This window comes from Phoenix dactylifera, unplaced genomic scaffold (assembly GCF_009389715.1).
Source record: "Phoenix dactylifera cultivar Barhee BC4 unplaced genomic scaffold, palm_55x_up_171113_PBpolish2nd_filt_p 000678F, whole genome shotgun sequence".
Taxonomy (NCBI): Eukaryota; Viridiplantae; Streptophyta; class Magnoliopsida; order Arecales; family Arecaceae; genus Phoenix; species Phoenix dactylifera.
Window position 1 is genome coordinate 64,268 of NW_024068064.1, and position 72,089 is coordinate 136,356.

The following is a 72,089-nucleotide window of genomic DNA, read 5'->3' on the forward strand; positions in this document are numbered from 1 at the left end:
AATTGAAAGTTGGGGCAAAATCTCCCAAACCTGCATGTTAGTAATTTTTTAAACTTTTTTTTTTAAATAAAAGAATTTACATGTTGGGTTGCCTCCCAAGAGCGCTAAGTTTTATGTCTTCAGCCAGACAAAATGTAAATCTCCTTTTTTTTTTCAACCATTATCTAAGAATGGTTTTGGAAAAGTCCGATAAAGAACAGTCGGCTGATGACGATCTATGCTCATAAGGGGAACAGAATTAAGAGGCGCATGCTTGATCCCTTCCTCGGAATGGGCAAGGTAAGCTTCTAAAGGGTCCTTATTATAAGTTTGTAAGAAAGTCTCCTGAACCAAACTTTCAATCATGTCAACTTCATTGATTTCTTTGTCGTCTGGTGGTTGTTTACTTATGTTGAAGACATTAAGCTCGACTTTCATGTTGCCAAAAGATAACTTCAGCATCCCATTTCGACAGTTGATCACAGCATTTGCTGTGGCTAAGAAAGGTCTACCTAAAATTATAGGTGTGTGACTGTCTGGATGTATTGCAGGTTCAGTCTCAAGGATAACGAAGTCCACAGGATAGTAAAACTCATTTACTTTTACTATTACATCCTCTACAATCCCCTTGGGGTACTTCACTGTCCTATCTGCTAAGGAAAGGGTAATATTTGTAGGCTTTAATTCCCCCAAACCTAATTTTTGGTACACATAGTAGGGAAGTAGGTTTACACTGGCTCCTAAATCTAATAGAGCTCTTTGGATGATCGTCTCTCCTATTTTTATTTCAATAGTTGGGCAACCAGGATCTTTGAATTTCGGGGCAATCTGTTATTGAATGAGAGATGAGGCTTGTGCAGCCATAACAGCTTGCCTAGGAATGCTGGTTTTTCTTTTAACCGTGGTAAGATCTTTCAAGAATTTTGTATAGGAGAGAATTTGTCTTATGGCATCGAGAAAAGGTATATTTATTTGAACAGTTTTAAAGACTTCCATTATTTCATCAAAGTTAGATTGTTTCTTTGAGTCCTGAAGTCTACTGGGAAAGGGAGCCTTGGGTGTGTATGTCTCTATTGGTTTCTCCTCTATTTCTTGTGTTTTCTGTTCTTGTGCCTTTTTCTGAGTGGGATTCGGTTCATGCTTTTCTTCTTTTTCTTGCATAGGAAGTTGAACCTTATTGTCCACTTGCTTGCCAGACCGTAAAGTAGTAATTGCTTGGACTTCATGGTTCTGGTTTCCATTAGAATCAATCTGAAACTGGCCTCTCAGCCCTTGATTCTGTTGCCTACTAGGGTTAGGTACTGGCTGACTTGGCAGTTCACCTCTCTTCCTATCCCCTAGAGAGTTAGCTATTTGGCTCAGACTAACCTCAAGTTTTGCAATCGCTTGCGCATGAAATTAGTTAGTCTGGGCTTGGGCTGTATTGGTCTGTTGTTGTTGCTTGATAAAATCTTGTTGTTGTTTCATCATATTAGCCATCATGGTTTCTAATGGTGAAGGTTGCTGTGGGATAGGGGCATTATACGGAGGTACAGATGGAACCAAGGGTTGGTTCATTTGTGATGGACCTATCCTGGGGTAGTTGTTCTGAAAACCTGGTGGACCACCTTGATGCTGAATAGGTTCATTTTGCTTGTATGAGAAATTTGGATGGAACCTATTATCAGGGTGGTAGACTGGGCTGAATGAATTGGGAGTGGACTTCTTGAAGGCACTATATGAGTTTAGAGCATTTGCCTGCTCAGCCTTAATGTTGGGTAAACTAGGACAACACTCCACTAGATGCTCAGAACTGCTACACAAGATACATAAACTTTGTAACTCGTGATCCACTTTCATGATGGGATTTAACTCTTTGTATGAACTTGAGCTAGTGGAAACAGTGAAAGCATCAAACTTTTTGCTTAAGTTGTTCATTCCAGTCACCAGATTGGACATGACATTTTTAAGATCTGGATCTGCTTTTATTTCATAATTGCTTGATTTTCTAGACCCGAACTCATCTCTATTTATTTCCTTACCATAGCTACTCCAATTTTGGGCATTTTCAGCTAAGTCAACAAGAAATTCATAGGCCTGATCTGGGGTTTGGTTCATGAACCTACCCTTGTGCATGGATTTAATCATATTTCTATGTGCCGGAGTTAGTCCTTTATAAAAGAAGTGGACCAGATCAGCCTTATCAAGCCCATGGTGTGGGCATTTGACCAACAAGTCATGGAACCGTTCCTAAGTTTGGAAAAATTCCTCCTCAGATTTTCCTCTAAAAGTTCTGATGGCATCCTTAATTTTTTCAGTTTTTACCATAGGATAGAACTTAACCATGAACTTCCTAGATAGTTGTTCCCATGATGTGATGGAATTCGAAGCTAGGGAATACAGCCATGCAGCAGCACGATCCTCTAAAGTCATGGGAAACAACCTTAATTTAATACCCTCTTCATCTAAATTTTGATTTCTAAACGTTTGATTGTCAAAAATTTGTTTAAATGAATGTAGGGTTGTTTACTCTCGAATCCATGAAACTTGGGTAACATGTTTATTGTTGCAGCCCGAATCTCGAATTGGGCTGCATTATTAATTGGTAATACTATGCAAGTAGGGGGACTAGCGGATGCGGGTGCGAACAATTCATTCAGGGTTCTAATATGATCGCCCATTGTAGAGATTGACGGTTGGTTTACAGTTCGCAGGTTGTGATGAAAAGTTCTGTCAATCTCAGGATCGAATGGGGTTAGCTTATCCCTTAATGACCTTCTACCATGCATACATTATCAACACTTCATTATATTTGACTCCTAAAATGAACGAAATCCTAAGAGAAGAGAAGGGCTAGACACAGATGACCACAACCAACACCACACAACAATTTGACCCTATTTGTCTTAGAACTAAGTGAGGTTTAGCAGCTTCTTAAATCTAGTTGCACAGAGATGTATCAGGTTAAAAAGTTCCTGAAATTCTCTCCTAGATTAGACAGCTCCTAATCTCCCTTTCAGATTAAGCTTGAGCTTACCAGTTAAGCAATCCAGTAATCAGTGACCAGGAAAGTCCCGGGGTGTGTGGTGGTGCCAGAAGGGATACACCGATACCACAATACCCGTAACAGTTCTCACTGTTGTAAAACTTTCCTAGACATCACCAATTACTAAATTCCCACTGGAGTGGCTTTCAGCCGCTTCTTTCTAAGAGCCTAATTGAGCTCGAAAACCCTAAGGCCAACGTCTAATTTGATTTTAATTTAATTTGGTTTAGGATAAGTATGCAAGGTGGTGATTTTTGGGCTAAGGACAGGTAATGACTTCCCGACCTTATCTTTTTAATGGGTTTTGCCCTTAATTACTTTATGCAAATGCTTAATACTAAATGCAACAAATAATCAATGGTTTTTTTAAAGTTTATGCAATGTCATTAGGTTGTACTGATTAAATGAGCAAGCAATTTTTTTTTATTTTTCTTAAATTTTTTTTTAATTTTATGTTGTTTTTTTTTAATTTCTAATATAGGAATAACTTGAATGTAAACTAAAACTAATCCTTATGCGTCAGTCAATCTCCGAATGCCCATTGAATAAGCTCTGGAGATTACTCCGTGAGGAGTCCCAATAGAGGTATGATCACCTCGGAGGATTGCACCCTATCAATTACTAGCAAAAATAATATTTTTTTTTGAAATTTTTTTAATTTAATTAACTTTTTTTTTTAATTTTTTTTTTTAAATTTCAAATTTCGAATCACAGAATTCAAATTTTGAATTTAAATTTTTTGAATTTTTTTTTTGAATTTTGGAAATTTTTTCAATTTTTTTTTTTACTTTTTTAGAAAACTTTAAATTTCGAATTTCAAATTTCAGAATAACTAATAAAAAAACTTATAATAACTAATAATAACTACGAAATTACTAACTAAAAATAATCAAAATAAGAAAAATTAATAAAAATAAAAACTTACTACCGGAGTGCGTTCACTCCGGGTATCCAAAATCTGATTTGATCTTCGTGATCGTTCTTGCTTCTCGATTTGCCTCCCCGGCAACGGCGCCAAAATTCTGTTCGTCCCTTTCCTGTCTACCTAAAAATATGCTAGACAGATCGTTGTTAGAACCGACAAACAAAGTTTAAATTTAATTCTACTCTTACCTTTCCTACTCGAAGAATAGTGGTTGTAAGAGGTCGATCCACAGGGAGGCGATTGGAGTTGCATAAAAATTAAAACGTTCACTTGGATTCGAAATTGATTTTGGAATGATGGGAGAAAAACATTATTTTGAGGATGTTAAATGATTCTCCAGTTTATTAGAGAATGTTTTCTATTTGAAAATAAACAAAGAAAAGAAAGAAAACTTGTAATTGAAATTTGATGCAGAGTAGGAGTCGATTTCTAAAGACAGAATATAAATTAAATCGTCAATCGAACTGCAAAGATTCATTCCAAGGTTATCTTAAAATTAAGAATTCTAGAATGCATATAATAAATTATAGAATATTAAATTAAAACTTAAACATGTATTGCATAAAAGAAAAATTAAAAGATTGCATTAAAAAAAAATAGAAATTAACTTGAATCTAGAATAGGGATTGCATGAAAGAAAATTGATGGATTTCATAAAAAGAAAAATTGATTACAAATAAAAATGGAGATTAGAGGCCTAATACTCCTTCTACTTTGCAAATAAAATAAAGAAAATAAAACAAAAACAAATCTCTTCTCTCTCTCTCCCACGGTGGAAAATACTAATTCTCTCTTCTTCCCAAAACAGAGCTTCCTCTGTTTTTCTTTCTCTCTTCTCTATCCCTTCTTGGATTCCACCGAGCACCCACCTCCTTTGGTTCCCACCCCAACCAGGCACCTCCCTCCTTCTCTTCCTCCTTCTCCTTTTATAGCCGCGGACGGACGCCTGATGCGGAAGGTGGGTGGCAGACGCGGTGAGGACGCAGGGAGGAGTCGATCACGGACGCAATCCGGGCTGCCGGCACGGGATCTTCAAATGGAGAAGGAAGATGGCGACGCGGTGCGGGATCGCCGGGAGGATGCGGCTTGCTGATTTGGGAAGCTTGCAGACGTGGATGAGGCGGACGGAAGAAGATGGGATGAAGATGGAAGATGCCACGGGATGCCGTGGGCTGGGATCACGGGAAGGAGCTGGAATCGCCGGTGATTGCGGGGGATTTGGAGACGGGCGAGCTGGGAGGAGGGGCTGATCCGAGGGTGCACAGAAGAAGGAGGCACGGATGGAGGGATCGGCTGGGATTTTCCTTGCTGGGAGAGACGTGGATCCGGGCGCTGGGAGGAGCTAGAGCCTGGCACAGTGGCTGGCACGATGCGGATGGAAGGTTGCCAGCTTGTACGCTCGGAAGGCAGGGACGCGGTTGGGACGCTGGCAGCGATGCGGAAGGTGGGGACGCGCTGGCAGTGACGGCTCCGAGATGGCTGGGCTCACGGAAGAGGGGTTTCCTTCTTTGGGTGGGCGTTCATGGCATGGGAATCACTGGGGTGCTGGAGTTTCCTTCACGGACGCGGGATCTCACTTGACTGAATATGGGTCATGTGCCGGTTTCTGCAATGGAATTGGATTTGGAAGAAGGTCCGGGTCCTTCTCTTCCCTTCTGAGAGCGGAGCTGGGAGACACCAAGTTCCGTCCAATTAGTCATATAGATAAAAAATAGTGTGATATGAAATTTGGGAAATTCGTCACAGGTCATCTGTTCTGACTGGAGGTCAATTGCAAGTCTTTCAAGTCATGGGTCAGCCAGCACCTCATAGTTATGATATGGTCAAATTAGATTTGTCCAAAATTCTCTCCCAAAAACACAAAGAAATTGGACCCGATTCGGACCCGAACCCGACTCGGACCCGAACCCGATCTTCAACCGGGTCGGATCTGGGAAGGGATCCTTCTTTAGTCAAATTTGTACTTAATGTGCATTTTATCTCTAATTTATTAAAATCTGTGCCAAACCCAAATATAATATTAATCCAGTGAATTTATCATTATCAGTTAACAATAATACTAATTTAGGTGACATGTAGGTCGCACTTTTGTGCTCTCATCAGCAGGATTCACAAATCGGATATGACTCGAAAGTCAATGAGCCTAAAAGCCCATATTTTCTCTAATTTGTTTATTCTGTCTTCTCCTATATGGCCAAGCCTGAGGTGCCACAAATACTTTAAATTTATCTCATCTCTAGATCTTTTAGATACTATGGTACTCACTATATGCTCAGATAATTTCACAGATACATCCAAATATAAGTGATAGAGACTCTCAATCATAAAATCTTGTGGAACCAATTTATTTCTCAAATAAATGGAACAACAGTCTTATAAAAATCTTCCTGTGCTAAATAAGATACAGAAATCAAATTTCTGCTAGCAACAGGTAACAGTCCCTAAGTATCGTGAGCATATCTGACATACCTTCTGAAAGTATGTCATCCTTCTTGCTCTTTACGCTTTCCATGTATATAGGACAGTTCCTCTTTTAATGACCGTCCATGATGCAATGGAAATACTTTCACTTGCAATCGGCCTTTTTTTTGGAATTTCCTTACTTGGCATTTTCTCGATCTTCTGCTTCTTCGCAGGCTTCTTCTTCTAGGTAGACTCTCTCTTGGGAGTAGAAGCCAACTCGACAGCGAAAACAATGCCCCTTGAACTCTTCAAGATCCCTAGGTAATTACCAATTTATTTAACAATTCTATTTTGATGCATACAATCTTGTTCATATGGTAGTTTACTATAAACTATTCATATGAAGCTGGAAGGGATTGCGGGATCAAATCCGTTTTTCATTCCTTATGCATGGTCATGCCGAGCTTCTCAAGCTCCTTTAAGTCCTTTATCATGGTCAAACCATGATCACGGATAGACTGTCCATCGCGCATCTTCGCCTTGAAGAGCCTCTTGAATACTTCAAACCGAGCTGCGCAACTTTGATCACCATACAACTCTTGCAGGTGATTTAACATGTCCCTGGCAGACTTCATGTTCTCATGCTGGCATTTTAATTTATTAGACATGGATGCCATTATGTAGCACCTAACTTTATTGTCATCGTCCGTCCATTTAGCATGCGTCTTACGCTGATCAGTGATCGGATGGACTGGTAACACAGAAATTTCATGGTTTAGCACATACCCTAATTTCTCACAATACAAAACTATTTTTAAAATTACAGAGCCAGTCTTTATAATTGGATTTGGTCAAACGGTTGTTCTCTAGGATATCAGTTAATAGTTTGGAAGCTAACTTTATAATCCTCAGAGAGTAAAGATTCTAGTTAAAATTTTGCACTTGAATTTCTATTTGTTTTAGGAACTTTTAAAACAAACACCTCCCACTATTTCTTCGAATCTCTCACACTCCTCAGGTAAAGAAACGAAAATCCTTCGCGACTAGGATTTCTAGTAGGGCGCTACGGTCCCACCAATTTACATGTCACCTCACCTAACAGTTATTGGTGACACATAAATGATGAGTGTACAACTCTTATACAATGCTTCTCAAGCAAGTTGTAGCGCTATCTGGTCTCTAAGTAATGAAGACCTCACCTAACAGTTATTGGCCCTATTCCTTAATTAAGTCGGACCCACCGTATAACTGCAGAAGCAAAGCCGTCATTAGGTCTCTCATCTAACAGTTATTGGGCCCAACCCCATCTTTACCTCCACAACATCTCATGTCTATAAAGAGATCCGGTCCCCCGATGCAACTTGCCCACTGTATCCAGCCGAGACAAATCAACGCCGGAAAAACCTTAGCAGCTCTACTACGGTGGAAGACCGCTAGACTTAATATTTTTCGAAAAGATTTAATTTAGGTCTCTTTAATCATTTTAATTACTTACATCTCATGCAAATAATTATCTACCCGCTATGCATAAACAAAAACCTAAACAGTAAGGCATAATCATAGAATAGCTGGTGATGATCATGGATCCAGGATGAGGGTCATAGTACAAGCACATGCACGTCAATTGGTTAGATCGTCTTCAACTCTTGATTCGATCTTGAGCACCTTAGGTCCAGTTGCAATCAACTCCTTGATCCATCTCTAATCAACCCTTGATCTCGATTTGCGCAAATCATGCTTGTAGAGGCATGCACCGATCAACCATTGACGTGCAAACACATCACAGATTACAACCCAGATAACTATAAAAATTAAATAATAGTTACATCCATTTTTCATGAGACACGCAGGTCTCTAATACATCGATTTAAGATGTATGTAGGTATCTGAATTTCTGATTTACATGTCATCACATCACATCACAGAACATTTCAGCATATGTAAAAGGGTCCATCCATGATCATCACCACATGTATCTCATGCATTAATTATAATTATAGATCTGAATATTTAACAGATTATGTCATCATATGAGTTGCTGATCATGCAAGACATGATTCTAAATACTTGTAATCACATTAACAAAGCAATAGAATCATTAATCTAAACACACAAAAATCAGCATGCAGAAAAATCAGCAATCTGAAAAATCTGCATGCAGAAAAATCAAGCAAGCATAATCTTTAAATTTTCAGATCTATCATGCCTTTAATGATTAATCCTAATATTAATCTACGCAACCTAGCTCTGATATCACTGTTGGGATCCCTTGCACGCCTCAAAATAAACAGAACGAACGCAGCGGAAGGAGCATGCACGAGATCTGCATCGCTCATCGCATGAACGTATTTTAAAACTAACGTTCGTAGATAGATTGGGATTAAAAGTTTTATATAAGATTAGGAAGATCAGATCTTTACCTTGTACGGGTAGATATTCACCACAATCTGATGATCATAGTATTTGTTGAAAAGTTCGCTTGAAGCCGCACACGTGTTCGGCCTCTACGCGTATCCATACGAGGCAGAGGACCAATCGAAGCCTTTGAATCTCCCCGAGGTGCTAGCTCCCTTGCAAAGATAACTTTTGATGGCTGAAATCCTCCCTTTGAATCAACTCTTGATTTCCTTAGGGAGGAGGAAGAAGAAGGATGGATGAAAAAGAAGAAGGCCAAAAATTCTTTGCAACCTTTTCTTTTCTTTGTTTTTGGAACCAAAAACCAGCAACGGAGGAAGGGCTGCACCCTCTTTCTTCTTCTTCTTTTTTTTTTTTTGTTGGTTGCTGGCGGCTGAAAACCCATGGGAGAGAGGGAACTTACGGCTGACAAAACCCAAGAGGGAGGAAGCTATCACACGGCTCAAAAAAAGGGTTGAGAAGAGGATCTCACGGCTGAATGGAAATAGCCTTTTATTCCCTTGTGGGGTCCGCCCCTTATTCTTTCTTTTAAGGCGTGTGGAGCTCCTAAACGGCTGAATGAAGATAGCCTTTAATTCCCTTGCCGTATCTTGCATGGGATGAGAGGAGGGGGCTACATGCTCCCCTTTTTGAACCCTAGGTATGAGCTCCTAATTTGCTCCTACAAATTAGGAGCTCACGTCTATCTCCTTCTTCTTTTTTTTTTTCTTCTCACGTAAAAACCAAGAGGAGGGGCACGCCCCTCCCTTTTATCCTCTCATGCCCCACGCCCAAGCCTCATCTCATGAGGTGCGTGGGCTCCACTTTCAGCCCCTTTAGTCCCCTCATGTTTATCCATAAGATTAAATCAATTATGACTCTTGGAGTCCTAATCTAATTACGACCCAATTGAATCATGACTCAATTGAACTCTTCAATCCTAATCCAATTAGGAGTCATCTTAATTTATTAGATCAAAATTAGTTAGGACTTTAGGAATCCCAATCTAATTAGAACTTATATAATTTTAGTTCTAATCCAATTAGGACTTTAGGAATCCTACTCCAAGTAGGACTCTAATTTAATTTGAAGTCTTAATCTAATTAGGACTCTAGGAGCCCTACTGCAAGTAGGACTCTTATTAAATAAGATCAAGCCCAACTAATTAAGTTCAATTGATTTAATTAAATTGCAATCCAATTGTAATTATTCCTTCTTCTACTCACTAACTCTTAGTGAGTTAAAACAATTATCAATCAAATTGATAATTATAAATTATTTGTGATTCCAAATCACAATTCAACCATCGGATCGGTCAATATCTCTAATGTGTGTGACCCCATAGGTTCTATTCTGTCTGGTAGTGAGATATATTGTGATCCCTATCACAATATCATTGAAACTCCTTTCAATAGGTTGGAACAATTTCCACTCTTCTCATTCGGGTTCACTGATCATTAAGTGAATGCCTTTGAGTCTCACAATCCACCAGTGACACCTAGAAGCATGTAGTGACAACCCAGCAGAATGGAATAGATGAACCTCTAGGTGCAGTTATCGTATGATACAGTCCCTCTATCGTAGATCCCGATAGGATGGAGGTCATTGATAACTCGTCAAACCCCTTCATCTGTCATATGTAAAATTTATTTGACTTTAGTTCGAGATTGGAAAGCTCTTTTTCCAAAAACTACCTTGGCCAAAGATTTACGAACTCAGTCTCATAAATCACATAGGATCTCTCCTAATCTATCAAGGTCGATAGATTCCATCTAGATGCATCCCTACTCCTACAATGAACCTACTGCAGCCAATCTGCACCACAGGAACCCAAATGGATGGGGCCCATGTTTATGTGCTCGTCAAACTACAGCAACCTCATTGTGAATAGCCGAGGCATCGCAGGTTAAAGGACCAGTCATAAAACTGCAGCATCAAGTATGTCATTGACGAGTGGATAGACATCCAAGTGACTACTTGCTATGGTCACGCTTAGTACCTTTGTTCTCTAACAAGCACTTGCACAATTGCTCCAGTGTCGCCACACTGTGGACTTAAGACTCGTCCATCAAAGAAAGCAATCTGTGCACTAATCTCAGTGGATCAATCACCATCCTCGTGATGATCCATCGATCAGAAGCAATTTAGGAATTAATCACCAATGATACATACCTCAAATTCTCAACTCTTGAGAATATGCATCATCATCTTATTAATTCTTTGGCCGATTCATGGACACATAAGAATATGAATGATAAGAATGCCCAACTTAATAAATTTATAATTAGGTCAAGTACAAATTTATGTCCCAGAACAAAATAATGTGTCAGCCAAATTGGCTTTTAGGGCATACTTCTAACAACCTATCCATACTATAAACTATTAAGTCTAAATATTTGATTTTGCATCATTCAAAAATCAAATCTAGAGCATCTAGTTATAACTACAGATAGACATAACCATTTAGATTAATTCCAATTAACCAATTAACATGCGCTAATTTCTACTTGGATCTAACTTTTAGTAGCATGTTCAGAAAAACCTAATCTACCAACCAATGAGTTTACAAATGGTACAGCATATGCAGGGGGAAATATAATATTATTATACAGTTGGTGAATCTTTTTCTTCATAAATAAAACAAAAATACATATCTTATTTATTCGAGGGAAGATTGGAAATACTCCAAAATACATAGAGTTACACGATAATTTACTTTAAGAAAATAAAGAAATTGGAAAAAAAAGAAGTTATGAGAGTTCTCCTGACCTTGCAAGACCCGAGCTAGCTCATCATCTTATCTTAGAACCATCTATCATTGCCGATGTGGTTTTGAACAATAATCTCCATCAGGTCATTCTCACTTTTAAATTTTCTTTATCTCGTGAATCCTGAGCCGACAATTTTATCTTAGACACTTTTATTAAGGCCATCAATATTGTTTAAGCTATCATTTCTACTAGAATATTCCTTCTTCCTTTGCTTCTTTGGTCGCATTCTGGTGGTGTTGTATAGGATCTTTTGTCCTGTCAAAAAATACTTCTTCAATCTCAACCCACGTTGTCTCGGTATCTTAGCAAGCATGGGTTGAGTTGTTATCTTCTGCCTCACTATTTATCCTTAATCCTGTAACAATGAAAGAAAAAGGTTCACTTTCTAGTACACGGTAAAATTTCATCAAATCCTTATTACTACCGTATGTAAGGCTTCAAGTGTGGTTACAAAATACCTTGATGCCATTCAATATATAAATGTCCACAATAACCAGATTATTAAACTATATGATCAAACAATCTAGATCTAGAGGTCGTGTGAGGTCCTTTGATGAAATATTAAGTCAACCTTCTAATTCTTAACTCAAAGGATGAACTTTCTTACGTTGTCATATTGAAATTTTCAAACATAAACCAAGTATAGGAACATTTCCTAAAGAAGATTAAACATCAAAAGAAGAGTACATAATCTTTGGAAAAGCAGCTTGGAGGGCTCTTCGTCATTCCTCTTGCAGGTCCCACTCACCAATCCAATCCTCTCTTTGCTACAAACCTAGGATGGGGGCTCTGCCACCTCCTTGATGGTGGCTCTACCGCCTCCCTGGTGGCTCTACCGCCTCACATTCATATTTGAACCTCACCAATCTGTTTTGTTGGTTTGGTGCACCCAAGAAATCGAGGATTTCTATGTTGGAGCCTGCTCACCAGTGAAGCGGCCTTCTTGAATTCGCCGCGGCCCAATAAAGCTTCAGGACTCCATGAGCGCTGCATATTGGAGCAAGAATATTAGTTCTGGATGTGACACATTGGCTTGTCCCCTTGGACCCTTTTATAGATAGGATGTATAATGTAACGACTGAACATGGAAGGCGTTTAACGACTATATTCTGCAGGATTTGGACTGTAGACAGGATCATAAACTCAGATTGAGAGCTAGCATATTTTGGATGACGTATTTTGGAAGTTAAAATTTAAAGAATCTGTCGCCAGGTCCATGAACGTGGTAGGACGTTTTAGGAGCATATCATGGAGCATCAAGAAGGTGGCTCATGGATTGAATCTTATGAGATCACAGTACCAGATTTGGTACTTATGGCATTGGTTGCTACCACATTTGGGTATAGATATTGGAAAAGAAACGAACAAGATTTGGAGTCTGCGGGCAAGTTCATGAACTTCACAAGTGTATCATGGACCATACTTTTTCAGGACTTGACTGCAGATTATAGTCTATTTGGATGAGTGCATGGACAAACGGAATCATGAATTAGAATAAAAGGGATTCTTTATTTTGATGTGAGCATGTAAGGGCAAAATTCTCTCAATTCATTCTGGAATTCTGCAATGTTTTTTCTGAAGTAAATTAATGCTCCAACACTGTCTATATCAAAAATTTGATAATATTGTTTGTATATCACCATAATAAATAATCCTACAATGGTGGCTAGATGACGGAGGATGTGGGGAGTATCTGCGGGGAGCTTCTGCAGTTTTTCAAGTTGAGGTTGGTGTCCTAGCTAGAGAGTGGTAGTCCTACATTTGGACCTACCCCTGAGGTGAGAGTCTTGGAGTCCGAGAACGGTGATCTTATCAGGCCGATCACGACCATAGACATTCAGAAGGCTGTTTGGTCACTCGCGGAGGATAAGGCTCCTATTGTCCAACATGAGGTGGTGGCTTTTTTTCAGGAGTTCTTCTATGCATCCTTGATGCCTTAGGAATAGAAAAAAAAACCTTTGTTACTTTGATTTCCAAGAGGCTAGATACTACTAAGCCGGGCCGTTATAGGTCCATTAGCTTTTGCTCCACTCCATACAAGGTCATTACGATGGTTATGGTTGCTAGACTTAGGAAGATTCTTCCCAAACTCATTAGGCTGAAGTAGGGGGCCTTTGTGGGAGGCTAGAGCATTTCTGACAACATCCTAGTTGCTCAAGATTTCATGCGTGATCTTTAGAGAGCCCTGTTGACAGAGTCTTATGGCGATCAAGCTAGATATGGAGCGGGCCTAGAATTAGATGAGTTGGAGTTTTGTCTCCTCCTCCCTGGGGAGAGCTTTGAGTTCTATGAGGTGTCACTACAAGAAACTTGGATGTTAGCGACGCTTGTTTTGGCTATTAGCGACGCTTTTAAGCGTCGGTAGAAACCATCCCGACGCTTTTCAAAGCGTCGGTAAAGCGTCGCCTATGCTACAGTGGAAAAAACATTTTCCGACGCTTTGAAAAGCGTCGCTAATTCCAATTTAGCGACGTCTTTACCGACGCTTTAAAGCGTCGTGAATTACCATTTGCCAAGAAAGTTACCATTTGCGGTCTGCATCTTCTCCTCAATTTAGAAATACAAACAATCTTCCCGATCGGTAACTTCATTTCATCCGTGCGAAGTGGTTGGGTTTGGCTATATAAACAGTTATTTTTTTTTTAGACCGTCAACGTGGGACTAAAATGAGGTGGTTTTTTGGCTTCCGACAACGCCTTTAACGACGCTTTTAAGCGTTGTTATTTAACAACGCTAAAAAGCGTCATTAAAAGTGTCGTCAATTACATATTAACTTCAACGACGCTTTTAAGCGGCGTCATTAGCCGACGCTTTTAAGCGGCGTCATTAGCCGACGCTTTTAAAAAGCATCGGCAAATGTTGACGGGGAAAAATTTTTGCCGACGCATGGAATAAGCGTCGGCAAATAAGAGTCGGTAATTGTCTTTTTTTTGTGTAGTGTGTGGATTTGGTGAATCATGGGGTGCATTCAAGATCCATCATTTACCATTCTTGTGAACAACACTCCTAACATAGCAAAAACTGACTTCCATAAGGCTTAGGAAGGGGATGGGAGAGAGGAGGGGAGGGCGCGGGTAGGGGGATGGTTTATTTAATATTTGTGTTTCACATCTCTAATGATGAAAGTGCAATCAAAATTTTCATTATAAAGATGCAAATAAAATTATGATCTTAAAGGTCACATCCTTCTTTTTTCTGGTAGTTTTTTGCAGAGTTACTATTAGGATAAGATCATACATTTTAAATTTTGGCAATTGCAGAATTCATATTTAAAGAAATTAAAAAAAATAGAGATAAAATCTCTCAATTTAGAGAAAGTTGGGTTTCTGGAAATTTATTGAACTATGATCGATCTGTTAGGTATAAGTATGATGAGTTTTCTCCCAAAAAGTTTCTAGTGGCGGATAATAGAGGAAGAGAGATAAGTGGAGATACGTGGGAACACTTAATTTTATTCCTTGAACTTACATATCATGGTCTTCTAAATATACGACCCTTCACAAGTAACTTAGAATCACTCTTGGACCTTGCTAGGCAGGACAATATGTTGGATTACCATATAGAGCGTGAAGTTACTTTTCAGAATTCACATCTATGGTGTAGGACAAGAAGTATGAGGGATACCATGTAAATACAGCTCCAATCTCCTTCTAGCAGTCGCTCCAAAGGACTCGGCCATGTCGAGATCATTGGGTTCCATCCCATTTGGAAGTTTCCAGTCAAAATAGTAGAGAAGACAAGCAAGGGCAAGCTCCACGTTCGCTAGCCCAAATGACATCCCGGGACATATCCTCCTTCCAGCGCCGAAAGGTATGAACTCGAAATCGGTTCCCTTGAAGTCAATGTCAGTACCTGCAAATCTCTCAGGCTTGAATTCCTCGGCGTCGCCCCAGTGTTGTGGATCTCTCCCAATTGCCCATGCATTCACAACCACTCTTGTCTTCGCAGGAATCTCGTATCCAAGCACTTCACATGTCTCTCGACACTCTCGAGGAAGTAGCAGTGGCACTGGAACGTGCAGTCTAAGAGCCTCTTTGATGACTAGTTTTAAGTAGTGTAATTCCTTGATCTTTGCTTCAGTCACCTTTGCCCTTTCTCCAAATATGTCCCTTACCTCTGACTGTGCGTGCTTCATCACTCTTGGATGCCTAATGAGCTCCGACATGGCCCATTCCAGAGTGGTGGCTGATGTCTCGCTTCCGGCTCCAATAATGTCCTACCGAAAAATAAACTAGTAAAGTGTTGTATCGTGGCAGCTAGAAATTAAAACACAAAGCTAGAGCTTTTGTTTTTTTTGAAGAGATGTTTTTCTTTGAGAAGAACTTACAAAGATAACAGCTTTAACGGCATCCATTGTGAGAGGTAATTCAAGGCCACCTTCCTCCTGAATTATTAGGAGGATGTCAAGCAAATCCTCCTCCGTGGATTCAGTCTTTGTCCTCTCTTTGTGTTCTCGGATGATGCCATCCAAGATCTGATCAACCTTTTCGCGGCACCTCTGCACCTTGAGCGTCATCCCGCTGACGAAACTCACGATGGATGATGACGGGAACAAGTCGGCTAGATTGAAGCCCCCTGCTGCCTCTATCGAATCGGTCAATGCTGCTAAAAATGCACTTTGATCCTTGCACTTGTTTCCGATGACAGCCCTCGTCGTAATGTTATTTGTCATCGTAAAAAGTTGATCGCTAAGGTTCACCGGCGAGGCATTATTTGTCGACGAAATGGACTGGATGAGGTTCATCACTTCCTCCTCCCGAATGGATTGAAATGATTGTACGCGCTTGGGGCTTAGCAGCTCCAAGATGCAGATCTTTCGCAACTGCCTCCAGTAGTCGCCGTAGGGGGCAAAAATAAGGTCCTTGCCGCCGTATGTAAGTATCTTGAGAGCTACGGTCAGGGGTCTGCTGCAGAAGGCGATGTCATGGCTCTTCATGATCTCTTTGGCTGCTTCTGGGGAGGAGACGACGAGGGTTGGGACCTCACCAAGCTTTACAAGCATGAGCGGTCCATGTTTCCTTGCCAAGTCTCGGAAGGACCGGTGCGGCAGAGAGCCAATGAGGTGGTGGATGCTGCCGATGATGGGGAGCTCCCATGGTCCTGGGGGCAGTTTGGAATGGGGCCTGCCACCAGAACTTCGGAACTTTAGGAACAAGAGAAGGAAGATGAGGAAGAGGGAGCAGTAGAAAAGTTCCATGGTGGACTGGAAGCGAGGGGGGTGGAGAGAGACCTTATAATGGTAGAGTTATTTGTTAGACTAGGTGGGGGAAGAGGGACTTATAAGGGGTGCAGAAGATCCGATCGAATCATTATGTGTGGGGCGTTGAGTTTCTCGGTCATGTTACGACAAACAATTTTGTTTTGGTTCAATTTCAGGAAAACGTGGAAACTTTTTTAAAAACTTTTAAAAAATAATAGCTTATCAATCCTCTGCATCATTAGCAAAAGCAACAGGCCTGATAGCAAAAGCAACAATTTATATCTAGCCAGCTGTTGACAATGTGACAGCCCATGTGAGGAGTGGCGGGGCATCTCTAAATGCTCCAGGGAATGCAATTCATTAAAATGCTGAGCTCTAAGTAATATAAATTGAATTGCCGTTCGTTGTGGGCCCAACAAAACCTGCTAACCTACAACAATAATACACCATGCTTTTTGGATACGTGAGGTCCGGCCAGCAGTGTGCGGGCTGACTACGTCCGAAGGCCATGCTAGGGTTTCATGCACCCCTCTTTTGGAGCGTTTGGTATGGGGTCATCATCTCAGGATCAAGGATGATGTGGATGGAGGTGATAAAATCATCGCATTTGATTGCACCACGGTGATCCTACGTGGCAGTGATCCTAAATCACCTCCACTTCTTAAATCATCGCCCAACCCGGTGATGGAATATCCGTCCTTGAGGTCGGAAATCTAAGATCACCCCATGGCAGTGATCTTGGATTGAAAGTTAAAGACAAAAATACCCCTCAATTTAGCAGAAAAATTAATATATCAATATACCATCAATATATTATGTCAATGTTATATATATATATATATATATATAATGTCAATGTTATATATATATATATAATATTATGTTGATATTATATATTATATTAATGATATATATTATATTATAATATATTACTAATCATATTATTATTGAAGGATAATTTTAAATTATAGTAGAAATATATTATTATATTATTATATTTATATAATGAAAATATTTAATATATTACTCCTATTTATCTTATTTTTTAATCAAAATAATTATTAGTATTAAAAAATCTATTATAAGTATAAATAAAAATATTAATTCTATAATAAAAATAACATATTTTTATAATATTAATAATTTATAGGAGTAATAAATATATTTTTATAGAATATATTAATAATTAATATATTGATAAATATATTAATATTTTATTATAATATATTTTATATGATTAATAAATATATGATAACGGATACTAAAAGTAGAATATGTGACAAAATTATGAAACTATTATAGGAATTAGCAAATTGACTTATATTTTTGATTCATGAGAATTAAAAACACATAAAAAATCCATCTAAGATACATCAGGGGTATTTGTGGTATTATGTGGTCGGTGATCTTGAATCTCCGTACCATACCAAACAAGTTACTCATGGATATCTGGAGATTTTTAATCACTGGACCATAACCTACCAAACACATTGATCTTAAATTATTGGAGATCAAATCACCCTAATATTCGAATCACCAAAGATCTTAGATCACGGTGGTGATCCTGTTGGGGTTACTAAATGCCCCCTTCATGGCAGAGGGAAGGGAGGCTCAAAGGGGTGATCGCGCCTTTCCTCCACCTGACAAGATCCCGAGAATGCGCCTGGTGAGATCAAAATGCCTAGGAAGGCGGTTGGAGGAGATTGGTCCGTCGACAAAGGGCAATGTGGGTCAAGGTGCTCCCAGCGAGGTCAGATGGAGTAAGGCAAACGGCAATTCAGATGGGAGATGCGGGGGAAATAGCCACCTTGCAATAGCATATGTAGTTGGTGGCTTTTTTCCGACGAAGAAGTTGAAGAAACTTGGCATCGGTGGAGTACTAGTTTAATTGTTAAGTCTATGGGCGAAGGATTTCTTTGGACATCATTCAAAGGGAAATGAAGGTTTGATGCGGGATTGATGGAGAGCTTCAAGTTCTCCCTCTCTCAAATAGGGTAATTGTTCAAATTCTCTTCTAAAGAGGAGAAGGCAAATGTCCTAATGAAGGGGCTATGATCCCTGGCAGAACAAGTATTTGCCTTGGAGAACTGGTGACGTTGGCATGCCTAGCACATGTGGCCGCATGGGTCATAGATCCCATAGGCACAAATCTCAAAATCCAACATGAGTTTTGCCTTATTAGAAAATTTTAGTATTAGTTAATTTTGGGGGTTTGATTTTTATGAACTTTCTTCATGGCCTGCGTGAGTCGTATCAAACTTGCTTTTTTGTTTTTTTACCGCACCATCTTTCATTTTTGGCACTTATGGAGTCGACTCTCTCAGTTCAGGAGTCAACTTCTCAAATGATTGGGGTCAACTCATTGCTTTTAGGGATCAACTCTTCAATGAAATAAGTTTCACTGCTTTCTGTCTTTCCACTATAGTCGTTCTGGGATCGACTTTAGTCAGCTCGTGAATTCTATGGGTGAACTCACCCATCCGATAATTTTTCCAGCTCTCTGTCTTTTCTTTGTGGCTATTTAGGGGTTGGCTCGTTTTTGTTTGAGGTCAACTCTTGCTAAGTTGGAGTTGGCTCGTGTATTCATGGGTCGACTTGCCACTTAGTTGAATTTTATGGCTTTTTATCTATCTTCTGAGACAGATCTAGGGTCGACTCACAATCTGTTGGAGTTGACTCATAAAGGCGCAAGGAGTAGATCGGCTGCAACAAGGAAGTTCATGTCGATGACATGCTAGTGAAGAGCAGGCAAAACAAGCACCATTTGTTAAGATCAATTTAGCACTACTTTTATTTGTATTGGAGGATCCATCCATGTGGGGCGTCCACAAATCCTCCGGCTCATGCTACACTGGCGGCGTGTTGTCCTCCAAGTGCTTGGAGATTGAGCATTCCACAATGAAGTCTACCAATGTCTATGCCTTGATAGCATGTCGGAGATGGTAGTGGATATCAAATTCGCCAAGCTCTAATGCCCACTTTTCCAATCTTCCCAATGAATTTAACCTTTGCAGTACTTGTCTCAGTGGTTGATCGGATAGGGCAATGATTGAACGAGTCTGAAAGTACGGGCAGAGTTTCCTCGCTAAGATGACCAGGGCATATGCTACCTTCTCCAGCTTGGCATACCTGATTTTTGCATCTTGGAGGACCTAGCTCGCATAGTATATAGGCTTTTAGATTCTGGCCATCAAGAACCATGCTCATGGCCATCAAGGAAACCATAAGTTAAAGGTAGAGTGAGGATGATAATGTTATTTCGATGATTAACACAACAATTGAGGGAATATCAAATTAATAATACAGTTTAACTTGATACATCACTAATACATACCACACCCTCGATACACTCACGATACATTGAGAGATTGAGATCAAAACGACTCACAATGATTAACAAAAAGATAAAATATGTAGTAGAAAATGATAGAGAGCTTTTAAAATCTACTTTCGCAAAGTTTCAAGTGAAGAATACCCTTAAGGGCAAAACTGTAATTTTTATTGTTAAGGGTATGAAGCTCTATCGTGCCATACACTCAAAATTATTTGAAATATGTTCTATTGATCCTATGAATTAGTCTAACCTTAAGATGCAGGAAATTATGAGTTGAGTCGACCCCAAAGAGGTTTGGAGTTGATCCTGATACATATGGCACGCACTAGCACGGAGTGACACACTTGGCACAGAGTAGGAGTCGACCCCAGAAGAAGTGGAGTCGACCCCGGCACGTTTTGGAACGATCTGGCACTTACTTGCAAAAATGGCATAGATGAACAGTAACTGGGGCCGACCCCAAGTATCCTTGAGCCGACCCCAACTTGCAACCTCAAAGAAAACAACTCTTTGGAATTTACTGAGAGGGTCGACCCCAAATTTTCTTGAAACGACCCCAGGAAGACTTGAGCCGACCCTAGTGGAGCCGACCCCAAGAGAACATGAGCCGACCCTAGGATGAGTGTTCAAAAAACATGTCTCTGGAATTCCTGAGAGGGCCGACCCCAATAGAGCTTAGGTCGACCCCAAGAAAGCATGAGTCGACCTCAGTGAAAACAGTCAGAAAAATAAGGTTTTGTAGTTCCTGAGAAGGCCGACCCCACTGTAGCAGGGGCCGACCCCAGAGAAGTTTGAGTCGACCCCAAGGCTGATGAACAGTAACTTAAGTCGACCTCGGAAAAGCTTGGGTCGACCCCAGCACGAGTGACAGCCCAACGACTAGTTCTGCAGAAGTACTTTTTGAGCTTCCAACGGCTAGAAATGGCTAGTTTTTCAATTCAAACAGTTGGAGAGTGACCAATAGAGGTTGGGGAGGTATTTAAGAGACACTATTCATCAGAGGAAAATATCTTTTGACATTAAAGAAGAATATTCAAGAGTAAACCCTAGAAAAAAAAGCCTCATTCAATTGTTTCATCAAAAGGGCCAAAAGAAAGTTGTTGAGCAGTCTCAAAGAGTCATCAATAACTCCACCAATCCTTATGAAGCGAAGCAAGCTTGACAAAGAAGAGAATAGCTCCTCCAAAGCGATAAACATTCTCTAAACTCTTCTTTGTAGTTTATAATTGTTTTATTTGCTCTCTTAAGAGCTCTCTTTTGTTACTTATTAATCTTGTTGTAAGGTTAGTTGGTAAGCCCATAAAACCAACATTGTAGGTTGTTGGTGAGCCCGCAAAACCAAAGTAGGTTATTGGTGATCCCGGAAAACCAAAGTATAAAGATTTTTGGATTGTGAGCCCGGATAACAATCCAACTATAATCCGCGAGATTATAGTAAATTTCCAAGGAGATGCTTGGGGAGTGGACGTAGGTGCTTAGGAGAGCATCGAACCACTATATGTCTTGTGTGTCTGTATTATGTGCTTTTCTAATTTTACTACACACACTTAATTAATATTAGCTAAACTACCCATTCATCTATTAATTTGATTAAGGGATTAAAAATTTAGAAAATCCAATTCATCCCCCCCTCTTGGCTTGTCACTTAGGGTAACATAGAGTATCTTGCTAGGGATCGGTTTGGAGAAGTCTTGGGTTAAGTTTAATGTAGTATCTTCTTAGGGTCTGGAAGGTCTCATCCAAGTTGGCAACAGCCCTAAGGGATTCATAGCCAAATATGCATTGTGTTTGGGTTTTCAGGCCTTAAACAACGAGACAGAATATGAGGCCCTCCTAATTGGATTGAAGCTTGCCTAAGAGCTTAAGGTTCCACGCCGGAAGGTCTTCACCAATTCTCAATTGGTGGAGGGGCAGGTTCAAGGAGACTTGGCAAGGGCCCCGATGATGGTGTGGTACCTGCTAAAAGTTAAGAAAGCCTCCTCAGCCTTTGAAAAGTTTGAGATCCTGCAAGTCCAGAGGCTGGAGAATTCCATAGCCGACCTATTGTCGAAACTGGCTACCTCAGATTACCTTGACCTTCATCAGACGACCTACGTCCAGGTGCTTGATCAACCATTCCTTTTGTTCTGGGGATCCACGGGATCTTCGACGGAATTAGGGTTGACAGGGCAGAGGTCGGTTCAGCCTTTGGTGGGGTCTGAGGTCTGCCTGGCCTCTGGCCGAGGTCGGCTCGGCCTTCGGCAGGGTCCAAGGTCGGCCTGGCTCTTAGTAGGACCGAGGTCTGGCTTGCTCGGCTGGAATTGGGTGGCTCCACGCTAGAGTAGGACGATCCATTTTGCCTCCCATCGATAAATATTGATTTGTTGTTTAATTTTTAGGCGAGAATTTTGTAAAAGCAATATGATTCATTCTATAAGATTTGATATTAACATGAGATCATATGACATGATAATATTAAATTTTTTTGCCATATTTTTTATTATGAACAACTGAATTATCTTTATTAAATTTTGATCATTTTTTATTAGATTTTTTTAAGTGTATATCCTCCTAAATTTGCATAATTATATGAGTATCCTTGTAAAGTTACAATTTGCATCTGTATCCTTATAAAGTTTTTTATTTGCGTGTCTACCTGTAAGAATATATATATATATTGCTTAAACGGGTGCTTCATACAGTGCGTGTACGAATACACCCAATAAAATCGAAATACAACAGCTCGTGGAGTGCCAGTGGCAGCTCCCTCTCCCCTGACCAAAGGGTGTACCCTGAGTGGTAGGCTGCATAGGTAGCCACCCAGTCGGCCGCCTTATTGGCTTTTCTGAATACATATTTGAACTGGAAGGCCCCCCATCTCTCATCATCATTCCTATGTCCCGGATCAAGGGGTGGTCCGTGCTCTCACCCCTCGACCCCTCCTCCCCCGAATCTATCCGATAACCGTGGCCGAGTCGCCCTCCAGAATGATTGAACTGGCCTACAGCATTACTCGCGCATGTCGAAGATCCGCCTAGGCAGCTTGCAACTCAGTCTCCGGAACCAACGTGTCAAACAGTTGGTAGCACCTGTTGCCACCACCCTGGAGTGCTTTCCTGAGACACCAAGCTGACCACGGAGACCGTGCCGATCACCCTCCCCTAGGTGCATGCTTGCCCTTCGGGATTTCCTACTGGCCGGCCCGATGTGTTCCCCTTCGCCTCGACCCTCGACGACCACGCCGGCGGAAACCAGCCGTTGATGAACACAGATCACACAGAGTCACGAAAACAGTGCCTTTTTCACCATCACGGCTGTTGTGAGCTTCCCATGCGGCCGCCCATGCATCCCCCTGCCGTCCGGAGACTACCCGTTAGACTACGAATCACCCCGGAGACTAGCCGTTGGCTTCTCTCTCTGGAACCAGAGCTTCTCTCTCTAAACTCAACCAAACGAAAACGAGTTTTTTCACTAGCGACCATTGCAACCCAAAAATTGGGAGAAGATTTGGAAAATCTCTATAAGATTGTCACCATCCTTTGGAAAAATATTTTTAGTCATTTCAAATTTAAATTATTTATTTTTAATAGTATTAGATGATATGAGTATATAAATAAAAAAAGAATAATTTACATGTAAAATAAATATTTTATAAAGATATGCATATAAATAGTAATTTTTTATATTTTAAAATCAGGCAAATTTTTTTTAATATTTTAACGGTGGAGAAATTAGACAGACAGCAGTGATTAACGTTGGAAATGACCGACGGCTGATGGAGCACGTCCGTATGCGAGCGTTCTGGCACGACATTACTGCTCCGTTTGTGAATTGTGATGGATGTTGTCGACCGTCCGATGTATGATTTTATTTTTTTCTTGTTGGTCGATTTCAGCCTTCAATCTATATCTAGTTGCATGAATCGAATGGACTTGGCAACTTTTGCCTCACCGAGAAAAGCCTCAGGGAAGGAGAGCGGTCCGTCTAATGAATCCCATGGTGTGGCATAAGGTCGCTGCAGTTTCTGGTACCCTCTCCCCCACTCCTCCAGCGACCACACCCCCCCCGCCCCCCCCCGCCCCCTTCTTTCTCTTACTCTATCTCTCTCTGTATGAGAAAGAAATCAATTGCTTCATTTTTGAAGCTATCTTTTAATTTTTTTTTCTTGCTTAGAAGTAACTTTAGACTAGATTAATTTGATTTTGCGAGGGGAAGAGTTCATTTTTTTCCCCTTCGTTTTTTTGAGTTTTCTAATCTTGTTTTTCAAGAAATTATTTGCTCTGATTTATGCGATTTGAGACAGGGGTTGCTGCGCTTGGTCTCGGGACTTATGGGGCCCATGGCTTCAGGCCCCAAAACCCTTCTTACAAAGAGGTAACTAGCTTCTTAGGGCTTTTTTATTTCTTGTATGTAAGATTTTGAGGAGAAAAAGAGAAACCTAGCAAGTGTTCAGAAATAGCCGGGGATCTTGTAGTTTTCCTTCCTTTTAGTTTGCAAATTTTTGTTTATTTTTCTTTTTCTTTTTGAAACTGGCAGGTCTGGCAGACTGCGTCTCTGTATCATTTGGTTCACACGGCAGCGTTAGTTGGAGCTCCCATAACCAAACACCCCCAAATTGTGGGTACCATAGTGCATTACTTATTTCATTATCTTACAATCCACTTTTTGCCCCTTTCGCTCCTGTTGTTGATTTGTTTGCTGAATTGCGATCTTTGTACCGAACTTCTGTCCTCTGTGCAGTTTGGAGGCCTATTGACTGCTGGGATTTTGGCATTCTCTGGAACGTGAGTGCATTCCATTTATATTTTCATCTATTATCTGTTTTAGGCTTTTCTGTATTATCGAAAAAACCATGCAGTAGCCCACTTAAGAGTATTCTTGAGCATACCAAATAAATTGAAGTCATTCATCCAAACACTGGAATTTAAATATGCCAATCCAGTTGATCACCATCATAATAATCAACGCACAGTGGTACAACTTGTAGGTACGGGAAAAAGATTATGTCAAAGAACTTTATGAATTGATGTCGGGTGGATACACCACCTGATGGTAGAAACCAGAGGTCTGAAGACAAAAGATTGTGCTTTAGTCAATGGCAAGAGATTATTTCTATAGAGTCAAGGTTTTAAGTTCCGGCCATCCCGTCCCATTTCTGTAAGAAAATGGGAGCGGTATAGGGTTGGAACTTCGAAACCCATCCATGCAAGAGAAAAAGAAAGAGGAAAGAAAGAAGGAAGGAAAGATGAAGAAAAAAAGTGAAAGGAAAGAAGAAGAAGAAAAAAGAAAGAAAGAAAGAGAGAAGAAAAGAAAGAAAGGAGGGAAAGAAGGAAGAAAGGAAAGAGAAAGAAGTAGAATGAGGGAAAAATAAGAAAGGAAGGGGTGAGAAAAAGAAAGAAAATGGAAGGGAAAGAGAGGAAAGTAGAGGAAAAAGAAAGAAAAGAAGGAAAGAAAGAAGAAAAAGAAAGAAAGAAAGGAAGGAAGAAAGGAAAGAAAAAGGGGAGAGAGATGGGGACCGTAGCTGGGATGGGGCGGGACAGTGGGGCGTCTCGTTTCATTGAGAAACAAGGATGCTCCTGTCCTATGAGATGTAAAACCTTGTGTAGAGTATTTTAGAGAAAGAGTATTTTAGAGAAAAGTGGAATTCAAAATTTGTGGTTTGCTTAAGTGTTTTGGAATTAGAGATGAAAAATATTGTTGTCTACAAACTAGCACAGATGTGTCTTGGTAATATCAAGAATTCAGACCATTTTGAACGCATAAAGAACTTAGATGATGAGGTCCTAATAGATGTTATTTTGTGTATTTGGAAAATCGAAAGAAAAGTGTAACCATACCTGATTTCTAAATTAATGCAAAAAAACAAAAGCGTAATCTAAAATTTAATTTATATTTTGATGCCTGAAAAAACATAATCATACAAAGATTTACCCGAGGAATAACAATCTTTAAAATGAAATAATTTCATGCTATGAAGGTCAAGCATTGGGGAAATTATTCTTACTTGGCAATTGTTTAATATGTCCAAAATACCAAGGAACTTACATGGTGGGGAACTTGAAGGAAGAAGGCACATTGAGTTTGTAGGCAAGGCATGTATGAGGGAACGATAATGATTAGAAAAATTACTCATGGATAATCTGGAGAGTTGTTCAATGGCAATAGGCCTTCAACGAGAAACAACTTAAATCCCTTTAACTTTATATATTTGCTCATACTTTGGAGAAATTGTCTTACTTATAGATGGTATAACAATCGTTGATGATGCCAAAGAAGGCCAGTGTGGGTGCAAGTTTTCAGGTAATTTAGGGAGTCAAGGTTGCTGCATTACCCAAACTAATTGTTTTACTTCAATAACAGTGGATTCATTTTTCGAAGGTTAGTTGGATGAAGTTGTATCAAATAGAACTGAAGCTGGATAGGTGATATTAATGCTAGGCCTTAAGGCTCTGGTTAGTGGGACTCTTGTACAAGTATGACTACATATCTAGCATTGTAACTGTATTATGGAAGTTCCTTATGGAACATCAGGTTGATTACAAGTCTGCTTTCGGGTCAAAATATGTTTTAGGAAGTCCTAAGTTGATTTTCAGCCGATTCAGAAACAAATACCTTGGACTTTTTAAAATACTTTTAGGTATCTATGAATCTCATTGTTTTAAAAATTGACTGCTATAGCATTTTCAGTTGAAAACCACTATGCTAAGTGTGTTAGGGGTGCTGTACGGCACTTGGGTATGAAGCACCTGGTATATCGGGTGAAAACCTACCACAGTGGCTGCTAGTGTACTCTTAGTCACCTCTAGTTTTGATGCTTAAGAAGTAGAGCTCTTAGAAGTAGATTGGTCATTAAGATGGTCATTTTTTAATTTGTCATTTGACTTTTTGGTCTAGAGTCTAGAAAAGTCTATTATCTATTGATGGTGATATTCTCTTTGGGGAATTATGTTATATGATTATGAACATCTTTCATGGTTGACGATATGCGATTGACATCTTTGTTTTATGATTAATATTATATGATTGTGGATATTTTTATCTCATAAGTGATACTATTATGTTTGGTGGATGATGATATTAGTCATTAGATTATGGACCTTGACACTATATGAAAGTTGACATGATATTGTGATGATAAGTGATGATGTTTTATAGATTTGCCGTTAATGCTTGTTTTTCATTGCTTTTTGCATGAAATTGATGGAACATATTAATTTTTGATACTTAGAAAAATACTGATATATTTTAGCAGTCTGTTTCGGGTTCATGGTGCTTGCTATCTATTATGAAAGCACTCGGCCACTACGTGCCCATTGTCTGCTTTTTAATACATTGATCAATCTAGGGCATGAGTATTTATTTAGGAGCAGGTTTTGAGTGATTTTATTTTAATTATTATTTTTCATCCATGATGGCCTCTACTATCACCTATGTTATTGTTTTATAACAAAGGATATTCTGCTTACTACCCTCTTTCTTCCCTCTCCACTGTCTTTTAACATTTATCTTTTTTATCTCTTGCATCCATACCTACAATACCTTGTGTAGATCAGCACTATATTGAAAGGTGCTGTCAAGAGAAATGCAGAAAAACTCTTGCCATTGCCATTTATGTTACAAAGTGTTATTTTTTAATTATAAATAGGAGAACGATACCCCTATGTTGATAACCTTACAAAAGGACAAAAGCAATTTGTTGAAGCTAGCATAAAAGAAATTGATAGGTAGTTGGTAGATCATTCAGTTTGTCGATGTATGATGACCTCCTATCTTGATTTACTTGGGTTGCCTAGAGATGATATTTAAGTATATGAAGTAGTCTGTAGTGGGGATGATATTTAAGTACATGATATCAAGTTCATACCTCGCATCATTAACCTAAAGATTGATATCTGCATAGAAAGTTCTGTTGGTTGAACTATACAGGTGAACTGGTTTTATTCACCAAGGTTTGAGGGTGTTTGCTTTTGTTGCCTATAAATTACAGACTTCCGTCTTTCTTGTTCATAACATTCTTCTTCTAGAAGTATCTAGTAGCTCATTAACCTATGAGAATGGATAGGTCATACATCAACTATAAGTGTATTTGCATAGCTCCTGTCCGTAGATAATACTGATGTGCAGATTATGTTCTAGTTGCTGTCAATTCTTTCCATTCTTTTAATAGAATTATGATATTTTTACAAAAGAAGCTCAAAGGAAATTATTGTAATTTCCTCAGGTGCTATACTGTGGCTTACCTTGAAGACAGAAGGTACTCTTCACTAGCACCATTTGGTGGCTTTGCATTTATTGCTGCTTGGGCCAGCCTGCTCTTCTGATGGCAAATATTTCTTCGGCAGTGCATCTCTAAATTATATGCTTGTGATGCTTAGCTTTATATGGTTTAGTCCTGGGGCATGATGTTTACACTTGGAGCATTCTGGGAATAATTTCCACTGAATGTTACATTCTTCTAAATGTTGGACATTGGATATGTGCTTATGCAAATCCATGTGAATCGAATTTACCATATTTATCTCCTGAAACCCAATATTTTGGCTGTTCATTTTACCAATGTGGTGATGCTTTTTCTGTTTATCAAGAGTTTTATCTTGTGTGTTAGAATGTTAAGAGTACATTTCATTTGAAGCAGTCATCAGCATTCTGGCAAGACCAGTTGATTAGAAAACATGTAGTGTAATTCACCTCAAGTTCCATATTTCCAAAGAAAAGTTTATTTGCCCCCAGCAGCTTGATATTCATATGGGGTTTATTTGTAAAGGACGTTTTGTCACATTTGTGTGAAAAATGGTTTTCATAATTGGTAATGTTTGCCCGTAAATAAACTAGGAAACATGATGTAGAAATTACAAACTATGTGGTTATTCATATGAATATTAAATTCTGATCAATGGTACACAGGAAACTACAGAAAACTGGCACTTTGTTGATTATCCTTGTTGCTTAGATCACAGAAAACAGCATAAACTGATATCTGAACTTCCATAATGATAATGAGACAAATGCAAGGAATTTAAATTCCAAAATTTAGAAAAGGAAATATCATAATCTGTTGCCTGTCCTTGTTCTTTGGACCAAGGGAGAGATTTGACCCACAAGATGATCAGCTCAAGCATCATGACGGGAAAAGCTTGAAATCTTTATGATGACACAACTTCGTAGCATCAGGGGAGTGATTCAAAGTGGCATGAACCATGATCTGCAAGCAATTATAAGGGAAAAGATCATGACATTCATTAACAGACAAGTTTGTATATGACATATAACACGCGTGAGAAAATGTGATTATGTGTATGGCCTTGTGTGTCTGCTCTCAGTCAACAGTTGTGAGAGAACGATGAGATGGGTGCCTGCCAATGCTTCAGGCTTGTCAATTGGACTGCAGAAATTGTTCTTTAGTTGACAAAACATCGTACTTTTGAAACATGACTTCCATGTTCCCTTGTTTGCACGAAGTAAACTCTAATAACTTAATAATAATGGTGGAAACAAAATGTATATATTATTGCAGACTAGAATTATATTCACAGTCAGTTCTATATATTAAACATACCATTATGGTTTCCTGAAATTGATGTGTAATGGTTAATTGTTCTAACAACTCTAGAAAAACTTACACTTTTTTTTGTCCCCTCTCTCTCTCTTTTGTATAAATCTTTTAGCAAATGAACATCCTAACCAAAAAAATTCCTTACAAAATTGTTCCCAATATGCCAAGTTTCATACAAGTATTCCAACTTTTTATATGACACTGACCTATTGCATTATGAGTATTATTTCTCACTTTTCAATATTGGTGCAAAATGTTTATTATCCTTTTACCATATGTTTCTCTTTAGCTCTCATTATGTGGCAAGTGATTGGATCTAGATGAAATGCATGGAGAGTAGTAGAAATAACATTTGCAATCCATTCACCTTGCTAACTATCCACTTTACTCGGTGTATGCACCAACCTGATATGGAACGTGGATGGAATGCATTTGCTGTTTGTCACGCCGCCGACCCGAGATCGCGAACCAAGAGTTGTGGCAACCGCCGCATACTCGTAAGGAACTCGTTCTGCAAGTATGCAAGGCATCTCAATATTATATCATAAACAAACAACGGAATAAATTTAGATAATAACACTCAAACTTTATCCTAAATAACTAATTCAAAATTAAATATCACATAAAATTAAATAATATTCTAAAGTTTTGTATCAATTTTAATAAAAGCCTAATCTAAATTTAGAAGTCAAAATTTTGTCTCTAGTTGCTTTCTCATGATAAATCAGAGTCAAGCTAGTTTTTTGAATCTGTAAAAAATAGTAAGAAATTATGCAATGAGCTAGATAATCCAATAAGCAATGAACATTTTAACCAGATAAATCAAGCAATAAAATAACAATAGTATGCTGAAATTAAGCATGCAGAGTTCATCATTTTAAAACCAAATTTAAACACTATCCAGTTATTTCAAAATTCAAATTTCGTTCATGAACAATTTCTTTCAAAACATCAAGTTCATTTCGACAACCATGAATTATGATCATATAAAAGTGCCATTGCATAACTTTCAATAGCAGAGTATCAAAGTGCCAAAGTATAGCCTTCACTAGTAAGGCATCGAAGGGCCAATGTATAATCCCCACTAGTAAGGTATTAAAATATAGTCTGGCTATGAGTCCAAATTTGTTTCGAATCAAAACTCTTTTAGTTAAAAGCATGTTTAATATTCTAAATGGTAAGATATATAAAATCACACGACATCGAAATCGATCGAGCATAGTCAATACGTTCGATCAAGAATCATATGATATTCCAGAAAAGGCATATATAATAATAAAACATTATGCATCAAGTTCGTAAATGAAGAATAATTTGATTCAAAAAATATTTATAATTTGCTGATAAATCTAGAAAAGGGTTACATTACTTACCTAATTAATTTTGAAAGTCTCTCTAAGAGCCTAATATTCAAAAATTATATTTTTCATTAATTTTTTTTCATAATTTTTTTAAAAATAAAATTCTAAATTTTAATACTCTCATAGAGCCGATCAAGTGGGGTGCCTGACACCTCAATCGGTCCAATTAAGGCGAAATTTATTTGATCATTGTTAGACTAGAGTATAGATGGTTCAATAGAGATCAAGGTGACCTAATCTAATAGTGTTCGACAAAGGCTAAGGTGGGGTTGGCACGTCGCCCGATGATCTTGGGTCAGGATTATTCACCATGGTCGATCAAAAAATCACTGAGAGGCATCCTTACCGGGTCCGACTATCTGAGAGAGAGTAGAGAGAGAAATAAGGAAGAGAGGATTAGGGGTGCAAATGGGACGGGACAGGTCGGGTCTTGGGTGACCCCGATCCGACCCGATATTTTGTTCGGGTCCTAATTTTGGACCCAGACCCGATCCGATTGAAGATCGGGTCGGGTCCGGTCCGGATCTGAGTCGGGTCGGGTTCGGGTCCGAGTCGGATCTCTTTTTTTGTGCTTTTGGAAAAAAATTTGGACAAATCTAATTTGGTCATATCATAATTATGAGGTGCTGGGTGACCCATGACTTGAAAGACTTGCATTTGCAATTAACCTCCAGTCAGAACAGATGACCCATGACTTACTAACTAAGTCGGTCTACAAGCCAAATTTCATATCACACTATTTTTTGTCTATATGGCTGATTGGACGGAACCTCGTGTCTCCCAGCTCCCCTCTTACGAGGACAAAAAAAATCCGAGACCTTCTTCCAAAATCCAATTCCAATGCAGAAAACTGGCACATGACCCATATCCAGTGCAGTGTTCCCTCACTTCCTCCCTGCAAAAGTTAAAAAAAACAAAAACCAAAAAACAGAAGGAAAAAAAAAAAGCCAGCTACCGAGACACCAGAGGTATCAATAATAATAGATCGAGAGAGAATCCTAGCGGACCAATAGTGCCACGACTCACACACACAAAAAAAAAGAAAGAAGAAAAAAACTCCCTTTTGCTTTTCCCTCTCTCTCTCTCTCTCTCTTCGGTCCATTCGGGTCGGATCGGGTTTGTTCGGTAAATGCAGACCCGACCCAGAAAATGATTCGGATCCAATTTTAGGACCCGACCCGGACCCGCGGGTCCTAAAATTCGGATCAGGTCGGGTCCATGCGGGTCGGGCCGAGTCGAATCTCGGGTCGACCCGATCCATTTGTAGCCTTAGAGAGGATGAAATAGAGAGAAAAGAGAAAGAAAGAAATAGAAAAAGCTTTTTTTTCTAAGGAAGAGCAAGAAAGAGGGTGGCTGCAAGTGGTGCTTGGGGTCAAGGATCCATGGCGGGCCAACAGGCGGTTGGCGGTGCAAAACTCACCTAAAACAAGAATTTCAACCTCTTAAATCATGGAACCAAGACATCCCGGCGATCGAGACTCCGACCAAGGCCACAAGCTACTGCAAGGGATTAGGAGAAGACCCCAGCGACAAGCACCATCGGCGGAATCTATTGAAAACAAGAAGAAACAAGGGTCGGCCTACCGAAATAGAGAAAACAAGGCATCGTCCTTTTTCACCAAAACTCTAGCGATCGTGGGTCGGAATTGGGGCTCAAAGGAGTCCGAAAGAAAGAGAAGAAGGGTAGATCGAAGGAGGCTGGGTCTTGGGTTTTCGGCGACAATTGGCCGGGTGCAAATGGAGATCGGCGTTCGGAGAGGGATTCAAAGAAATCCTCCGATGGTGAGCTCCGATCGAGGCTAGATCTCTAGTGGGGTGATAGAGGGATCGGAGAGGGGCTCTTAAATAGGCTCGGTCGCGACTGGAATCCGGCTTAGAGTCAGATTTTGTTCGGGGTGGAAGAATACTCCCATTAGGAATCCTCTTCCCTCCTCGCATGTGCTGCACGTGTGCAATTCTTTTTTTCTTTCTTTCTTCTGGGCCAAGTAGGTCGGTTAAGTGGATCGGGCCTAGTTTACTGGGTATTACAACTTGATATGGAAATTGGACAGAATGCAAAAAATGGATAGAATTTATTTGCTATAAAACAAAGAAAGAAAAGAAATATGACAAAAAACATGGACAGGGAAGATCATTTTGAGTGGGCAAGTGGATGGCCGATGAGGTACATGCAATCAAGCTATGAGCTCTTTCTATTATCACATTAAAGAACAAATTGAAAATTTTTTCTCTTCTAATAACATTTGACACACACACACACACACAGAGAGAAAGAGAGAGAGTGAGAGACTCCAAGCCTTGTTGTACATATGGAGGATGAAATTATGCCCAGTAGTATGCGTGATATTTGTGGAAAAATATCGTTCTGATACTTAATATGAATATCAAAAGGTAGAGTATGTCTTGATGTGGATCCAACTTGGTTCTTCAATAAAATTAATTATTAGAGATAGTTTTTTAAGGTTCATTTTCATGTTTTCAGGCAACTCTAGGAAATGAATTTAAATGAGATGAGATGACTTGGACCTCTTAGTCATCATAGTGGAGATATAGAGCTCATACTTGGGTTCAAGTCAGTGACCATGGCAGCAGCATTGAAGTAACAAGAACCTCCATGGTTTTTAAATTTCTGCCAGTAGCTGTTGAAGGCATAGGATGCATGGTCCCTGACAGTATTGGGAAGGTTGCAGGGCTTGTTTGGTCGGATCATCCTGCAGTCTGCAGCCCCAATACCACATGCCCAATCCATAGCCTGCTGCAGAACATCATCTGGTGTTTGTTCATCCGCTACACACCACTGCTGCACCGGATATGCCTCATCCATCATACAATTTATACACTGAATTATTAGTATAAAGTTTAATCGGTATTATCTTATCATTCATGTTCATCATGTCTCGACATAGAGCTTCGTGATTATTTATGCCATTTTTTTAAAATTCTTACATTAGTTGAAGGATAGTGGCTTTTCAGCCTGAGTCTGTAAGGATAAAAATTAACTGACTGCAATTTCCAAAGATGAAAGTAATTGAAAGAACAAGTGTGGAAAGAAAATGTCAATGTCTGTTCTTTTATGATCAACGTATTTGTTGTTAGTCAGATTATGTAATATTTGAATGAAGTTTAGTCAGTAGGCCCCTTCCATTCTATTTGAAGTTTGTTGTGTTCTGATATTAAGGAGGTCAAGTCAATTTTTTTCCCCTGATCCATGACCTTTCTCACACAATGTTTAGGATTCTGTTGTGCACCTCGTACTTTCTTAGTACGTGAGTTCTTTTGAACTTTACAGTGTGATTCTTGTGAATGGCAAATGTTCTTAGCTATGGATTTATAGACCACTTTCTTAGTACCGTCAAGGGCTTTTAACTGCCCATTTTCTGTTGCCGTCACTCTATAGACCACTCCAAAGGCCTCCTAGTGCTACTGATCATACAGTTGGAAAACTCATCCTGTCAGTACCTGAATATAAGTGATAATTTTGTTGGATTATCTAAATTGATTTCATTAATTTGAGTGCCTTAAGGGAGATGACATTAATTTGCACTATCTGGTGGAGCAGTTTCACAAAACTTATGCACCAGAGAATTTGTTAACTAATTCTCATCTACCAGGATTCACTGAACTATCCCAAACGTCCAGTTCTGGGCATGTTCCGCCCTGTTCCGACCAGTTAGTTCCACCTGTTCCGAGCAGGCCCAACTGGGATTCTTTTGTCCTATAATCACCGAGAAAGGATAATATTTCTTCCTCCTCTCTTTTTCTACTATCTGGACCCCGTCATACCTTCCCTTGCCGATTGCAAAGCTTACAGGGCCCTTGCCATCATTTCTCCTCCGCTCCTCCAACCTCAATTTCCTCTGCCTTCGCCACATCTCAGCCTATTGGATCATCAAATGTTAACTAGGCCCTCAACTGTCTCAACATCGGGTGCCCTCTCTCTCTCTCTCTTCCCCGATCCTCAAAGCTCTCGATCATGAGAAGAATAGGAGGGCCTTTGGATGGTTCAATGCCTGAGTGATGAGGTGAAGCATAACATGTGTCAGCACGATACACACAAATACCATATTGACACAGGGCATGGATTTTGGCACCAGTTTGGCTAACCTTACCATCTATTATAGCTTTATTATTTTGCTTGAGTTGTCTGATTACAAATGTATTGCTGTTGAATTGGCAGAACTGAGAATCCTCTTGGTTGAAATATTCACATTGAAAAGAAATGTTAAATGCGTCACGAGTTATGCTCAAAATGTGTGTTTTCCCTGTGGCAAAATCAAGTGTTTTTACATGAAATGCTAAAGGAAACGGTAACATAGTTTCACATGCCATCATTAAAGTTCTCTATCATCATTATCATGTAGGCTTCATTCTTTCTAGATTTCTCCTATATTCTCTAGTTAGACAATCCCCAGAATACAGAAAAAAACGCTTAAAAGTGTGGTGAAATTTTCAGATCTAAAATCATGGTAAATCATGAAGGCAGAATGTTAAATTCTCAAAAGAAAGGATATTTTTAGTCAACGAGTGCTGTGCGACTTCCATAAATTTATCTATATAACTTAATGCGTCATATTTTTCCAAGACACGAGTTTATGATTATAAATAGAATCATGTAAGAAAGATCAGAAGAAACAATTCAAATGGGTCTTAGTCGCCATACCTGATCTTGACGTTGATAGCACAAAAAAGAACAAACAGATTAGCATCACGGTGAGACTGGATGTCATCTTGTTCCTTTTCTTCATCTCTTCCTCCTGGTTCTCTATCGGGGGATTAGTATGGGATGAGCACACCTTCAAGATGATATATTCCTAAGGTCTGCTGCTCTTCTAAAAGTTGGTGGTTGGTTATTCTTCAATGTACTAAATACAGTTGAGATTCATTCCTTCATGCTTGAGGTATGGGAGGCTCTTCTTCACGTTATTTCTTCAGCTGAAAGTGTGGATCAGTCGCGGCCAAGATTTTTCCCAGACCCGTGATCATTGTGGTTCCCTAGTCATTATGGTTTAAATTTAAATATATAGATTTGGATCTGGAAGAATATTTTATTGTTTTCTTGTAATTAGGGAATCAGGATAGGTAAACCTTGTGATGAAGAAAGTCAAAAAGAGTCTTATTCTTGATATTAAGCAACTATTTTTTCTTGGTCGCAGTACTTCCTCTCTAGCATGCATCGTATTATTTATGATGTTTAAGTTTTCTTTCCACGGCTTTAGCATCCTCACCTAAGGAAAGGGATCGGGTTGTATCGTGCATGCGAAAGAATGAATTTCCTTCTTTGACGACATCAATCATTGAATCGCACAATAACTACTTTGAGATCCGTGTAAGTAGATGAGGGAAAAAAATTAAAGTGCTTTCGAAGCTGTGCAATATGTGATCCAACGGGAAGATCAATTATTGTTTCCTGCGAAAGATACAATGTGTACCGGTGAAGAAATCATTGATTGCCGTTCGGGCTAATGCTGTTGCTTGGCACGGAACTAGAAGGAATGTGTCTGAATGCAGCAACCTCGTGTAATCTATTTTCATGACACAATTTTAAATTTCAAATTTGTCATGGATCAATGGGATTGTAGATCAATCACATTCTTATCATTTGCCAAATCGTAATATCTGTGAAGCTGCACTTGTCTTGGAATCTAATCCATCATGTGGCTCTGCTTTCTTCTCCTTCGTGGATAATACACAGTTATACTCATCAGAGTTGGAAAGATGGATAACACCATAGGGAGAAGGAAACTACAGAGAGTCAAGTGATGTACCGAAAGGTTCAAAGCGACTGTTGTTACAACATGACGAAGGTTCTTAAAAATCTTAGATCACATGTCTCTCTCCTTTTGAAGCTAGAGAGAGAAGCTCTTGGAATTCCGCTTGGTAGCATGTTACAGTCAGGGAGCCCTCTCCTTGAATGTCTCTCTCACTAAGATTTCTAAATCTCAATATATTAGTTAACTAAGATGAACTGCGGTCTTGATTTTTCCCGGCTAATATGATAAGTGACAAAATTATGAGAGAATCAAGATGTTCCGATATCTTAGTTTATAGTTTTAGGACAAGATATTAAAATCCTGGCTGATACCGTAAATTTGAGGTTAAAAATTACATTTAAGTATTGATTTTCAAATTTATTAGTTAAGAATGCCTATTTATGGGAGTATAAGGCGATATTGAAAAATATCGACCAATATAAATATATAGAAAAATTACCTTTTGACCTCTCAATTTTGCCCATTTGCACGTAAACTCCCTGCTGTTTAAAATTTTCGAGCAGATCCTCAAGTATATTTTTATTCAATTTACCTTTCCATTTAGTTTCTTAGGATGTTGTTAATGACCATCCTCAAATAACCAAAATACCCCTACCCTCTCAGGCTAGCATTTGGATACTTCTCAATTTGTTTCTGCATCTAGTGTCACCCGAACCACCATGCATCACAAACCGCAAATCCCTCCTCGCACTCGTAACCTCCAAGACACCAATTAACAAGCCAAAATCCAGCCAAAATCTCTTCCTTGGGCAAAACTACCTTTATTTCTTTTCGATTATAACTCCTAGATTATTTCTTGTTTATAAGCATCATCAGTGACAAGAGTACTTCTTGTTCTCCACAACAATTTCGAGATATCTCTCTCCCTCATCTTTCCTAACCACCTCTCGAACTCCTTCCAGCATTCTTCTATCGTCCAAGAAACTGAATCTCATCACCATAAAAAATCCATCTTTCGTCACCTGCCTCCCACCATGTGAGCGGAAAATAAAAAGATTGCTGTAAAGAGATGCCCACCATCTCTTTTTAGCACTCGTTCTAAAAACTTCCAGAGAGAGAGAGAGAGAGTAATATCAAAGAGAAGTCAACTGTTGTTTGTGGCAAAGGAAGGCTATTGGCATGAACCTTTACATGGTCTATAGCTATATCCGAGCACGTCTCAAATGTAGACCTGTCAATGGGTTGGGTATGACCCAACCCAAATCTTAATCCTAGCCAACCCAATCCGGCGGCCCAACACGATATCGAAACACCAAACATGTGACCCAATGCAGATAGGGAGAGACACCATAGCATCTCATCTTCCTCTCATCGATGCTTAGCGACTGGCCTAGCCGCTCTACCAAGCTCCTTGCCATCCTCAGTCCCTTCAGCAAGCTCCTCACCATCCTCATCCCTTCCGACTCTGACAAAACTACCCTCCTCTTTGCCGTCACCACCTGCCTCCCCCTTCACTGGCATAGCCAGTGCTGCTTTGGCTTCATCACCTATAATGACTGCCGAGCTCGAACTCCCCCCCCTCGATGCAGCCAACGACACGACCTCTGTCGAGAGCGGTGGCAAGCGAGCATCAAGGTGGATCTAGCAATTAGGCTTGCATTGTTACTACTCATGTTGGAAATTGTATCCTAAATGTCAATCGTCAGCATGTTGATGATTGAATTTTGTAAATGAATTGACAAATCAATAAAGTCTTTTTTTTGGCATTATTCATCATTTTACATCTTCAAATGAACTCTTATATGATGAAGTCCTAAGGATTTATTAATGATAAATAAGGATTTATCTTCGAGTCCTTAAACTAGTTTGCGACCAAATGATATGTTGTTACAAGGACGACAGTATCGAGATTAGGTCGTTGTGTGACATATACGTTGGTTGTCCTCTTAACCAAGGAGTGTAGAGACACTGGTATGCCACACAGGTGAAGTGTAGGAGTACATTTCACTGAACGTGACCAATTCTGAAGTGCTCTACTGTCAAGAGATGTTCCGAGTGGATATGGGTATAAGTTTAGCCCTCTGACCTGAGACCGCAACCTGTGACTAGCAAGCAACTTATTGTACTTTGGTACCGGACTACCTGGGTTTCTAATTCAGTGACGGAAGGTCACTGGGTGTAGTCAAGTACTTGCGTAGTCAGTTGTGAGTCGAGATGGAATTGATCCCTCCTGTAAACAGGAGATAATGTCTTGTGATTAATTTAGCAAAACCTTACCCAGGGTAATCCCAGTGAGGAGTCATGGGATATCTAAAGTTAATCACATAATGGATGTACTAATTATAGGGTTGACAATGAGCTCTAAGTCATCTTGGCATTAGGAGTCAAAGGGATTGAATTATACAGTAACGATAGTTCAGGATTCCAGAATATTTGCTTCGCATATATTCGGCCTATCCGGACATCGGGTACCATTGCTAGATAGTCACATCGATTAGTGTAGGAAGTCGTTCCTATACTACCGGCTTAGGTTCGAACGTATGAGGTCACACGCATAGAAGATTCCTGATTGATCAAGAAGGCTGATGAATGATTAAGAATCATTCAGGGGTAATTTGGTTAATTCGATTGGCAAATTATCTTATAAAATAATTAAAGTAATTATCGGAGGATTAATTAGTAATTAGATTGCTAATAAACTTAATTGGATTGAGTAATTAGACTAAGGATGAGCCAAATTGAATTAGATTCAATTCTGGGCTCAATCAGGGTTTTTGACCTGATTAGATTAGGTCTGAATCAAGAGGACTTAGGTTGACCAAATTAAATTAGATTAAATTTGTCTTAATTAGGGATTGACCTAAGTGGATTAGGTTCAACCCATGGTAATTGGATCATTCTAATTATTAGGATTTAATTAAATTAAATGGGTTTGATCTGAAACTGTTCGGATCTTGAAATCCACTTGTCACATATCCATGCATGGCACCATAAATTGATTTTTAATATGATTAAAAATTAATTTAATTTATTTAATAGTGCCATGGGACACTTGGCAATATCAGAGACCTCTTTCATCATTAGATGGGTCGAAATGGAGAGATGAATTTATGAAAAGAATTGGATAAGATCAAATTCTCTCTCTTCATGGCATATATCATCCTTATCTTTATCTCACTTCTAATTAAGGTTGAATTTCGAATTTAATCACCACAAAATCACCACGTGACCCTCTAATCTGATTGGGGGCATGGGAATTTCAAAATTGAAAGAGGGAAGTGGCAACATGATGAATGGTTTAGATTAGATCAAGCTTCATCATGTAATGGCACATGAACTTAAATTTTGAATTCAAAATTTAAAACCCCACAAAATCCTCCACAAATATGGGATGGTTGGCATGAAGTTAGAGGGGATAGCAAAATTAAAAGGACCTCCATCAGCTGGTGGTCGAATTGAAGAAAAAAAAGAGGAAAAGAAGAAGAAAAGAGGGAAAAGAAAAGAGAGGAACCCTAGTTCATGCATGGAAAAATTCTGCATTCAATCTAGCCGACTTCTTCCTCCTCTAAGTCCATCACGCCATTAGTGTTAGGGGTCCCTGATAAGAGTCTTTAGATCAGATCTAAGTCCTCTTCAATCCCTCTAAACCTTTCCTCCAAGTTCTTTCAAGAAGGTGGATCAAAAGTTGATAGCGCTAGGAAGATCAAATTTCAGCCTCAAGAAATTCTGCGCAAGCTAGCATTTCTGCATGATTAGATCTCTTCAGGAACTTCACGTGTATTTCTTGTAGAGGCCATTCGTGTGCGTGGCTGCGAAGTCAAGGATCAGATCCATAACTTTTAGTGGTATCAGAGTAAAGGTCCAAGAGTTGTGACTGATCTCCGGAAACTCTCACGTGTGATCGTGTGATGAAGCGTGGCTTTCCGCCCGGGGGCGTATAGTGATGCGTGCTCTGATAGGTATACATGGGTGTCACCCTATTTTTAATAGGACCGAACCCATGTAGGAGTGGAGACTCCCCCACTTTCAGTGGTATCAGAGCCAGGTTCATGTTTAAACTTTTATGTTTTAATTTTTGCAATTAAATCTGAAATCATGAGCATGCTTAGATTAGATATAAAGTATTTTTTATGATTGATTTAATTGCTGATTATGCATGATTAACTAGATCTGAAATTTTGGATGCATATGATGCATGTTTGTGTTAAGATTTGTAACTGTTCGTCCTGTTCCTGCCTACTTAAAAATATGCTAGACAGATCGTTGTTAGAACCGACGGACAACAGTTTAATTTAATTATACTCTTACCTGGTTTACTCGAAGAATAGTGGTTGTAAGAGGTCGATCCACAGGGAGGCGATTGGAGTTGCTTAAAAATAAAAACGTTCACTGGGATTCAAAAGCGATTTTTGAATAACAAAAGTAAAACATTACGTCGGAAATGTTGATAGATTCTCTAGTCTACCGGAGAATGATTTTTAATTAAAATTAACTAGAAGACATGTACTTAGATTCAAAAAAAACATTTATATATTTAATGGAAAAGAAAAGTTTTTGCATAAATTAAAATGGATGAAACTAAAAGGATTGAAGCGAACACAAATTGCATAGAGGAAGATTTAATGTATTGCATAAAAAGAAAAATTCCAAAAGTTGAAGAACAGAGCTTAAAAACAACAGAAATTAAACACAACAGAAATTAAAGCTTTAGCATAAATAAAACTCTCTATTAAACTAAAACCAAAAACCCCAAAACAACATGTCTCGAGATAAAACTCTTACTAAAAAAAAAGTATATTGCTCTCAATTAAACTTAAAATAAGAACAACATGATACTCAGAACAGAATCACTAAACACAAATTAAAAATATAACCTCTAAAAAAAAACAAATAAAACAATAAAAATAAACAAAAGAAACGTAATGCTCTGTTTTCAAATCTGAAAACAGAGCACTACTTTCCGACTGCTTCTTCTCCCCCAATCCTCTGTTTCTTGGCCCCAATCCCGCACCAAGCCGAGCTCTCTTTCTCCTTGGACTCTCCTCCAACCGAGCACACCTTCTTCCTCTTCCTCCTTCCCCTCTTATAGCCGCGGATGCACTTGAAATGGAATCATGGGTCGTCTGGGATGCTGGAAATGGTGGGCGTGCTCCGGACGGCTTCCCTCTTTGGCCACGGACGCGAGATCGCCGGACGCCTGATGCGGAAGGGAGGCGCGGAGTTCCTTCTTTGGGCGCTGCTGGGATCACGGGAGGTTGATGTGTGGACGCTTGATTTGGGAAGGAGCTGGGCGTTGAATGCGGAAGAAGGATCACGGGCTCGCTGGGAATCCGGAATGGGCGCATGGCTGAGAAGCTGGGACGAGCTGCCGTGGGATCATCCGGCTTGGATCACGGCCGAGCTGGCACGGATGCTTGGATGCGGAAGAATCCGGGCGGGATGATGGCGGGATCCGAGGTTTGGACGCGATCCGTGAGGTGGCTCCTTGATGGCTGCCGATTTGGGAGGCTCGGGTTTCCTTCACGGACGCGGGATCGCCGGGGAGGAGCCGACATGGAGCTTGGCTGCGTTGGCGTGGAGGATTTGGAAGGAGCTGGGGATGCGGTGGATGCTTGAAGATGGCTTGGGTCATGTGCCAGTTTCTGCAATGGAATTGAATTTTGGAAGAAGGTCTGGGCCTTTCTTTGCCCTCCTGAGAGGGAGCTGGGAGACACCAAGTTCCGTCCAATTAGTCATATAAAAAAAATAGTATGATATGAAATTTGGCTTGTAGGGTCATCTGTTCTGACTGGAGGTCAATTGCAAGTCTTTCAAGTCATGGGTCACCTAGCACCTCATAGTTATGATATGGTCAATTTAGATTTGCCCAAAATTCTTTCCTAAAAGTATAAGGAAATTGGACCCGATTCGGACCCGAACCCGACTCGGACCCGACCCGATCTTCAACCGGGTCGGATCTGAGAAGGGATCCTTCTTTAGTCAAATTTGTACTCAATGCGCATTTTATCTCTAATTTATGAAAATCTGTGCCAAACCCAAATATAATATTAATCCAGTGAATTTATCATTATCGGTTAGCAATAATACTAATTTAGGTGACATATAGGTTGCACTTTTGTGCTCTCATCACACCCCCCAACTAGCTTATTGCTAGTCTCTAGCAATTTAGTGCGAAAATGATAAAATAAGAGTGCAAAAGTGTAATTTATTATTAAAAAAATAGTAAGATAAATACTCATTTTCGTAGAGCATTACGATTGCACTTAGCACGTGCAATAAGCCTTTAAACCCCTAGGTTACCCTAGTGGACGAGTGTTGTCTCGTGAGGGTTTGCAGTGAAGTTACCCACAAACTTCAATCCCAAAATAAAATTTGTTTTATGAAATGAAAGTCTAATTTTCAAGTACATAACTGATAAGAATTTCAAAAGCACACAAGGTTTTAATTACTAAGTAGCCCAATTTCTAGGTTAGTATGCAATTTAAGTTGAAGTTATTAGGTTTTCCGTTAGGAAGTTGTAAGACTTATTTATACTTGAGTGCTCAGTGAAGTTTGGACCATGCACAAGCTAAGGTTTTGGATCTCCAAAATATCGCTAATATTAGTAGTTTCCAAGAATTGGTCGGACAAGACCTATTTGCTGATTCAAAATCATCTTTTCTGTAGGATTTCGAGAGCTATGGATGTTTACTTTAATACCTCATGGGCTTTATCTGTAATATTCCAGTTTACTCGAATTTTTACAACGACGGCTTTCACACTATTGTCTTTCTTAAGGTCAGTATACATTTTTTTTTTTCATTTTTTTTTCATTTTTTTTTTTGCATTAAAGAGAAATGATAATGTATATATTGTGCACTTTTACTCCTATGATGATTCCTCCATGTAGCGAGCAATTAGTCGACAATTCTCACACCAGTTGGCATGAGGTGTCGGGCATCAAGACTCCCCTACGGACCTATGCTCGGGTTCCTCATCACAAGTCCGCTGACCTTTGACAGTAGGTAGCCCTTTTCGATGTACCTGACTAAATCCACCATTTTTTTTTTTTTTGGATCAGAAAAAGATGGTTCATCTGGATTCGAGGTTGCTACCATATTCTCAACACAATGTCGAACCTATACCTTAGAAAATGCAGGCCAGATGTGTTGTGAAATTCAAAGCACTAATTAGCTTACAACTCACTAAAAGGAACTTAATAAAAAGAACTCACTTTGCACTACTTCCAACTAGTCATTGGGCTCTTAGATTTTATATACCTTGTGTGTTGTATATTTTTTTTTATTTTAACTAAAAACTTTTTTTTTTTATTTTTATAAAATTCCAATGCTTAAAAATACCCCCAAACCTACATCTAACATTGTCCTCAATGTTAAAGAAAATTTAAAGCAGTAAGAGGACAGAGGAGAGGTTACCTGATATGGGTGGGTAAATTGAAAATTGGGGCAAAATCCCCCAAACCTGCATGTTAGTAATTTATTGATGATTTTTTTTTTTAATAAAAAAAACTTACATGTTGGGTTGCCTCCCAAAGAGCGCTAAGTTTTATGTCTTCAGTCAGACAAAATGTAAATCTCCTTTTTTTTTCAACCATTATCGAAGAATGGTTTTGGAAGAGTCCGATGAAGAACAGTCGGCTGATGACGATCTATGCTCATAAGGGGAACAGAACTAAGAGGCGCATGCTTGACCCTTTCCTCGGAATGGGCAAGGTAAGCTTCTAAAGGGTCCTTATTATAAGTTTGTAAGAAAGTTTTCTGAACCAGACTTTCAATCATGTCAACTTCATTGATTTCTTTGTCGTCTGGTGGTTGTTTACTTATGTTGAAGACATTAAGCTCGACTTTCATGTTGCCAAAAGATAACTTCAGCATCCCATTTCGACAGTTGATCACAGCATTTGCTGTGGCTAAGAAAGGTCTACCTAAAATTATAGGTGTGTGACTGTCTGGATGTATTGCAGGTTCAGTCTCAAGGATAACGAAGTCCACAGGATAGTAAAACTCATTTACTTTCACTATTACATCCTCTACAATCCCCTTGGGGTACTTCACTGTCCTATCTGCTAAGGAAAGGGTAATATTTGTAGGCTTTAATTCCCCCAAACCTAATTTTTGGTACACATAGTAGGGAAGTAGGTTTACACTGGCTCCTAAATCTAATAGAGCTCTTTGGATGATCGTCTCTCCTATTTTTATTTCAATAGTTGGGCAACCAGGGTCTTTGAATTTCGGGGCAATCTGTTGTTGAATGAGAGATGAGGCTTGTGCAGCCATAACAGCTTGCCTAGGAATACTTGTTTTTCTTTTGACCGTGGTGAGGTCTTTCAAGAATTTTGTATAGGAGGGAATTTGTCTTATGGCATCGAGAAAAGGTATATTTATTTGAACAGTTTTAAAGACTTCCATGATTTCATCAAAGTTAGATTGCTTCTTGGAGTCCTGAAGTCTACTGGGAAAGGGAACCTTGGGTTTGTATGTTTCTATGGGTTCTTCCCTTTTTTTCGGTTTGTCCTGTTCTTGACCCCTCTTCTGAATAGGGTTCTTATCGGATTCAGTTTTATTTTCTTTTTCATGTTCAGGAAGTTGAACTTTATTGTCCACTTGTTTGCCAGACCTTAAAGTGGTAATTGCCTGGACTTCATAGGTCGGATTTTCATTAGAATTGATTTGATACTGACCTTGATTTTGTTGTCTACTAGGGTTAGGCACTGGTTGACTAGGTAGTTCACCTTTCTTCCTATCCCCTAAAAGGTTAGCTATTTGGCTTAGACTAACCTCAAGTTTTGCAATCGCTTGCGCTTAGAATTGGTTAGTCTGGGCTTGGGCTGTATTGGTCTGTTGTTGCTGCTTGATAAAATCTTGTTGTTGTTTCATCATATTAGCCATCATGGTTTCTAATTGTGAAGGTTGCTGTGGGATAGGGGCATTATAAGGAGGTACAGATGGAACCAATGGTTGGTTCATTTGTGATGGACCTATCCTGGGGAAGTTGTTCTGAAAACCTGGTGGACCACCTTGATGCTGAATAGATTCATTTTGCTTGTATGAGAAATTTGGGTGGAACCTATTATCAAGGTGATAAACTGGGCTGAACGAGTTGGGAGTGGGCTTCTTAAAGGCACTATATGAATTTAGAGCATTTGCTTGCTCGGCCTTTATGGTGGGCAGATTAGGGCAGCACTCCACTAGATGCTCAGGACTGTTACACAAAACACACAAACTATATGACTCGTGATCCACTTTCATGACGAGATTTGACTCTTTGTATGAACTCGAACTAGTGGAAACAGTGAAAGCATCAAACTTTTTACTTAAGTTGTTCATTCCAGTCACCAGATTGGACATGACATTTTTGAGTTCTGGGTCTGCTTTCATTTCATAATTACCTGGTTTTCTAGACCCGAACTCATCTCTATTTACTTCCTCACCATAGCTACTCCAATTTTGGGCATTTTCAGCTAAGTCAACAAGAAATTCATAGGCTTGATCCGGGGTTTGGTTCATGAACCTACCCTTGTGCATGGACTCAATCATGTTTCTATGTGCTGGAGGTAGTCCTTTATAAAAGAAGTGGACCAGATCAGCCTTATCAAGCCCATGGTGTGGGCATTTGACCAACAAGTCATGAAATCTTTCCCAAAGTTGGGAAAATTCCTCCTCAGATTTGCCTCTAAAAGTTCTTATGGCATCCTTAATTTTTTCAGTCTTTACCATAGGATAGAACTTAGCCATGAACTTCTTAGATAGTTGTTCCCATGATGTGATGGAATTTGAAGCAAGGGAATACAGCCATGCAGCAGCACGATCCTCTAAAGTCATGGGAAACAACCTTAATTTAACACCCTCTTCATCTAAGTTTTGGTTTCTAAACGTTTGACAGATTGTCAAAAATTTGTTCAGATGAATGTAGGGTTGTTCACTCTCGAACCCATGAAACTTGGGTAACATGTTTATTGTTGCAGCCCGAATCTCGAATTGGGCTGCATTATTGATTGGTAATACTATGCAAGTAGGGGGACTAGCAGATGCGGGTGCGAATAATTCATTCAGGGTTCTAATATGTTCACCCATTGTAGAGATCGACGGTTGGTTTACAGTTCGCAGATTATGATGAAAAGTTCTGTCAATCTCAGGATCAAATGGGGTTAACTTATCCCTTAATGACCTTCTACCATGCATACATTTTCCACAACTTAATTAGACTCAATCTTTTTTTTTTTTAAACGAAATCCTAAAAGATAAGAAGAAGGGCTAGACCAAGATGACCACAATCAACACCACACAACAATTTGACCCTATTAGTCTTAGAGCTAAGTGAGGTTTAGTAGGTTCTTAAATCTAGTTGCATAGAGACTTATCAGGTTAAAAAAAGTTCCTGAAATTCTCTCTAGATTAGACAGCTCCTAATCTCCCTTTCAGATTAAGCTTGAGCTTACCAGTTAAGTGATCCAGTAACCAGTGACCAGGAAAGTCCCGGGGTGTGCAGTGGTGCCAGAAGGGATACACCGATACCACAATATCCGTAACAGTTCTCACTGTTGTAAAACTTTCCTAGACATCACCAAATACTAAATCCTCACTGGAGTGGCTTTCAGCCGCTTCTTTCCAAGAGCCTAATTGAGCTCGAAAACCCTAAGGCCGACGTCTAATTTGATTTTAATTTAATTTGGCTTAGGATAAGTATGCAAGGTGGTGATTTTTGGGCTAAGGACAGGTAATGACTTCCCGACCTTATCTTTTTAATGGGTTTTGCCCTTAATTACTTTATGCAAATGCTTAATACTAAATGCAGCAAATAATCAATATATTTTTTTTAAAGTTTATGCAATGTCATTAGGTTGTACTGATTAAATGAGCAAGCAAATTTTTTTTATTATTTTTTTTATTTTTCTTAATTTTTAATTTTAATTTTATGTTGTTTTTTTTTTATTTTTAATATAGGAATAACTTGAATGTAAACTAAAACTAATCCTTATGCGTCAGTCAATCTCCGAATGCCCGTTGAATAAGCTCTGGAGATTACTCCGTGAGGAGTCCCAATAGAGGTATGATCACCTCGGAGGATTGCACCCTATCAATTACTAGCAAAAATAATATTTTTTTTGAATTTAATTAATTAATTTTTTTACTTTTTTTTAAATTTAAATTTCAAATTTCGAATCACAGAATTCGAATTTTGAATTTAAATTTTTGAATTCTTGAAAATTTTTTTTTAAAATTTTTTTTTTTACTTTCTTTTTTAGAAAACTTTTATTACGAATTTCAAATTTCAGAATTTAATAACTACGAAATTACTAACTAAAATAATCAAAATAAGGAAAATTAATAAAAATAAAAACTTACTACCGGAGTGCGTTCACTCCGGGCATCCAAAATCCAATTTGATCTTCGTGATCGTTCTTGCTTCTCGATTTGCCTCTCTGGCAACGGCGCCAAAATTCTGTTCGTCCTGTTCCTGCCTACTTAAAAATATGCTAGACAGATCGTTGTTAGAACCGACGGACAACAGTTTAATTTAATTATACTCTTACCTGGTTTACTCGAAGAATAGTGGTTGTAAGAGGTCGATCCACAGGGAGGCGATTGGAGTTGCTTAAAAATAAAAACGTTCACTGGGATTCAAAAGCGATTTTTGAATAACAAAAGTAAAACATTACGTCGGGGATGTTGATAGATTCTCTAGTCTACCGGAGAATGATTTTTAATTAAAATTAACTAGAAGACATGTACTTAGATTCAAAAAAAACATTTATATATTTAATGGAAAAGAAAAGTTTTTGCATAAATTAAAATGGATGAAACTAAAAGGATTGAAGCGAACACAAATTGCATAGAGGAAGATTTAATGTATTGCATAAAAAGAAAAATTCCAAAGTTGAAGAACAGAGCTTAAAAACAACAGAAATTAAACACAACAGAAATTAAAGCTTTAGCATAAATAAAACTCTCTATTAAACTAAAACCAAAAACCCCAAAACAACATGTCTCGAGATAAAACTCTTACTAAAAAAAAAGTATATTGCTCTCAATTAAACTTAAAATAAGAACAACATGATACTCAGAACAGAATCACTAAACACAAATTAAAAATATAACCTCTAAAAAAAACAAATAAAACAATAAAAATAAACAAAAGAAACGTAATGCTCTGTTTTCAAATCTGAAAACAGAGCACTACTTTCCGACTGCTTCTTCTCCCCCAATCCTCTGTTTCTTGGCCCCAATCCCGCACCAAGCCGAGCTCTCTTTCTCCTTGGACTCTCCTCCAACCGAGCACACCTTCTTCCTCTTCCTCCTTCCCCTCTTATAGCCGCGGATGCACTCATTGGGGCACAAATACCAAAATATGAGTTTATGCAATTTTTGATACACCTTTGAGCTCTTTTAAAGACTTTCTTTTATTCCTTTAGAAAATAAGCATAATTTGATACATAAAATGATGAATTGGCACAAAATAGAAGTTCTAAAGAGCAAGCCAATTAAAACTCATTAGTGAGGTTCAAAATAGATTTTCTAAGAGATACTCAAGAAAATTTAATACATTGTTCTCCCCCTGTTTTATTAAATTAGAGGCTCTTAAGATTTGTAATTTGGTTCATGAGTGATGCATAAGATATACTAACCAAATAACACGCCTCAAGGTGTATCATAAAGATTTTCAGATTTAAATTTCAGATGATACATATTGGAGAGTATTAGGATCACTTTTCATTTAGTATTCTTTCCCTCTCCTATAGATTCATGTAATTAAGTTCCATAAGACCTCTCCTTCTGAAATTTTCTTTCTCCCCCTCAATTGATCATTCCATTTAAGAGTTTAGAATCCTAAGATAATGTTCAATAAGATTGTCAATCTCAAAAATATATTTCAGCTTATTTTCATAAGACTCAAGGTTTGAGACAAGACAACCTTTATAGAACTCATCTCAAGGTATAAACTTATAATTAAAGCAAGTATTGTAATATAAGGAGGTTCATCAAAATCAATCCATAAAAATCAAGGTATGCATCAAAATAAAGTGTCTTTGGGATAGGATACTGAATATCTAAATCTCCCCCTCAAAAGATGCATTCTTCTTTAATCATTTTAAATTGTTGAATTTCAGATTTTAGTGATAAACGTGAATAACACTGAAATTCTGTAATATCAAGAATGTAGAGTGATCTAGAATTATTCAGAATTTATAGTAATCACTCTTTCTAATCCTTTAAGAACAAGTTATGCTTTCTCCTAATCTTAGAGAAAATGTATAAAAGTATTAATCAGAAAATGATTCAATTGAAGCTCAATTTCTTTCAAAAGCATTTACATTTTCTTTCTTTTAAAGTTATTTGAGCGAACTGAAATATTTCTAGTTTTAAGATCATTCACTCTATTGATATTCTGATGGAAATCTTTAAGAATGTAGGAGAGAAAAACATATAGATGATCATTGAGGTATATATATTTATAGAACTCAATTTCTTAATCATAGTTTTTCACCAATGTATTCATGAAACACAATAAATCTTTTTAATATCAAAATAAGATCATATATTTAGAAATTTTTGTTTGCAATCAAGATCATCGAAAGACACATCATTTGGACCAATATTAGTACATTTTAACGATAAGAAAAGATATGTTTCGGATGCGTATCGGAGCAATCAACCAAGGCATCAAAATTAATTCTGTTTTTCTTAAATTAAGATTTTATTTTAGAAATCATATTGAGTTTAAGCTTTTATACGAAATCAGATTCTGAATTTCATAAAGATTTTCAAAAGAGGCTTTCAAAGTCATAATTTGAGATATGGATCTTCCACATTGTAGCTTATCTTAAATCATTACGATTGAAAACACATATTTCAAGCATATTCAGAATATTTGTATTTATGTTGAATTTTGGTATGAGTTAGCACATTATATACCAAAGTTAAGCAAGTTGATGGATAAGACAAACTCAATTCATTTTGCCTAAATAGAGATGTCCTTCTCTTCTCCCTTTTTTTTTTTTTACAAATTTATTTAACTTTCAGATTTTAACGATGATTGTGAATAACAAATCTGAATTTTCTTTTCAATAAAACCAAACAAAAGATGTTATGTAGCATTTCAAACATTCAATCAAATTGTCCAAGTATGGGGTACTACAAAAGATATTGAGAACCCATAATTTAAAATATCATGCCACATGCAAAATATAGTGTGTGTTAAGTCATACATTAAAATATTAAGAACAAGCATGTCAAGTATCAAAATCAATTCTTTTCAAATAAACTCCCCCTATTTAAATATAATTTTGCACTGATTTCATCCTTAAAGTGTGTTTCCATGTGACTAAAAATTTGAATTGATTCTTTCTTGTATACTTTCATTTACTTTGTCTTTCTTTTAACTTTCTTAAGCTCTATACTCTATTTGCTCCCTATCCGGTGGAGTTGGGAAGGGGCACGAGGTACTACCACTAGCCTCCCTCTTGTGCCGTCCCTAATATGCCCTACACCGAATAGTTGGATCAAATAGTGCCGGGTACTACCACTAGCCTCCCCATTGGCACCATCCCTATGATGAGCAATATAGAAAGGTTAAAATGTTTACTTCAAACTCTCCCTGTTTGAGTGTAATTAATTATGGATTTTATCCCTTCCAAAAGAATGCTCACAAATGTCCCAAATATATTATGCTTGTTTTGCTTTTCCTCAAGATTGAAGTATTTGCCTTTACTTAGATTTTACTTCTCTTGAATAATATCTATTTTCTTTTTTTTTTATCTCTCTCTCTTTTTGTTATTCTCAAGTAATTTACATGAAAGAGCAGAATAAAGAAATAATCTTATGTGTCATATAGATGTATATCATGCAAACAACATTTTCATTATGCTCAAGTATTCATAACTTCTCACAAGTTATTTTACATCAAAATTTTAAGCATATACTTGTGTATTTCATGGTTATGATATAGGCAAAGAAATAATTTAGTTTGGGCAAACCATGAAACAGTTTCTAAAAGTATAAGTCAGTCAATACACACATAGACATGATATCAAAAATTAATAATTAAAGAATATAATCATGCCATAATAAGATTTAAGTTATTGACTTTGCTCAATTAATTTATGAGAAAGGTATCTAAAATTACCTATTCATTCTATATTCTTCAAGCCAAACTAGATTTCTTATGTGTGAACTTTTGGCTGAAGAAGATCCTCTCTCTTGTTTGCATGTGAATGTTTATTGTATCTTATGTGGAGGTTTCCTTCAAGTTGAAATCTCTCATTTTCTTGCTTAAAGATCCTGCATTATTAACAAAATTCTTTTCTTTCTTGAAGGAAAATCATTAGTTTCTTCAAGATACAAAACATTCATACCATATATTTCTTAACTAGATGACTCAACGTACGATATGACAATAATTGAGTGTTGAGTCATTTTACTCAAGAGATTGCCTAAATATAAGCAAGCATATGTCACTTGAACTTAAAGAGATAGTTTCATTAACCAAGATGGTTCAAAGACAAGCATGTGAAGCAATAGGAAGATTTATCAAGATCAATTCATTTTTTTTTATTTTCAAAATCAATTTAGCTTAGATTCTATTTGCTTAAGATAATTATCAATAAGACATGTTAGCTAAGTTTTAATCAACTTATCTTAAACGGTTGTTTTTATCAAAATTCAGATTATGATTTATTTGTTATCAATAAAATGTGATTCATTAAAGTTAGATTGAAGTCTTGCACAAGGGCACACAATGATCATACAATCTGGTCTACTAACTGTATGATAAAATAATTATTCTATCATGCTTCAATACAGCTTTAAAACAATAGATCTACTTTGCTCATCCTTTTCAAATTCTACAAGATGGGGTCATAGACATACCTTCTTCATGCCAATCTTCTATAAGAGTTGTCTTGTGGACTAACTTTGGTCAATGAAGATCTCCTTTCTTGTTTGTTTTAATTTGGAGTTTGAGAAAAGATGTTAATTCATTCATCATACATATTTCAAACTCACCTTGCATGAGCTTAGTAAAATCTTCATATAAATCTCCATTAGTAGAACCAAGAATGATGTCATCAATGTATACTTTGAGCAAGTAAGATATCACAAATTCTTCTTTTGATGCATAGATTTATTACTTTCTGTCGAAAAGGTTGCTTAAGCTTTTATATCACGCTTTTGATGCTTGTTTCAAATCATATATTGCTTTATCATATTTGTAATGAGTGTTTTCAAATATGGTGGTTATTTAACATATATCTTCTTTAATAAAGTAAGCACATAGGAGTCCATTCTACACACTCATTTGATAGAATATAAAGCTCATAAAGCAAGCAAATGATAATGGTGATCTTTACTTCTAATCATGCAAAAATTTCATCAAGATCTATTTCATCTTTTCTTGATTTAGTCTTTTAGTAGTCATCAATTTTTCTTCATTAAGTGCATTTCTGAAAAGCTCAATTTGGTTCTAATTATTAACATGTTTTCAGATTGTTATATGTAAAAAATTAACCATATACATATATAATTTGATTTTAGTATCTTGATAATAAATCATTAGTCTCATAAAGAATAAAATGAATTGATATTTCTGCAACTAAAATCTTTTCATTGAATATTCTATATGCATTGTTTGATGAATGATATCCAAGGATAGACATATCTCTATCAGATTTGGCATTACTTTCAAGAAACCATATCAAGTATAACATATACTACTGATAAATATGAAAGATATGCAATAGTTCATTTTCTATTTTTCAGAAGATCAAAAAGAGTTTTCATCAAAAAAATAGATTTAATAGAAATCATATGTATGACAAGCAGTGATGATAGCTTTTAAAAATTATTTAAGTAGATGACTATCATACACAATTGTCTTTTCATTTCTTCAAGAATTCTATTAATCCTATTTTACTTATGGTGTCCTTGGTGCTGAAACAATTGTATTCAATATTATTTTCTATGCACAACTTAATAAAAAATTGGTTTTCAAGACTATCCCATGATACTTTTGCAAACCTTTTTCATTTGAACCCTTTTTGTGAGTTTGTGCCAATGCAGAAAATATTTCAATTTACGTGCCAAGAACAAAGCCAGTGTAAGCTTTTGAAAACTTAGTATTGGAAACAACATCATTAGATTTAGAAATTGATTTTGTTTGTTTCCTTAGTTAACATGCATAGCAAACTTTGACCTTTTAGAAGATAATCTAAGTAAGGCAATGACAAGGTCTTTTGAGATTAAGTACATACTAGCATGAGTTGATTTTATATGCCAAAGATGGTTTCTTTAATCTTGGTATTCATAGTGCATATATTCAAAAGCATACCAAGTACACATTATCATTTAAACAATAATGCCATGGATAAAAACTCTCAATCAAGCATATAGAGAATTCATAGAGTTATTCTTAATAAATTGTTAAATCATTTAGCAACTTATCCAATAGTGAGTAAAGTATACTATAAAATGAAATGATTTGATTATATTTCCAAAAGTATTTTCTATATCACAAAATTGATCAATACTAGCAATTCATATCAAATACTAAAGCAAAAATAATGATGAGATGCAAGGATTACTGATTTCATTATTATTATTATTTCATTTAAAATTACTTTTCATAAGTATATTTTAAGTTTCATTTTTGATGTGTGTCTAGAGCACCCATTTGTATGAAGGTTCTATTTGTTCCATGGGTATCTTGGCACATCTATGTCTACATCCTCATATTTTCATTTTGGGTACCCAAGCTTGCTTGGGTCCTTGAGAGTTAGGACATATGGTTCCTTTTGGAACCCATATCTGTTTAATAGTAATAACCTTACCATTTGATTTAATTATACTAGAACGATAGGTAAAGTTGTTATTCCCACCCTTTTCATTTTTGAAATAAGTTATCTTATTTAATGGTTTGTTTGGTGAATTAATAACCTTTTTCTCTAGAGATTTATTGTTAAGTAAAGAAGTCAAGCCAAGTTTTGATTTATCATAAGTAACATATTGGCTTTCAAACATCATTTTTAATCGTTCTGAACTTACGGTGAATTTGTTAATAAAAGATTTTAATTGATTAATTTCTTTACTTAAGTTTTGATTTTCTTTAATTAAGCTATGATTTTTCTGAATCAATTCTTCTGAAAATGACTTTAAACTTTTATTTTCAAAATTTAGTTTGTCTTGTATTTCAGTAATAGAATTTCTTTCTTTTGAAATTTCCAAATTTAGCTTTTTAAGATTTTTATTTTTCCTAGCTAATTTTCTACATTCACTATACAAATCATGAAAAGCATTTAAAAGTTCATCATAAGAATATTCTTCATGAAAGTCATTTGGTGTAAGATTAGATTCAGATTCTACTTTATCTTCTTGTACCATAAGACATAAGTTAGTTACCTCTTGTAGTTCATTGTTGCTCCTAACTTTCAATTCCTTGTCTGACTTTCTCTTGGTCAAGGCTTTCTTGCGCTTTACCTCTTTCTTCCTTTCTTCTTGCTTCCTCTTCTTCTTTGTCTTTAGGAAGCTGATTTGCCTCGGAGTCGACTCGGACCTTATTGGAGTCGACTCGACTAACTTGGGAGTCGACTCTGAGCTACTTGGAGTCGACTCGACTGAGGGAGATTCATCACCCTTTTCTGCAGTCTCATTGTTAGTATATAATTGAAGCATATGAGAGCTAATCTGAGATTTATCATAAATATTTTCTAAAGTATCCCAGATCTCCTTAGCAGATAAGCATGCAGAAATTTCATTAAACTTTGTTTCTTGAATAGCACAATATATGTTCATAGCATTAGCATTTAATTGTGCTAAGTCCTTCTCATTAATATGAGAGAGTGTGTGAAGGTCATTTATTATGATTTTCCATAGATAATAGTTTTGTGATTGAATGAAAATGCGCATGCGTATTTTCCAATATGGGTAGTTTATACCATTAAACAGTGGAGGTGTATCAATTGATTGTCCTTCTCCTAGAAAACTATCTATTTGAGTTGTCATGATCTTTGGCTCTAGTCGGTTAAGACTACAAATAATATTTGAGCACCTGCTCTGATACCACTTGTTGCCCAGTAGATACAACCCAAGAAGGGGGGTGAATTGGGTCTTTCAAAACTTTTATGCTACTTCTAAAACTTTTTGATTAACTATGCTAAGTTGTATAGATGCACAGTGAAAGTTAAACTTAGCAAGGGTTTGATGTATAGACTTCGACTTGATTAAATATGCTTGCAACTAAAGGATGTGCGGATAAGAATTAAGCAAGCAATTTATCTAAGTAAGTAAGTGTGTCAGTTAGACAATAACTAGAGGCATTACAAACACAAAGGACATATAGTGGTTCGGTGCACCCCAGCACCTACATCCACTCCCCAAGACCTCTTGGGAATTTCACTATAATCCTACCGATTACAACCGGTTGTTTTACAAGCTCACAACCCAACTTGTTGTTTTACGAGGTCACAACGAACTCGGTCGGTTTTCCCAGGCTCACCGACTAGAACCTTCCCGATTGTTTTTCCGGGATCACAATCAAACCCTTACACCGTTGGTTTTGACCTAGGCTCACCAACAAACCTCTCACCGTTGGTTTTTCCTTTGGCTCACCAACAAACCTTAACCCCTTGATTCAATCCCTTGATTGAATCAAGTTACAAGATATTAGAAACAAAGTTTAAAACAAATCAAAGCTTCTTAAACAAGCAAATGTAGCAATATAAACAAATAGAGTAAAGAGAAGCCCTCAAACGAGTTTTGAAGATGGAGGAGCTCGGCTTCTTCTTTACTTGACCCTCTTCTGATTTGGCACGAGGTAGAGGATCACTGAGGCAGCACACGGATGGAGAGGAAGCTTTGGGATTCTCTTGGATGCTCTTCTTCTCTCTATTTCGCTTTGGATGGCCCTTTTGTGCTTATGGGAGATTTCCTTTGTAATCTCTTTGAGATCTCTTTCCTAGATGATCTCTCCCACTTCCATGCCTTCTTCCCTAGCTCTCCTCTTGTTTTTATAGCTTTAGATGGCGTGGAAACAAGAATATAGCCGTTAGAGATAAAAATAGAGCCGTTGGACACAGTCTGCACTTCCTGACAATATTACCGTTGGGATCGGAGTCGACTCGCGCGATCAGGAGTCGACTCGCCTGTTGCAGGAGTCGGCTCGTGTTTTACCGGAGACGACTCGGTCACTGTTCCAAATTTGAATTAATGTGCTTGCCTCGACTGGGAGTCGACTCGACTTAACCTGGAGTCGACTCGCCAACTTCTGGAGCTGACCTGGCAATTTCGGAGTCGGCTCATCCACTGAAGACCGTGGATCCAATTTTGAATTTGATCCACTCGAGTCGACTCGACTGTCCTGGGAGTCGACTCGAATCTCAGAGCCCGAACTTCCGATCCTCTGTCTTTTGGCTCGTCCAGACTTGGAGTCGACTCGAACTTCCTTGGAGTCGACTCGGCTCTCAGTTTGCGAAACTTGGTCTTCTGCCTTTTTGATGTGAAGCTGTCTTGGAGTTGACTCGAGCTGTCTGGGAGTCGACTCGAATCTCAGAGGCAGTAACTTGGTTTTCTGTCTGTTGATGGTCGCGGAGTCTCGGAGTCGACTCGTGCAATGCGGGAGTCGACTCGAATCTCAGACCCGAAAACTGCTCTCTGACTTTTCTGCCTGTGACTCCTAGGAGTCGACTCATACTTCTCCGGAGTCGACTCATACTTCTCCGGAGTCGACTCGAATTCCACTGGAGTCGACTCGAAGACTGTTCTTTTGAATTTTTCTTTTGATTTTACTCCTCCAATTTGAATCCTTTGAACTTTAAACTTGGGCCAATAAATTGTAGCTTTTTTCCAACTTGAGAGCTTTGGAGGCCTTCTTGTGTTCTTCCAACTTGCTATGTTCCTTGCAAAATAAATATCTTTCTCCTTGCAACATAAACATTAGTATCTATACTTCAAGGTTTTGTGATCATCAAAATCAATCTTTGGGTCATCATGTATGCTCTAAGATATATCATAAATTGCATGAATTCATGCTTTTGGCATTTATGCCACAATATTTTTACACCATAAAAGAACTTTACAATCATACTTAATATGCTGCTCTTATACTCTGAAAATTAGTTAAATTGCTCTCATGTTGATAAAATACTTAATATATTGGGCAAAAGATCTTAAATGAACAAGCTTTCATACTTATTATTGAAGAGAGGTTAGATTTCCATTTGTGCTTTCCTTGAATATCATCTGTGGTACTTCTTAAATTAACTTAAGAAAGATTCCATCTACACTTGAGTTGAAAACTATCCTTGGAATCACATTCGATGTGCTCTCATCATAATTTGCTCTGAAATTATCCTTGTAACGGCTTCAAATGATTGAAATACTACATGAATGACATAACCCTTCTTTTTGAATCTTGGTGTATGTTTCTAATTCTGTGATGTGCCATGAAAATGTCATAACATACCTTGAATGTTCAAATTTGACAATGTGCAACCATTTTACTATTCTGCCAACTTGACAATGCATATGAAACAGGGGGAGCACAACTTGTAATAACTGCATTTAAAAGGTATGAAATGAATGGAAGTAAAATGAATGCTGAATTCATTGATGGAAATAACTTGGAAATCATTGTATGTTTCATGGTATTAAAAGGTTGCATCGCGTTCTTAGGCACCTAAGGAAAATTTGTCCCCTTCATTGTTGATGACAAAAAGGGGGAGTAGAACCAATATGGAATGCAAAATGCAAAATTTAAACTCATACTTGAAAGTTTAATTAGAATCAACAAAATGAAAAGATAAAATTGAAGAATATTGGCTTTAAGACAATTGTCCTTCTGGAAAAGAAAGGGGGAGTCAAAAGTATTTGGTTTTTTAATTGTTGTTAGCATCAATATTTCATCAATTTACACTTTAACTTGATTCAAATCTAAAAGTGATAGATGATATGCCAAAATTGCTCAAAGAGCTACTAAGATCAATACTTATGCATAAGGATAGAACTGACAGTTGACTATATTGAATTATGCATACTGTATCTAGCTCTAACCAAAACACAATACTTGTACATCTGATCAAATACTGTGTATATGTTTAAATTTTAAATTTTGCATATACTCAGTGTTTTGTCATCATCAAAAAGGGGGAGATTGTTGACCTCCTAATGGATTTTGATGAATACAAAACACTAGAGTATAATTCCCTTTATATTAACAAATTATTTGAGGATTTCAGGTGTTTAACTAAGAATATTGTTAAAAAATGTCTAGGCAAGTTCCCATATTTTTCAAGGATTTATTGAAGAATTTTTGAGATGAAGAAAACAGATCAGGGACAGCCGAGACGTCTCCGATTTGTCCCAGAGACGTCTCTGGCACGAACAGGAAGAATTGGCACGTCTGGAGACGTCCCCGGCACCTGGCGAGGCATCTCGCAGGGTCGGAGTCGACTCCCGACTTTGCGGAGTCGACTCTCTCAGAGGGGGCAGAAAGACCAATTTCAAGGGATGCGCGCGAGTCGTCTCCGAAGGACGCGGAGTCGTCCCCACGCATAAAAAGCAAACTTCCCGAGACGTCCCCAGAAAGCGCGGAGTCGCTCTCTCAGGGGATTCCAGAGGACTTGTTTTTCGGTGATAAAACTGCGGAGTCGTCCCCGACGTCGTGGAGTCGTCCCCATGCAAAAAGCGCAAACATCCCGAGACGTCCCCGTAAAGCGCCGAGTCGACTCCAAACAACGTCAAAAGAAATTTTATACAGCCGAGATGTCTCGCGTTGAAGCGGAGACGTCTCCGGAGCGCCTGGGATGCGACTGACACACTTTTGCAGGTTTGTTTGAATTTCAAACGGCTATATTTTTGTGTCTAACGGATCTATTGCTTTTTGGGCTATAAAAGGGAGCTTCTAAGTGCCTTCCAACAACTTCTCACCAACCAAACACAAGATCATTCAAGAGAGAAGAAAGAGAAAGAGGTTCAAGGGAGTTAGTGCTTTCAAAAGGAGAAATCAAGTGCATTCAATCTTTCCCATCTGATTTCGTGCTCATCTACTCACTCCCACTTGGCAATCAAAGCTCGCATTCAAGAGTCGACTCGGATCATCTTGGAGTCGACTAGGCTCTCAGAGCCCAAAAACTGATCTTCTATCTTTGGAGTTAAACTGCCTCGGAGTCGACTCGGATCGTCTTGGAGTCGGTTCGGCTCTTAGAGCCCGAAAACTGATCTTCTGTCTTTGGAGTTGAACTGCCTCGGAGTTGACTCGGATCGTCTTGGAGTCGACTCGGCTCTCAGAGCCCGAAAACGGATCCTCTGTCTTTGAGTCTTGCTTTCCTCTGAGAGTCGACTCGGACGTAACTAGGAGTCGACTCGCCAAACTTCGGAGTTGACTCGTAACCTTCTGGAGTCGACTCGGTTGCAGGGTCTGAAATACATCATTCTGTCTTTCTTCTGTTACCATTAGGAGTCGACTCGGAAACGTCGGGAGTCGACTCGGCAACCATCGGAGTCGACTCGAACCCTTCTGGAGTCGACTCGCTGACAGGGTCTGAAAATCAACTTTCTGTCCTTCTGTCAGTTCTCAGTCGGAGTCGACTCGTAGTGTACCGGAGTCGACTCGAGCATGTGCCAGAACTTTTAGAACACTTGGAGTCGACTCGCAAGCTTCCGGAGTCGACTCGAGCTTCAGACTTTGGCTTAATTGTGTTCAACACTTAGCCGAATAATCTTGAACAACAACTCGATGCTTTTAAAGATAAATTCACATATATTTGCCTGAAACTCTAGATTGAATTCATTAGTATAACTTAAAATATACTCAAATGCTTTGAGCTCATCAAAATCAAATAGGGGTGTAACCAATCACTCCACAACAACTGCATGGTTGACGAGCCCACCACCATCGCCATAACCTATAGTCTCAACAAGAAGGCTAGTTGTTGGGAACCCTAGCGGGTTGCATGCATATATTTTTAAAAATTTTACAACGGAAGCATGAATTTAACTATTTAATTCCTATGCATGCTAGAGATCATATCTCTACAATAAAAATAGATTCAAAATTTTAAACATTTATCCTAAACAAGTATGCATGATTCTATGTCTAACATGTAGTCATGCAGAATTTCAGCAACCTAGTTGATTTCTAATCCTAATTTCTAATGAGATCAGATCTCATATCTTTTTGCTTTGAGAATTTTAATAATGCCTTGATCACCTTGTATAGCCGCACACGCGTCCAGCCTCTATGGATAGTCCACGCGAAGCTCTAGGAAGATCCACAACTGCAGGAGTGCTAGCTCGTGCAGAGGTGCTGCAGTGGCTGAACTTTTCTCCCTCGAAGCACTGAACTTTTGATTCTTCTTCGAGAGGATGAAGGATGGAGATGAAGGAGAAGAAGGAGGAGAGAGGGCGGCTCGCTCTCAATTTTTTTTCAGAATTTAGAACCCTTTCTAAAGACCATCTCTTGCAAACCCTAGGCGTGGGGGTCTTTTTATAGCCAAAAGAACCCCCACGCCTCACACCTCTTTTAGCCAACGAATTTGGCTGATAAAATTTCCAAAATTTTTTGGTGAAACGGTAGCTAAGAGTTGAACAAATTCTTTTTTAATCTTGTGCCATGATCCCTAAATATCAGGAGGTTATTGCACCCCAAACTTCAGCTGCACGCCACCCTACTTGATGCACCATGCAGTCCCTACAAATTAGGGATTTGATTCCTATCTTTTTAGGAAGATTTGAGGTGCCATATTTTTTTGAAAAATAGCCCACGCCTCCTCTTTCCTCACATCAAAAATTGGCCAAGAATAAAAAGGATAGGCACCACTGCTTTTAGGGATAAGGATGAGGTATCTTTCTTCTCCAAGAAAGAAAGCTAGGGTCCTAAAATTTAGGAATTCTTCTTCTTATCAATTTCTGAATTTTTGAACTTAGAATCCTTATCAAATAAGAACTTTTAATAGGCTCAGGTCAAGCCCAATCTAATTGGGTCAAGTCCGATTAATTGGATCGAGCCTAATCAACTCGGATCGAACCCAATCCAATTAGGTCAAACCTTGATGTAGCCCAAATTGAATTTTATTCAATTTGGCTTATCCTAAGCTCAATCATTCAATCAATCAATCAAGTTCATTAGCAATCTAATTGTTAATTAATCCTTCAGTAATTCAATAATTATTTTACTGCAACTTTTGCTTAGGATAATTTGTCAATCGAATTGACCGATGTACCCCTGGACGATTCTTTATCGTCGATCAGCCATTTGATCAACCTAGAAACTTCTATGCGTGTGATCCCATAGGTTCAAACCTAAGCCGGTAGCACAAGAACGACTTCCTGTACTAATCAAAGTGACTATCTAGCAATGGTATCCGACGTCCGGATAGGCCGAATAATTACAAAGCAGTATATTCTGGAATCCTTGGACTATGGTTACGATATAATTCATCCCTATGACACCAAATGCCTAGGATGACTTCAGAGTTCTGTCAACTCTTTAATCAGTGCATCCAAAAATATGTTTCAACATTACTAATCCTACGACTCCTCATGAGGATTACCCTGGCTAAGGTTTTGCTAAATTGAACACAAGGGCATTATCTCCTGTCACCAGGAGGGGTCAATTCCATCTTGACTCACACACTGACTTCGCAAGTACTTGACTGCACCCAATAACCTTTGGTCACTGAATTAGAAACTCATATAGTCCAGTATCAAAGTAAAGTGAGTTGCTTGTTGGTCACCGTGGTGATTTCAGGTTGGAGGGACACAAATACCTATATCCACTCGGAACATCTCTTGACAGCAGAGTGTTTCGGAACTAGTCACGTTTAGTAAAGTGTACTCCTATACTTCATCTGTGTGGCATATCAGTGTCTCTACACTCCTTGGTTAAGAGGACAACCAATGATATGGCACATAACGACCTATTCTTGATAATGCTATTATTTTAGTAATAGCACATCGTTTGGTCGCGAACAGGTTTAAGGACTTATAGACAAATCCTCCTTTATCTTTTAAAGAGTTCTAAGTATTGGGATTTGTATCCTAAGTGTCAATCGTCAGCATATTGATGATTGAATTTCATAAATAAATTCATAAATTAATAAAGTGTTATTTGACATTATTCATCATTTCATTGTACATCTTCAAATGAACTCTTATATGATGAAGTCCTTAGGACTTATTTTATGATAAAGGAGGATTTATCTTCAAGTTCTTAAATCTGTTCGCGACCAAATGATATGCTGTTACTAGGATGACAGAATTATCGAGATTAGGTCGTTGTGCGACATATACGTTGGTTGTCCTCTTAACCAAGGAGTGTGGAGACACTGATATGTCACACAGGTGAAGTGTAGGAGCACATTTCACTGAATGCGACCAATTTCGGAATGCTCTACTGTCAAAAGATGTTCTGAGTAGATATGGGTGTAAGTATCTCTCAAACTTGAGATTACCACAGTGATTAGCAAGCAACTCACTGTACTTTAATACCGGACTAGCAGAATTTCTAATTCTGGGATGGAAGGTTATAGGGTGCAGTCAAGTAATTGCAAAATCGGTGCGTGAGTCAAGATGGAATTGACCCCTTCTAGAAATAGAAGATAATGCTTTGTGTTCCATTAAGCAAAACCTTGGCTAGGGTAATCCTTGTGATGAGTCACAGGATTTCTAAAGTTGATCACATAGTGGATGTACTAATTAGAGAGTTGACAGAACTCTGAGATTATCCTAGCATTAGGAGTCAAGGAATGAATTATACAGTAACAATAATCCAGAATTTCAGAATATTTGCTTCGCATATATTCAGCCTATCCGAACATCGGATACCATTGCTAGATGGTCACATCGATTAGTGCAGGAAGTCATTCCTGTACTACCGGCTTAGGTTCGAACCTATGAGGTCACACACACAGAAGTTTTCTGATTGGTCAAGATGGCTGATGGATGATTAAGAATCATTTAGGGATAATTTGGTCAATTCGATTGGCAAATTATTCTATAAAATAATTAAAGTAATTATTGGAGGATTAATTAGTAATTAAATTGCTAATAAACTCAATTTGATTGAGTAATTGGACTAAGGATGAGCCAAATTAAATTGGATTCAATTTTGAGCTCAATCAGGATTTTGACCTGATTGGATAAGGTTTGAACCAAGAGAATTTAAGTTGACCAAATTGAATTAGATCCAGTTTATGCTTAATTAGGGTTTGACCTAATTGGATTAGGTTCAACTTAGGGAGATTGGACTTCCCTAATTGTTAGGATTTGATCGAATTAAATGGGTTTGATCTGAATTGTTCGGATCTCGAAATCCACATGTCACATGTTCATGCATGGTACCATGAATTAAATTTTAATATGATTAAAAATTAATTTAAATTATTTAATGATGCCATGGGACACATGGAAACTGATGAGAGCACAAAAGTACAATCTTCATACCATTTTAATTAATATTATAGCTAATCTTTATTAATAAAATTAATTAATTAATGTTTTATTTATGTCTGAGTGCAAGTAATTCAAAAGACTCAATAATGCTGGGTTTGAGCCCAATGCTTGGCGTTCCGAGCTCAACAAAACTTTAGCGTTTCATCTGAGCCTCACGCCGCCCGTCATCCGCATGCAATCTATATCACTATATCCAGATGTTTCAGCTAGCACAAGTGCCCGCGTCGTGGAGCTTTCCAGCATCTTCAAAACCGTCCGTGTGGCTCTCCAAGCATCATGGCATCTCATCCAAGGGACCTAAGCCAAACCGGCTCTTCAATTCAAGCCACATCTCATTCATGGCTTCCGTCTCCCCTGTTTCAAGAACATTCAGCCGCATTCCATTCTTCCCCTCATTCATCTGAAGAGTCTTCTCAAACATCAAAATAAATTCCCAACGGCAGCAAAGGGAAGAAGCCAAATCTTCAACCGCGCCTCAGCAACTCCCCATCTGATTGTTTTATCTTCTTCCAGCCGTTACCAGCAGGATCATTCCATCCCGCGTCTCATCCTTTTTCAAACTTCTGCAACGTTCCCAACCGAAGAGTCCCAAGCGATTCGACTTCATCCACCCCACGGCTCATCCGTGGGTTCTGCATTCAATTCCACGCATCTCATCCGCTCCCAGCAGCATTCCAGCTTCTCCAATACGCTGAAGGTGTCTATAAAAGGAGGGAGGCCACAGATCAAGGAGGAGGGGGGACAGAACAAGGAAACCAGAGGGAAGCCAAACAACCGCAGTCCTTCTTCCGATTTTTCTCAGCCGGGCGAGGGAGGAGAAGAGGACAGCCGGCCGGATCCATCCAAGTGTTAGCGGCTCTTCCCATCCCAAGTCTTTGCTGCCGGTGGAGGCAAAGGAGAGCTAGGGACGGAACAAGGAGAGGAGGGGGAAGCCAACATTTGCATCTTTCCCAGTCGGAAGAGAGAGGAGGGGAGGTCACGGAGGGGAGAAGGCAGCCGGGAGAGAAAACAGAGTGCCCTGTTTTCTGAACCAAAGAAAGAAAAAAAAAGGATTTATGCTTTATTTTATTTATTCTATGCTAATCCCTTTTATAAAAATGCTTGCATCTCATATGGATAGCTAAATCTCTTTTAGCTAAGGCTAGGAAAAAGCCTAGCATTTTCTTCATGTATTTTCTTTAATCATCAATGGGATTTTAATATTTTTGATTTGATTTATGGTGCAGTAGATTGATAGAAATTATTTCAAAGTTATATATTTTCTTTGATTTGTTATTTTCCTCGGGTATAACAGATGCTTAGAAATTTCTGTAGTTTAAAATAGAATTACTGTAATGTTGTCCATAAAACTAAATCTATTTTATTATGATTAATAGGTGATTTTAAGAAAAGCATGATGAAGTGCTAGGCTGAATCCTGATGCCTTAGTTATATTTTTGTCAATCCGAATATTATTCAGCTTTTAGTTTTTGTTCACTGTCAAATTCCTGTGGATTCGACCTCGGACTCACCGAGAATATTACTTTGCTACACCCTATACTTGGGGTATTCTACATTTAATTTCTCTTTTTTAAAAAAAAGCAAGATTAAAACCGTAGCAAGTTTTTGGCGCCGTTGCCGGGGATTTGCAACGTGCGAACAAGAACAAGGCTGCAAATTTCAATCTTTAATTTCTAGTTCTTCAATCTTTCTTTATTTTTAACACGGCTGAAATTTCAAATCTTTTTAGATTCAAGAACGACACAAAGCAGGACCAGTAACGAGGAAGATCAAGATCATATTTTTGGATTCCCGGAGTGAACGAACTCCGGCCGTGAGTATTTAAATTAATTTTCCTGTTTTGTTCATACTAGTCCTATTTTTCCTAGATTAGAATTTTACTCTTGTTTAAAAAAATAAAAAAATTATTAATTAAAATAATAAAAAAATAAAAAAAATAAAATTTTTTTTAGCTAGTTTGTTTGATCAACTATTCAAATGTAATTTAATGTCATGACAAAAAATGTTAAAAATCTTCTTGATTGTTGCATATAGTATAAAGCATTTGCATAAAATAATCTAAGGGCTGAACCCATTAAAAAGATAAGGTCGGGATTTCATCACTCGTCCTTAGCCCAAAAATCATCCTAGTGCATAAATATCCTAAGCCTAATTAAAATCAACGAGACGTTGGCCCCTAAGGATATTCGAGCTCAATAGGATGAAGATCACTGAAAGTTGCACCAATTTCGATCTATGGCCCGGGTCGATGTCTAGGCAAGCTTTGTCCCTCTAAGTGATTGAAGGGAGACAGTTTCTGTTCGAGGAAAGTGGGTTTTAAGTGGGACCTTTGCTACACGCATCATGACCCCTCCACTTACCTGGGAGCTTACCTGGTCGACTAAGGTTACTAGACCGGATTGGAGGCTTAGGTGTCCTCTTCAAACCAGTTAAGAGCTATCTAGAATTTTTAGAAAAACATTAAAACTTATTGGGTGATGTTTTAATGCATGTTTAATTTTAATTAAATTTTTTTAGAGTGTTTAGATCTCTTTAGGTGGTACTTATACCAACAATATATATATATAAAATAAAATAAAATTTCAGTATATGCTGTTGTGGGAGAGAGATAAAACGAATAGATTATTTCGAGTTGAATCAAGAGATAAAAATTTAATTGTTCAAAATTCAAATAATCAAATGGAAGATAATAGTAGTAATCAGGGAGATAATAAATTTCAAGATGACTTATCTATTAGAACGCTTCGTGATTATCTACAACCCACTAGGACCAATGCCCCATCCTGTATGGTTATTCCTACTGCTGCGGAAGCTTTTGACATGAAACCAGGAATAATCCAATTACTCCCAAAGTTTCACGGACTTGATTCTGAAAGTCCCTATTTGCATCTGAAAGAATTTGATGAAATGTGTTCAACACTTCATTTCAATGATGTCACTGAAGAGGTAGTTAAACTTAAGTTATTTTCTTTTTCTTTAAAGAAAAAAGCTAAGTCATGGTTACACTCCTTAAGGCCTAGGACCATAGCTACTTGGCAAGAAATGACACGAGAATTTTTAAAAGAAATTCTTCCCAACACATAAAACAAACACACTTAGAAGAAATATCATGAACTTCGCACAAAAAGATGGAGAGACATTTTTTCAGTGTTGGAAAAGATTTAAGGACCTTCTGCTTACTTGCCCACATCATGGATATGAAATTTAGAGGGTCATTAGTTTCTTTTATGATGGTTTGTCCTCCAATATGAGACAATTTGTAGAAATGATGTGTAACGGTGAATTCATGAGTAAGGAACCAAATGAAGCCTGGGATTATTTTGATCTTTTAGCAGAAAATGCACAAGCTTGGGATACAACAGATAAAAATGAAAAATTTAAAATAGCACCTAATGCAAAAGGAGGAATATATCTTATTAAAGATGATAATGATGTCAATGTAAAAATTGCTAATCTGACTAGGAAGGTTGAAGCCATGGAATTAAGCAAGGCCAATTTAGGAAAAGCACAAACTATTGTTGAAAGTATATGTGGAATTTGCGAGAGTAATGCACATGTGACCAAGGATTGTCCTACAATCCCTGCTTTTCAAGAAGTGTTGCATGATCAAGCAAATTTCACCAATACTTATAAAAGACCATTTTCAGAAACATATAATCCTAATTGGCGAAACCATCCTAACTTTAGTTGGAGACGTGGACCCACTGCCAATGAATCTCAAGGAAATTCTGTTCCTACTCCTTATGTGCCACCACATAGGAAATCCCTTGAAGATACTTTGCAAACCTTCATGCAAGGGCAGACTCAAATAAATCAGAATACAATGCAATCACTCCAAGAACTTAAAAATTATGTAGGTAGAATTGAGGCTCAACTCAATGTTAGGGAAAAAGGGACATTTCCAGCCCAACCTCAATCTAACCCAAAGGGTCAACATGAGGTCCATGAAGCAAGTTCATCCCAACCAAAATTTGAACAAGTTAAGTCTGTCACAACCCTTCATAGCGGAAAAATAATTAACAAAGAAATTCCGACAAAAGATGACAAACCTGAAAAATCTATTGAAAAGAAGGATGAAGATGATAATAAACAAGATGATCCAATACCCCATCACAAGATAGTTGCTCCATTTCCTCAGCGCTTGCTTGCAGCTAAAAAGGGAATACCTGACCAAGAAATTCTAGAAATATTTAAACAAGTAAAGAATAATATTCCTTTATTAGATGCCATTAAGCAGATCCCATCTTATGCCAAATTTTTAAAAGATTTTTGTACCATAAAGCGAAAGCTTTACATACAAAAGAAAGCTTTTCTAACTGAACAGGTGAGTGCTATTCTCAAACACAACACCCCACCTAAATATAAAGATCCCGGTTGTCCTACCATATCTTGTATCATAGAAAACTTCAGGATACAACGAGCCCTTCTTGATTTAGGTGCAAGTGTTAACTTACTGCCCTATTCAGTTTATGAACAATTAGGACTTGGTGAACTAAAACCCACCAAAGTTACTCTCCAACTTGCCGATCGATCTATAAAGATACCAAGAGGAGTAGTCGAGGATGTACTTGTCCAAATTGATAAATTCTATTTTCCAGTTGACTTCATAGTATTAGATACCCAGCCTGTCATGAATTGTACCACTCCAATACCTGTCATCTTAGGCCACCCATTTCTAGCTACTTTCAATGCTTTGTTCAACTGTCGAAATGGAATAATGAAAATGTCATTCGGGAATATGACTATAGATTTTAATATATTTAACATTTGCAAACAACCCAATAATGACAACGAAAATGATGAGATTCATGGAGTTAATCTGATCGACTCCATTGTAGAAGATGCTCTTGTCCCATCTCTTTCTTCTGATCCATTAGAAACATGCCTAACTCATTTTGGAAATACAGAGATAAACCAAAACTTTAGAGAAATTAGTGCCATTTTAGATTCAGCTCCTTTATTGGATACGGATAGGTGGAAATCTTGTTTCGAAGAATTTCCCCCATGCAACAATAGTCCTTTACCATCTAGTGTTCAAGCACCTAAACTTGAGCTAAAACCTTTGCCATCTGAGCTCAAGTACGCATACCTTGGTCAAGAAGAGACTTTTCCTGTGATCATATCATCCCAACTCGAACAAAGTTAAGAATTAAAATTGTTGGAAATTCTCAAGGAGCATAAGGGAGCAATAGGGTGGACAATTACTGATATCAAGGGAATTAGTCCCTCAATTTGCACTCATAGAATCCACCTAGAAGCTGATGCCAAACCTTCTTGTCAACCTCAACGTCGATTAAACCCAAACATGAAGGATGTGGTTAGGGCAGAAGTTCTGAAACTTCTGGATGCGGGAATGATCTACCCAATTTCAGATAGTAAATGGGTAAGTCCAACCCAAGTAGTTCCGAAAAAATCTGGTGTTACTGTAGTCAAAAATGCCAACAATGAATTAGTTCCAACTAGGGTCTCCACTAGTTGGCGTGTATGCATTGACTATAGGAAACTTAATTCTGTCACTAGGAAGGATCACTTTCCTCTACCTTTTATTGATCAAATCTTAGAAAGGTTGGCAGGTCATAAATATTATTGCTTCCTAGATGGCTATTCTAGTTATAACCAAATTGCAGTTGATCTTGAAGATCAAGAAAAGACCACTTTTACATGTCCTTTTGGCACTTTTGCTTACAAGAGAATGCCATTTGGATTATGTAATGCTCCTGCAACCTTCCAAAGATGCATGCTCAGTATTTTCTCTGACATGGTTGAGCGCTTTTTGGAAGTCTTCATGGATGATTTTTCGGTTTTCGGCTCCTCTTTTGAAAACTGTGTGGACCATTTAAAGCTTGTCTTAATTCGGTGTGAGGAGAAGAATCTAATCTTAAACTGAAAAAAGTGCCATTTCATGGTAACTAGGGGAATTGTTCTCCGACATGTCATTTCATCTGAAGGGATTGAAGTAGACAAGGCTAAAATTGACTTAATTGCTAACTTACCCAACCCAAAAACTATCAAAGATATGCGCTCATTTTTGGGTCATACAGGATTTTATAGGAGATTCATTAAAGATTTTAGCTCAATATCTAAACCCTTATGTAATCTCCTTCAAAAGGAAACCCAATTTGCGTGGTCTGAAGAATGTCAAAAAGCTTTTGATAAACTTAAAAGCTTGCTGACCTCTGCTCCCATCATGCAACCACCCGACTGGTCGCTTCCTTTTGAAATCATGTGTGATGCTAGTGAATATGCAGTTGGGGTAGTTTTAGGGCAAAGAAAAGAAAGGAAGCCTTATGTTATCTACTATGCAAGTAAGATTTTAAATAGTGCACAAATGAATTACACCACTACGGAAAAGGAACTACTCGCCGTAGTATTTGCACTAGACAAATTTAGGTCTTACTTGATTGGATCCAAAATCATTATTTATACTGACCACGCTGCCCTTAAGTACCTTCTTTCAAAAAAGGATGCCAAGGCGCGTTTGCTTAGGTGGATCCTTCTGCTCCAAGAATTTTTTCTAGAAATAAGAGATAAAAAGGGGGTAGAGAATGTAGTAGCTGATCACTTGTCCCGTCTCACTCTTCCAGATTCCATAGACAATTCACCCATAAGAGACACTTTCCCTTATGAGCAACTCTTTGAGATCACGTCGTTATCCTGGTTTGCAGACATTGCAAATTTTCTTGTCACGGGTGAACTCCCGATTCATTGGAATAAATAGGACAAAAGAAAATTTCTGACCGAAATAAAAAATTTCTTCTGGGATGATCCTTATCTTTTCAAATACTGCCCAGACCAAATTATTAGGAGATGTGTACCTAATGACGAATTTATTAGTGTCATTTCCTTTTGTCATTCTGAAGCTTGCGGTGGTTATTTCTCTACTAAGAAAATAGCTGCAAAAATTTTACATTGCGTTTTCTATTGGCCCACTTTGTTCAAAGATTTCCATAACTTTTGCAAAGCTTGCGAGCGTTGTCAAAAGTTAGGTGGGATAACTCGTAGGAATATGATGCCCCTCAACCCAATTTTAATTATCGAAATATTTGATTGTTGGGGAATAGATTTTATGGATCCATTTCCTCCTTCATTCGGAAATTTGTACATCTTAGTAGCTGAAGATTATGTTTCCAAATGGATAGAGGTAATTCCTTGCAAGCATAATGACCATAAAACTGTTTTAAAATTTTTAAAAGAAAACATTCTTTCCAGATTTGGAATGCCTCGAGCCATCATTAGTGATGGGGGTTCACACTTCTGTAATAAGCCTTTTGAGGCTTTAATACGAAAATATGGGATCACCCATAAAGTCGCCACTCCTTAGCATCCACAAACAAGTGGACAAGTTGAAGTATCCAATTGATCAATTAAGAATATTCTGGAAAAAATGGTTAACCCAAATCGCAAAGACTGGTCTTTGTGTTTAACTGATGCACTCTGGGCTTATCGTACTACTTTTAAAAGCCCGATTGGTATGTCTCCGTACCATCTTATTTTTGGCAAACCGTGTCACTTGCCTGTGGAATTGGAGCATAGGGCCTACTGGGCTATTAAAAGATTTAATTTTGATATGGATAAGGCTAGTTCACTACGCAAACTTCAACTTAATGAACTAGAGGAAATTAGGAATGAAGCATATGAGAATGCTCGAATTTATAAAAACAAAATGAAAGTCTTTCATGATAGAAATATTATAAGGAAAACATTTGAGCCTTCCTAGAAAGTTCTATTGTATAATTCAAGACTTCATTTATTTCCAGGAAAATTGAGATCTAGGTGGACCGGCCCATTTATAGTTAAAACTGTTTATCCGTATGGAACCGTTGAGATAGAGAATCCAAACACCAGTAATATTTTCAAAGTAAATGGCCAACGTTTGAAGTTATTTTTGGACAACTTTACCCTAGAGGTTGAATCGACCAATCTGGGAGATCCTGTTTATCAGGATTGATCTCTATATCTGCTAGAGATCCTCTGTTTGTATCATAATTTGTCTTTCTTTCATTTTCTGTTAAAATGA

At 38.1% G+C, this 72,089-nt stretch overlaps 3 protein-coding genes and 1 long non-coding RNA gene across 5 annotated transcripts; 1 reads left to right on the top strand and 3 right to left on the bottom strand.

The window, feature by feature from the left end:
• Positions 1–14,986: 14,986 nt before the first annotated feature.
• LOC103721933 (premnaspirodiene oxygenase-like) lies at positions 14,987–16,757 on the bottom strand. The gene is made up of 2 exons (XM_008812321.3): positions 15,825–16,757; positions 14,987–15,713 (listed from the first exon to the last, which is right to left on the bottom strand). The coding sequence occupies exons 1-2, from the start codon at positions 16,692–16,694 to the stop codon at positions 15,090–15,092; spliced, it is 1,494 nt and encodes a 497-aa protein (XP_008810543.2). The 5' UTR covers positions 16,695–16,757; the 3' UTR covers positions 14,987–15,089.
• Positions 16,758–23,931: 7,174 nt separating this feature from the next.
• On the top strand, positions 23,932–28,588 carry LOC103721929 (transmembrane protein 256 homolog; the record flags this gene model as incomplete). The annotated part of the gene is made up of 5 exons (XM_008812317.3): positions 23,932–24,037; positions 24,314–24,384; positions 24,547–24,627; positions 24,751–24,794; positions 28,232–28,588. Coding segments are annotated over 5 exons (402 nt in total), but the record flags the coding sequence as incomplete, so codon positions are not given.
• A 331-nt stretch (positions 28,589–28,919) lies between these two features.
• On the bottom strand, positions 28,920–35,900 carry LOC120106905. 2 transcript variants are annotated; one of them, XR_005508894.1, is made up of 3 exons: positions 35,585–35,900; positions 29,969–30,074; positions 28,920–29,212 (listed from the first exon to the last, which is right to left on the bottom strand). It is a non-coding gene; the product is annotated as an uncharacterized LOC120106905 (long non-coding RNA). The 2 variants fall into 2 exon arrangements; XR_005508893.1 differs by having other exon boundaries at positions 28,920–30,074.
• Positions 32,453–35,258, bottom strand: LOC103721932 (glucan endo-1,3-beta-glucosidase 4). The gene has a single exon (XM_039119998.1). It carries the CDS (start codon positions 33,749–33,751, stop codon positions 33,461–33,463), a length of 291 nt encoding a protein of 96 aa, XP_038975926.1. The 5' UTR covers positions 33,752–35,258; the 3' UTR covers positions 32,453–33,460.
• Positions 35,901–72,089: the final 36,189 nt, after the last annotated feature.

What these genes read in the sequence shown, in the direction of transcription:
- LOC103721933 (XM_008812321.3), bottom strand. Translation starts at nt 16,694, where the DNA reads ATGGAACTTTTCTACTGCTCCCTCTTCCTCATCTTCCTTCTCTTGTTC. An exon ending in CCGTTAAAGCTGTTATCTTT is followed by an intron (nt 15,714 to 15,824) that starts GTAAGTTCTTCT and finishes ATTTTTCGGTAG; the next exon opens with GACATTATTGGAGCCGGAAG.
- LOC103721932 (XM_039119998.1), bottom strand. Translation starts at nt 33,751, where the DNA reads ATGATGGATGAGGCATATCCGGTGCAGCAGTGGTGTGTAGCGGATGAA.